Genomic DNA, 70,681 nt, shown 5'->3' on the forward strand with positions numbered 1-70,681 from the left:
CAGAATCGTCTCCTGGTCATGAGGCAAACCCACTACAGAGTCCTCTTCATTTGCTGTCTTCAGCTGAAACTCCAGTTCCATAGAGCTCAGTCTTTCATATGACACAGAAAGCCAAGAGCAGGAGCAAACTAGGCCCTCCTTCTTTCCTTTCGTTCTCTCATCCTTATTAATTCCATCCATTCATTTAATCATTCCTTCAGCAAAGATTTGTGTGGCTCTTCTCACTCCTCTTGAGGTAGAGCCGTGGTTCTCATAGTGTGGTGGGGTCTCTGCAAGGCCAACACTATTTCAGCAATAACCCGAAGACATGATTTGTCTTTTCCACTATGGTGACACGTGCACGGCTGGGGGGTGAAACTGCTGGCATGCTGACACGTTTGGAGGCAGTGGTACCCAGTGTGGTAGGTCATTGCATTCTTCATGGCCATGCACACTCACATTTAAAACAAAACAAAAATGAAACAAAACAAAATGAATTTCATTGAATCTTGATCCTTGAGTACACATCTCATTAGTATTCTCTGTGAGGAAATGGGGAGACACATACAGAAGTCAGGTTTCCTGGAGAACAAGCACTGGCATTATTAGTTGAATGGTGGGTGAACTAGCTGCTGCTTTCGTGGATTGCCATATTTACTTGAAAGAATGACTGACTATGGTTATTCAGACCTGCGTATGGCAGATCTTTTCTTGAATATGAACCAAACAAGCCTTTTCCTTAAGGGAAACCACTGACCGTGTTTGTTGTCCATGATAAAATGTGGGCTTCCAAGCAAAAATTAGAATTTTGGAAAGCTTGTATCTGCCACCATGAGCTTGACATCTTCATAATTAAAGACTCTTCAGATGAGATCTGCAATGGTACTAATGTGTTTTTTTGGTATCATATGACAAAATGTGTTAGCATTTGAAAGATCAGCGTAATTCGATGAACCACTGTTTTCGAAATGACCAGCACATGATGTATTAGTCCTAGAGCTGTCTTAGCAAAGCACCACAGTTTGTGCTCACATAACACACTTTGGCTCACTTTGGCTCACATAACACACTTTATTCTCTTACAGCTCTAGCGACTAGACAACCAAGATCAAGGTGTCAGCAGGATTGGTTCCTTCCAAGGGCTGTAAGGGAAAATCTGCTTCATGCCTCTCTCCTGACTTCTGGCAGTTTGCTGACAGTCTTTGGCATTCCTTGGCTTGTAGACACATCACTCAATCTCTGTCTTCATCTTTTATGGCAATCTGTCTGAATGCACGTAGGTCAAAACTTCCCCCTTTTTTTATGAGGTTGTCATTTTGGATTAGGGTCCATCCTACTCCAGTAGGACCTCATCTTACCTAATAACATCTACGAGGACCCTATTTCTAAATAAGGCCACATTCTGAAGTCTGGGGATTAAGACATGAATTCGGGGGTGGGGATATAATTCAGTCCACAACACATGATGTCATAAAATCATGCCTGGGTCAAAGATTCATTGAAAATTCAAAACAGACCAATGGATTTTTAAAATAACTGAATATAAAAAATTCATGAATGTGGTTTCAGACTCTTTAAGAAACTATCATTGTTGAGTTTTGGTGTAGTAACAAAGAATATGTATCATCATCTGAAAGGGCTTTGAAATCACTTGCCCACTTCCCAACTACATATTGCGTGAGGCTGGATTTTCTCCATGCACTTTAGCAAAAGCAGCATGCTGGAACAGATTGAGTGCAGAAACATATACGGAAATTCAGCTGTCTTCTATTAAGCCAGACAATAAAGAAATTTACAAAATAATGCAATGCATTCTTCACACTAATATTCTATTTGAAAAAATACACTTGTTTAAAAAATGTATTTATGGTAACATATGATGGATTTATTATTATTTTAAATGAATTAATAAATATTTAAGATTCTCTCAGTTTTATTTTCTAATATGGTTAAGATCTATGGCAAGATTTTTCAATCTTGGTACTATTGACATTTTAGGCTGAAAATTCTTCATCATGAGGGCTGACCTTGCACTGACCTTGTGCAGTGTGAGATTTTAGCAGCATCTCTGGCCTTTACCCACAGGATACCAATATCACTCCTGCTCCTTCCCACAAGCTGTGACAACCACAACTGTCTCCAGACATCGCCAAATGGTACTCCATGAAGAAACTCTGATCTATAGCTGTAACCGGGATCAACAAGAGATCTTTGGGGTCCTCAATAATTTTTAAGAGTAGAGGGGCCCTGAGGCTGAAAAGTTTGAGCACCGTTGACATAGAGGAGCAAATATTTGCCCTGGTGAGCAAATAATTTATGGCACCTGTCCTCATAGAACTTATAATCTAATGCAAGAGACAAAATGAGCTAAATAGCACTAAAATTGCAACGTTGGCAAGTATTTTGAAGGTTATGGATATGATGCCATGAGGCCTCCTCTTTCTCTCTACCCACCAGCGTATCCACTGTCCCCACACCTGGCTTCTGTATTTGGATTTGTCTGCTCAACCCTAAGACCTCCCTTGCCCTCTGTGGTGGCTGGTCTAGGTCAAAGTCACTTGGTGTATACTGGGCATGAATCACAGATCTGGAGAGGGAAGCTATCACCTTTTAAATTAATTCCCTTGCTTTACATGTGAGAAACCAAGGCACAGAGAAGGGGAGTGAGGCACAGAAAGTAGGGGTCACACAAACTTAACAAACACCACCCTTCTTGCGGATGTCCTAAAGTCTGGACTGCTACAGAGTTGGGGTGCAGGGAGCCTAGCCTTGAATTGAATGTTGACTTACTTGGGCTGGCTGCCCTTACATGTCAGTGCTATGATTTGAGGATATTCATTCTTCATTCATTTACTTAGTGAATGTTTATTTGAACATGTGCTATGTACCAGATGAATAATGGTGAACAAGAGGGACAAAGTCCCTGCTTACATGAGGTTCAGATTTGCGCATGCGTGTGTACACACATGCACGTGTTTTGAGGGGTGTAGATAATTGACAAAGAAATAATCAAGTTCATTCCGGGTAGGATACAGTGCTGTGAGGTGTGCAGACAGGGTATTAGGGTGTTGACAGAGAGGCTTGCGTGTCTGGAAGGCCCCTCTAAAGAGGCTGAATGAGGAGGATTAGGACTAGAAGGCTGAGGAGGCAGCCCACACGAAGCACCAAAAGCAGGCGTTCTCCAGGCAGAGAGAAAGGTACATGCCAAGGCTCTGGGGATGAAGTGCCCAAGGAACAGGAAAAAACACCAGTGGGCCTGGGGTGTAGTGGGGGCACCCAAAGTAGCATGCAATGAGGTCAGAGAGGCTGGTGACAGGGGATGACTTAGAAATGTGGGGTCCGAGTGTTTCTTTTCTTCTTTTTAAAAAAATTTATGAGAGAGAGAGAGACACACACACACACACAGAGGGAGAAGCATTCTCCATGCTGGGAGCCCAATGTGGGACTCAATCCCGGGACCCCAGGATCACACCCTGGGCCGAAGGCAGGCACTAAACCACTGAGCCACCCAGGGATCCCTGGTCTGAGTGTTTCTAACATGAAAAGCCATTTTCTAACGGAAAAGCATGGCTTGATTTATATTTTTAAAATGTATTTTTAAAAAATCTAACCTTCTGTCCACTGGGTGGAAATGGATTGTGTACAGGGTGAAGGGAGAGGGGAAACTGAGGCTGGCTGGGAAGAGGGTGCAGAGTCCAGGTGAGAGGATGTGGTGGGTGGGCCTAGAGCAGAGAGTATGGTGGGGTGGGGGAAGGAGGGGCAGAAAGACGTCACTTGCCTACTAGATGTCATGTCAAGAGATTTGTGGATGGATTGGGTGTGGAGGATGAGGGAAAGAAAAGAATTAAGTCTTGACTTGAGCCAGTGTGAGGTTGGAGTTGCTGTGGACTTTGATGGAGCAGTAAGGGGAGCAGATTTGGGTGGGAAAATAAAGAGTTCTTTGTTAAACATCTGAAGTTTGAGATGCCTGTAATATCCAGGTGGGGCTGACAAGACCACTGCACATGAGTCTGAAACTCATAAGCTCAAGATGGAGACAATGGGAGTTATTAGTACATAGGTGGCATTCGAGACTGCAGGTCTAGGGGAGACCAGCTAAGGTGAGAATGTCCTAGGGGAAGAGACCGTGAGCATGAGCGCTGGGTTGTTGGTTTCCTGGAGTTGCTGCAGCAAAGTGTCATGAGCTGGCTGGCTTAAACAAAAGAAATTTGTGTCTCACAATTCTGTAGGCTAGAAGTCCAAAATCAAGGTGTTTGCAGGTGAAAATTATAGGGATTTAGTGGTCTGGGGAATACTGGTTGATCTCCTCTAAAGTATAGGACAGATTGTTATACCTTATACATCTTACCACTAAGAAATAGACCTAATGCTTGGTGGATTCCTTTGCATTTTGGAGGCAGCATTCACCACACTTGCTAATACCGCTCTGATTCATTTATTAGATGACCCAGGAGGCTGCCAGCTTTGAGTGGATCCAAAGCAAAAGAGGGTTCTGCAGTGGGTCGAGATGAGGTGAGCGGGGCCAGCTTATCCATTAGGCACAGTGGCTATGGCCCATAATACTTGTAGGGATTCACAAAAATATTTTAATTTTACTGTATTTAAATGTCAAAAGAAAGAAATGAATATAATAATAATGAATCTTAGATTATATCCATTTCCTTACCAGTGGAGACATAAAACATAATTTCTAATTTTTTTAAATGAAAGAAAGGGCCCACAGAGCCCCAAATACTTAGGGCCTCTGTAAGCCATAATGAAGCTCTAGGAATCAGCTGCTTGGACCCTTATGCCATATGATTCGGCTGTTTTTTGATGGTGTTAGAAATACTTATAGTAGATCAGGGTTTGACAAAATATTTGGTCAGCCCCATTTGGAGAGTCAGAGTGCAGACCCTGGGGATTCTGTTTCCCTCTTTGGCAGACAGCTATTCTCCATTTGAAAAGTAGCTCCTGGGGGCTCTTGGGTAGCTCAGTCGGTTAAGTATCTGCCTTTGGCTCTAGTCATGAACCAGAGTCCCAGAATCGGGCTCCCTGCTCATTGGGGAGTCTGCTTCTCCCTTTGCCCCTTACCTTGCTCGTGCTCTCTCTCCCTCTCAAATAAATCAATAAAATCTTTAAAAAAGAAAAAGAAAAAGTAGCTCCTAGCATGATATTAAGCCCTAGTAGAGACCAAATGTTTGAACATGGGATGCAAGTAACTATATGGCTGATGCGGCCTGTCTATTGTGAGCTGTGTGTTGTCAGAGGTGCCAAGTCAAAGTGTTGGTAATAATGCTTCAAAGTTATTTGATGGAAATGGTTTCTTCAGGGCCAGGCCCATGCAAATAAATCATATGAACAGATAAGCACACAGAACCCCCTGTAATTAGCCTTTTTCAAATTGACACCTCTTTCTCAGCTCACACGTGTGGCCTCAGGTGGCATTATTTAGGATCAACTGAAGGAAGAACTTGGCTGGTCCACAGGTGAGCTGAGGCAATATACAGTCTGGCCAAACATGGACTGTCACCACCCCACCCAGAGGTGGCCCTGAAAGACAATGCTGGAGGGAAATCCTCCCCGATGGGTAGAGCTCCGAGGAATACACTGTGGCTCACGCTGCATAGAGAGAGCAAAGGGACTCGAGAGGGGAAAACCCGGCCTCCAGTTGCCAATGGCTTGGCTCTGCTTTCTGGGGAAACCAGAACGAAAACATAGGGCTTACTTTCTTCCAGGAGTGCACTGAATCCTTACACCAATCTTACTCGGTGGGCATTTTTGTTAACCCTCCCTTTTACAGATAAAGAAACTGAGGTACAGAGGAGTTTGGCAACTTGCTCAAGGTCTTACAGCTAATACCTGGCGTGGTGCTATTGAGACCAGGCGGTCCAACTTTAGACTGGTTTTCATGGAGTGGAATAAATAGTGCCACACTGGAAGTCAGGACACTGAATCCCAGCAGTGACTTGATAGCCTGTGGCCCTTTGGACATGTCTCATCTGTGTTCTAGGACTCTGTTTCCTCTTCTAAAATGTGTGCGGTGCTTGGGTTCTGTTCTTGATCACACCTCTTCCTGCTGTAAGTTACTTGATTTTTCTGCTAGGTGCAGGGGGATGCAAATATGAATAAGCCATAGTTCCCCAGGAATACCCTGGCCCCGTCTGTAAGCTCTATCCATAAAGACTGCATTCTTCACCTACCTGAGCAATTATGGGGTTGGAGGTTTTTAAATAATGATTTCAGCATGTGCTTTGTATAAACAAAGGTTGGGGCAGGGGAGATGAGGGGAATGTGGGCCTGGCTCGTTTGTGCAGCTAAAAATAGAAACGAGTGCGAGTCCTATAATGATGAAGCAGAAACTTAAAACAAATTTCTTGGAAAATTCTCTCCCCATGCCACACTGCCCAGGTATTGGCCCCCCTTTCTGCCTCGTGCAGATGGAGCAAAGGGAACTTGGGGTGAGGGGCGGGTATCACAACACACACTTCCTTCCTGGCACTGCGGAGGAGGGGCCGAGGAGACCAAACTGGGAACAAAACGTCTGTTCAGGGGCCTGATTCGGGCTGACACGGGCCTTTGAGCTCCCTGAGTGGCATTTATGGCCACAGATATGGAAAAGAAAATAAATCTCCCAGGCCCGGCATCTTGCTTTAATTAATAACATAATCAAGTTTCTGGCCTCGTGGAATGGAAGGATTTCAACACTCAAGGCCCCTCTGGCAGCAGGCAAGGAGTGGGCCTCCTGACCAGGGAGCCCCCAAAGCAAGCGCTGGCCAGGCAGGGCAGGGAGACTGGGGGTGCACTCAGGGCCCCTGGGCAGGACAGTGGGATGCTGGCTTCTAGGCGTGACGCAGGGGCTCAGCTGCCCAGCGCCAGGGAAGCAGAACCGCACTGATGGCCATTATCCTTGCTGTTGGTTGTGCACGTATTATGTCCTGGCCTTTTACCTTTATTTTCCCACTCAGTCCTGACAGAACCATCGGGCAGGCTGTACTCCCCGTTTTCCTGATCAGGGAGCTGAAACCCAGAGAAATTGGGTGATTCACTCAGAATCACAGCTGGAAGGTGGTGGGGCTGGGACCTGAATGATCCCTGAATGATCCAAATGCAGGGCTGTCCTGAGACGAGAAAGCCAGAGAAGAGGGCTGAAACTCACTGCGGGACCGAGGGACTGTGCCTCTCATTTCTCCCCAAGGCCTCAGGTGGGAGGTGGGGACAATGTCCCTTTTAAGCAGGACAGCCCACCCTGTCTGTTTGAGCCACTGTAGAGTCTAAGGGTGGAGATGGATATTGAGAAATAATGGCTAGATTTTAAAAGTGGTTGTAGAGGGAGAGAAGTAGAGGTGCTGAGAAAGGCAGGGGGTGAGGGTCAGCCATGCTGGGATCTGGATCGGACACCCAGTGTGCCCTCCACCCAGTGCACACTCTTCAAGGTTCCATGAGCCAGAAACAGCAAAGGAGAGAGGCCCGCCCCTAGCTAGGAATGCTCTGGTCCTCTGGGTGCTGAGCCAGGCTGGGGGCCAGGTCCTAATTCCTGCTGTTCCTCCCACCTCCTCCCCTGGGGGGCTGCTTTGGATGGCCTCTCTGAATGACCTTCTTGGCTCCATGGAGGCTCCAATGAGTAAATAAACACAGGAAATTATCAGATCATGATCCGGCCCTAATCTACTTTTGTCTCCTCTCCCACACTCCATGATCCAAGTCAGGCATCATGTTGGTTGCTGGGTGGCTTGGGTCTGCATAGGTGTTCCCACCACCTGCAGGGGCTACTCCCCCATCACTGATGCTGAAGTCCTCTCTAGTTCTCACTAGCTGACTCAAAAGCCACCTCCTCCAAGAAGCCTTCCCTGAGCATCTCATCCCAAAGTAATTCTCCCACCTTGGAGCACCCACGACCCTTTATCTCCCCTCTCTCATTACTGGGATACTTTTTATCTGGCAGCTGAGCCACTCATTCATTCAAAACACTATGGATACTTGCTTTACTTCTGGAATGTTATTCTGCCCTTGTGTTGTCTCTGCTCTAGGTTCCTCAAAGGCAGAAGCTGGTTGTAATTACAATAGTGATTCTAATAGTATCTTCCAGTTGCTGAATGCTTGCTCTGTGATGAGGCACAGATCGGTTTGTGAGTTGTTTCATTTAATCCTCACAAGACTCTTGTGAGGTTGGTGTTATTACCGTCCACATTTTATAGATGAAGGAACTGTTCTAATTCTTAGAACAGAGATTAAGCTAATTGCCTAAAGTCATCATCTAGTAAGTAGTAAAGCCAGAACTTGAATCCAAGCAGTTTAATAGCAGAGTCCAAGCTCATAACTACAAGTTTAAATAACATGTGTAGAAGTGCCTGGCACAGTGCCCAGCCCATAGCCACAGATTCCCAAATGTTGCTTGAATGTGAACACTCCACAGGGCCCAATACTGACTGACTTATTTCCAAAGTTTGCGTATTGAATCAATACAAGAATGGCTGGTGGAATGAGCTCATGGTAGATTTTGGGAGATTTTCCAGTTATCTACTACTGTATAACAAACCACCTTGAAACCTAGTGGCTTAAACTGTTTATTATCTCTCGTGGTTCTGTGGATTTGATGGGGCTCAGCCAAGAGGTTCTGGCTTGAGGTCTCTGCTGGGGTTACAGTTAGATGGCAGTGATGCTGGAGTTATCTGAAGGCTCACTTGGGCAACCAGGATGGCTTCTTCATTCATGAGGCTGGTGCCTCAGCTGGATGATTACAACAGTCAAGGCTGCTCAGGTATCTCTTGCCACATGGCATCTCCATGTCATTAGTCATTATAGCATGGTGGACTCAAGCTAGGAGGATTTCTTACATGGTGCCTGGCTTCATCCAGGGCAAGCATTCCAAAAGGCCCAGGCTGGAGCTTTGGAAATCACATGACACGGCCTTGGAAATTACATGCCATTATTTTGGTGCACTGAGTATTAGGAGGTATGGGCTCACTGGTTCAGGAAGAGGACATTAAAAAAAAAGATTTTCTTTATTCATGAGAGACACAGGCAGAGACATAGGTAGAGGGAGAAGCAGGCTTCCTGCGGAGAGCCCAATGTGGGACTCAATCCCCAGACTGGGATCTCACCCTGAGCCGAAGGCAGTCGCTCAACCACTGAGTCACCCAGGTGTCCCTGGAAAGAGGACATATTTAGAGACTAGTTACCACTGGAGCAGCACTGAATCATGAATGTCCCAAGGGCTTCAGTCATTCTGGCAGGATGTGAATCAAGATCTACTCAGGAGTCTAGAGTCAAGTGTTAATATGGAGGTAAACTTCTGAATGAAGGGAACTGACATTTCTTTGACCCATAATGCCTCAGGCTTCCTCAAACTCCTCCAAAGAACTGGAGTTTGTTTAAATTTGGGTCCTGGAAAATTTTGATTCCGGATTCTTCCAGAGCCAAATCCTCAACATTTGACTCAAGTCAAATGGACAGGTCTTCACTGAGTATCTACTATGTGCCCTGTCATGTGTAATAATGATCACTAATATTTCTGAGTGCTTGTTCCTGACATTCTTCTAAGTGCTTTCACATTATTGTTGGATATAATTCTTATAATGATCCTATGTGGTAGGCACTTCCATTATCCCTAGTTTTTACAAGTGAGAAAGATGAGTCACAGAGAGTTTAAGCAACTTGCATACATTCCTATAAAAATGAGGATCAGGATTTGAACTCAGGTCTTTCTCGAAGCCCATGCTCTTAAGTGCTATGGGCACTTAAGTGCTATGTATACATACATAGATGTATGCCCTGCCCTGTGAGAAAGACCTGAGCCACAGGACAGTGTTTCTACCTTCAAGGAAACTGAGCCCAAAGAGAAAAGAAGACTTGAAATACTTTGTACGATTTTGTTGAACCTTTGTTTAGGAAGCAATTCTGTTATATTTTGCCAGTTAGTGGAAAAGGATCTGCTTCTCTGTAATAATGGTAGTATATAAATTTCAGTCCACAAGAATTCCTCCTGAATTATCCATCTGAACCAGGAGTGATGTTTAAAGTGAGATGTCATCACTTGAAAAATCTTTATCTGATTGGACAAAAGTGGGTCACTAGTTGGTTCAGTCAGCATTTGCTGTGTGTTGCATAACAAGCCACACTAAAAGGTAGTGGCTTAAAACACATGTGTTTGCTCAGGAATCTATTGGTTTAGCAATTTGAACTGGGAATAGCTGGGCTGTTTTTCTGCTGGTCTCAGCTGAGCTCACTTACATGTTCATAGTCAGCTGATGGACAATAGTCTCACTCACTTGTCTGGTGTATGTGGTTTGGCTGTTGGCTGGGGTGACAGAGGTAAATGACTGTCTCATCATCCAGCAGGCTACATAGGGCTCATTAACATAGGTTTGGTCACGGGGATCCCAAGAGTAGCAAGAAAAGGCAATCTCTAATGCCTTTGCTTGCATCACATTTGCCGATGTCCCACTGACCAAAGAAAGTCACATGACCAAGCCCAAACTCAGAAAGGAGAGAAATGGACTCAACTTCTTGATGGAAGCAGTTGTAAAGTCATTTTGAGAAGGGGAGGGATATATAGAGTATATCTATCTATCATCTATCTATCTATGAGGGAAATCGGTGGCTACTTTTGTGTCTCTTATACTGGTTTTCCTGAAGTTAAAAGACACCTGCAGGTAAGCAGAATAACGGCCCCCCTCCAAAGATGTCCACATTGTATCCTGTAAGCTACGACTATGGTGTTATACTTTACATGGTAAAAGGGACTCTGCAGATTAATTAAGTCCCTAATTTAAGTAGCAAATAATTAACCATTCAATTATTGATTATTAAAATTATTTTACTAAAATGAATTATTTAAATTATTAATTTAAATATCTTTAGATGGAAAGATTATCCTGGATTACTAGGTGCACCTGATGTAACAACAAAGGCGTTCTAAGGGAAAGATGGGGACAGAGTCAGATTACAGAAGGAGATGGGAATCCAGAAGCAGATGTGACTGCTGACTTGAAAATGGAAAAGAGCCCCGAAGCAAGGGAGGTGGGCAGTTCTTAGAAGCCGGAGAAGGCAAAGAACAGGTTCTCTCCTAGAGCCTCCAGAAGGAACACAGCCCTGCCAACACCTTGATTTTTTTTAGTCCAGTGAGACTTCTGACCCTCAGAACTATAACATAATACATCTGTATTGTTTGTACACTACGTTCGCAGTAATTAGCCCCAGTCTCAACAGGAAACAGATACAACACCTCACAGCCATCTAATATTTATGGCAAGATCAATATCTGTTTTGTGATTAGTCCAAGGCAGGTAATCACATCCTTTTCATTAGGACAAAGACAGGTCTTTTTAAACACCCACTTCTTAAAGTCCTCAAATCCTAGAACAGAAACATACCCCGGGAATGCTTTCTTCTTAAAACCCATTCAAGGGGAAGCGTTTTGACAAATCTGCAGATAAAACCAGAGTTAGGATGAGTAGAGTGGAGTGTTTTGAGAAAGGTACCATATTATGTTTATGAGCTACTTTCCTTAAAGATCTTGATCTTTTAGGACGATTTTACTATTTATGTAATAATTTTAATAACAATTTTTTTTTCAAAGGAATAATGGAGTATAAAAGGCTTAGACCATTACCAAGTTTCCATGGCTCACCTGCTGGCTACACATCTTAATTGCTGGCAAAGTCCCTGAGAGGAAATAAGAAGCTTCTCTCTCAATAATGCTGAATCAATAGTGACAGCCATGTCACACACAATAAACAGAGAACAAAGTGAGATGGCCCATCATCCCGAATGAGAGTGCATGGAAGTATCCCTCTCACCAGTGGGAATGCACTGGTAATTCATCACAGGGAAAATCATGAATGAGATATGGAGTTGGCCTCTCCGGTGGGGATGAGTGGCAGGCTGTCCCCATCGGCGTGACTTCTTACTAATGCACCCCAATTTCTGCCTAAGACCTCAGCCAGCAGATCAGAAAGTGAAAGATGCTTTTGCTTCAGCGGTGAGACAACAGGGTAGCAGAAAGTTGTAGCCATATCAGGCTCTCTGAATGGAATTTCAGACCAACCCCTTATTTTCCGGTTGGGGAAACAAGCCCAGAGAGAAGTGACTTGTCCCAGATTAGCCAGCAAGTGGGAGCAGGACAGGAATTAGAACTCCTGTTTCTTGGGCCAGTCTCTGGACTACTCCTTAAAGAAAAAAAAAAGTACAGAAGGGGAGGGGGAAGAAAAAGGTGGACATGGGGGAGAAAGGAGGTGCTTAGGGAGAGAAAGGAAGAGGCAAGGGGAGAAATGCACCACGAAAGTCAAGGTAGCAAGAATTCTCTAGAGAAGTAGATCCCAGATGCCATCTGAAGACTAGCTACAACTGTGTCATCCCGTAAGATAAATGAAAATAAAGTATCTCCTAAAAAAGAATGTGAGGGAGAAAAAGGACGAGGTTGAAAATATACCTCATCAGAAGTTATATTATAATAAAATCAGATAAAATAATAAGTACCACTACCTATCCCGCATGTTCTTTTACACGGAAGGACTGAGTGAGCTTGAAGATGTAAATATGCCTGTGAGCTGTAAACCTTAGAAAAAATCCAAACCTCAGGCTGGTCACTTCTCCTCACTGGGCCTCTGTTTACACGATTGTAAAACGAGAAGGGCCAACTGAAGGGGTAGCAACACTCTCTGAGAGTAGCTGGTGTTGGCAGGAACTGTACTTGTTGGGAGAGAAAGCAAACATGGCGCTTCTGTTCAAACAATGTCCTCAGTCCATTTCCCACATTAAATTCATCTACTCAAGCGAACTGCGGCAGAAGATTGAGCCAGGACATGTGAGCAACAAACCACTTTTGTCCTAGTTGTCCAGATGCTCTCGAGTGGGAAGCAGCCGGGCACCCTCCACCTCTGCCCGAGTCGGCTGGGCCTCGTCGGCTGGGCCCTGCCTGCCACACCAGGCCAGAGGCCCCGGATCACAAGATGGCACCTCCTGCCCAGCAGCTCGGCAGCCGTGGGCCAGCAGGGCCAGGCTAGGCAGGCAAACTCCATTTCTGGCTCATCAGCGACTCATTTTCAGAAGTCATCCCTCGGGGAGCTTGTTAAAAGGCCGTTGGCATCCCCAGGAGTAGGGCTCAATTTGCCTTTATGAATGAACCGCTCCAGAAAAATCAATGAATATGTCATTCAGGTCAAGTAAACAAATGCGTTTTCTCCTTGGGGCCTGGTGCAGGGGCGGCTGAGTCTCCCCCAGGGCAAGGAGGTTCCGAGAAGCTGCTCTGTCTGGGCCGAACCGTGGCTTCAGGTCAGCACCCTGTGCAGGGCCTTGGCTCCCACTGAGCTCCTGTCCACCCTACCCACAGTTCCTTGTCCCCAAGCCACCTCGAGGGACCTGTGCCTAAGGATACAGGGGTAGAAGCAGCTTCTCAGTATTTTATGACTGGGAAAGATCCTACAGAAAAACCTTTCTCAATTTCTCCACCCTCATTTTTCCTCTTCTTCACTCATTGATTCAGGGGACATTTATTAAGCACCTACTATGTGTCAGTCACGTGTATGCTGGAGGCGGGGACTTGATGACACGTAAGATGCGGGCTGGGTCTTCAAAGGTCTGACACTCTGTGCAGCGGTTCCCTCTGCCACAGAATGACCAGACAAGCTTTCTAAACACACACATCCCCCTAACGATCTGTGAAGGAGGACATCTGCTCATGGCCGCCTAACTTCTATCTCACATTTCCCACCAGGTTGTGCTATTCTTTATTTATTTATTTATTTATTTATTATTTTTTTTAAGGTTGTGCTATTCTTATCAAATTTCTCTCTCTCTCTCTCTCTCTCTCTCTATATATATATATATATATATATATTTATTTATTTATTTTTTTTTTTTAAGTAGGCTTCATGCCCAGCGTGGAGCCCAACATGGGACTTGAACTCACAACCCTGAAACCAAGACCTGAGCTGAAATCATGAGTTGGATGCTTAACCAACTGAGCCACCCAGTCACCCCTCAGATTTCTATTTTTCAAAAACTGATCTTTTGCTTCTAAATATCTGAAAGGCAGACTTCATAAAAATTCCATGACCTTTACCTTTTTGCTGACATCACACTCAAAGTGTGCTTATAGATTCATGAAGTTCCCACACACTGAAAGTTCTTCCTGCGTTGGCGTCCGACAGAGGATTTAGAACAAAATATTGAGCTCCTTTTAAGAAAGTGAACCAGCAGTTTCTCCGTGGAGAGAAGGTTTCCATTTACCAGAAGATGACGTCCCCCCGAGGGAAGCGAGCCCTGCTGGTGTCTGAGGCGCTGTCTTTCTCACACAGACTTTGGTGAGGGAGCTCCTTCGGCCATGTTGTCATCAGAATAAGGTTTCTCACTTTAGGCCATAGGCAACGCACTCAGAGAGTCGTGAACATTCGAAAAAAGGAAAATATTTTTCCAGATCCTTGAGGCCTTCTGGGCACACATTTACAACTCCAGAGGTGAATTACTGACAACATGAATCAGTTATAAAACAAGGTCCTTCCGCAATATAAAGTTTTAAAGCTAAAGAAATGTATCTTTTTTTTTTCCTCAAGGCAAATCAAAATTAAATTAAAAAATAATCAATTCTGGACAACCAGACTTTTTGTGACAAACGCCCAAGGATTTATTACCTTAAAATGGTGAGACACAATAAGGGAGTCAGAGAAAAAAATCCTGACGGTTCCAACCGTTCTGAGAGCCGGTCATATTTCTGCTGAGTTTCACAAAACACCCATATATATTAATTGTAAAAACTGCCCTGTTTGGCCAAGCAAGTTGAAGTTGGATTCCCATGGCCACCTGCAACCAAAACAGCCCGGACTCACAGAGACCTGGAAGGATTCTGAAACATTCTCTCAGGATAAGTTGGGCTACTCTTGGCAGCGAGTGACTGAATGGAAACTTAATGAGGTTTCACGCTATGAGGACACTCCTTAGCTCACGTAACAGGAAGTCTGTTATGACTGTTGATGACATAAGGCAAAATGACATCCTCAAGGACCCGGTGCTTTCCATTTCCGCCCTGCCAACCTCAAGGGTGGCTTTCTGTCCCGAGGCGGGCTCTCCTGCACAAGATGGCCGCCACAGCCGCAGTCCTTACGCATTACGCTTCCACATCCGCCGGAGGCAGGAAGGAGGCTTTCTCCGCACCTGTCATTTTGCTTTCCCAGAAGTCACCTCGATCAATGTCCTCTCAGATCCCATTGGCTAGAATTGGGTCACATGACCATGTATAGCTGCAAGAGAGGAGAGAAAAGGGGCCAGAAGGCATTTTCAGCATCTGAGGGAGAAGCCGTCTGCTGGAGGTAAGGAAGGGGTGGCTGCAGGTAGACTAGCCTCTTTCCTCTTAACTACCCCTGCAAAGTAAGGTGAAGATATACAGTGGACAAGTAAGTCTTTGTGAGTAATACATTCATTCAAGGGAAATGTTCCACACAACATGGCTGCCTCAGCATGCCTGGTGGCTGTGTTTTTGGACCTACACAGGAGTTCCTCTGCTTGAGGTAGGATCCTGTTTTGAGCTGTTAACTGAGAGGTTTTGGTTTCTGGTGTTTCCTTCTACCCCTTGACCCTTCCCCGCAGTTGGCTGGACTTTTCTGCTCATTGCCTCAGGGAAGGGGTGACACAGCAGAAATGCAGAGAGAAAAAGGTTGGACTCTTGGCTTTGAATTTCAAAAACCTAGACTAGAAATGACTCCTGAGGCTGGGAAAAAAATTAGAGGTTGGTGGCGAGTGAGGCAAAGGGCAGGCCCGGGAGAGACCATGTGGGTGTGAGAGGATTGGGGTCCAGCCTCCACCCCAGAGGGAAGTGTCTGCTGCAGACCCCGCAGGGAGCGGAGTGGAGCCAGGCGGAGGGAAGCTCACACCTGCAGATGGCCCAGTGTCCATGAGCCCACTGTGGCTGGAGTGCTGTCCCATGAAGACAGCAGCAGGGTGTCCCTCTGTGCCCCTTTTGGACAGTTAAAACCCCAAACATGGGGCTTGGTGGGGACAAAGTGGGGTAAAAGGCAGGCCCCAGGCCCTGTCCTTGTCCCCAGACTGGGCTGGCTCTGTCAGAACCAGGATGTGATCAGCCCCCGAGCTGGGAATGCGGGTGCTCCTCCTGCTACGATGATGGAGAGGAGGGCGTGCTGGTGGCCATAGCAAGTAAGGCCCCCCCTAAGTGGTCACAGTGGGGTGGTTCAGCTTAGCTTCGACCCGGAGAAGGGTGAGTCTGCCCCCCACCCTTTCCAGTGTCCTCCCCTGTCCTGCCCTAGAGTGGGACCCTGTGACAGGATCCCTGGTGCTAGCTGTCAGCCCCTCTGGGAGCCCCCACATACCCCCGTTTGAAGAACACTGTTCTGATGGACTAAGCCTCACCTGTCTCTAGGCTTGGTTTTATTTTGAGGGGCTCAAGCTCTTCTTCCTCTCTTATAGTGCTGGAGCCCATTTAGGTTTGGTGATAGGGAAACTGAGGCCCACTGGGCCCACTAGCTGAGTTCTTGCGGTGTGTCAGCTCTGTGCTAACATCCTTTATGTATGTCGCTTGGACATACATGACTTTGCTGGACTCTTACAACACTCCTATGAGCCAGTGCTGTCCCAGTTCCATTTTATGGACGCGGGAGTGGAGCCTCAGGGACGTGCAGCAACCTTGCCCAGGCCACCAGGCTGCTGGCAGAGCTGGGATTTCTGGCCCAGGCCCTCCGACTCCTGGATAGTCTGCGGTCTCCGGGTAAAATGACTTGTCCAAGGCCACACTGTGACCCAGGAGTGGGAGGGGAGGGGAGGAGGAGCGGAGGCCGGGCTCCTCTCACTCTTGGTCTGTGCTCTGGAGCCGTCCTGTGGCTTCTGCTGTCACTTGCAAGGAGCCGGTGGGGACTGAGCAGGGAGCAGAGAGGAGGAAGCCTGGCTCCGGGGTGTGCAAAGCGCACTGGGGCCCTGGCCTGCGGACGCCAGTCTAGGTGGCAGGAGGCAGCACGCGCCCTCCCCGGCCGCCCTGCTCAGCTGACCCGGGGGAAGGGCTCCCACCGCAAACACCCCACTGTTTACTTGCCCCCGTGAGGGTGAGAGGCGTCGGGGGGCCTGGCGGGGGACACGGCCATACCAGCCCTCACCTGGAATACATTACAGCAGCTGTGACTAATTAAACTTTGATTTCCTCAAATTTCGATCTTCTTGGAAATTCCTTCAGAGCCCGATGGTATTCAAGGCTGTGGCAGAAAGTAAATACCAGCAGAGCCACAGGGGCCTCCGGGCAGCCCGTTCTCCATGTCTCCCTCCCTCTCACTGTCTCTGGCTCTGTCTCTGTCTCTCTGCATTTCTGCGTTTCTTCCCGAGGCCTCACAGGAGAACCCCCCTAGATGGTCTCCAGACCACAGTCCCGGAAGCTGAACTGGGGTTTCCACCGAGGTGAAAAAAAATGTTCCTTCTGTTCTTCTGAGGGGTGGCAAGGATGGGGTGGTGGGGGCGTCGCACTCTCCATCCCACCGGGGGGCCTGCAGGCATCAGAACGGCCTTCTGGGTGGCCTGCGTCCTTGGGTTTCCACCTGTGGCTTGTCCTGAGGTCATCTGAGTTGGCTCAGTGTCCTCGGGGGCCAGCTAGGCAGGGACACCCAGAGAAGGGTGCAGCCAGGGCCAGCAGGGGGCACGTAGCTCCCAAGAGGTGCAGCTGAGCGACTGGATGTGGCTGCTTCTGGGTGTGGGCGCTTGGGCTTCGTGGGGTGTCCGTGCTGCCCGCCGTCTGTCCACGAGAGTCGGGCTCTATTCACTGAGCATCTATTATGTGCCAGGCCCTGTGCTGAGTCACTCATGTCCTTTCTCCCCAGTCTTCACAGCGGTCCTGTGAAGAGTGTAAGGTGGTGTAAGTGCCCTGTTTCACAAGGAGGGCAGAGGTCAGGAGGCCACCTGGGGTCAAAGAGGTTAAGAGACTGGCTTGAAGCCACACGATAAGAGCAGAGATTCCGACCCTGGCCTGTCTGAGGCCAGCACCCACATTTTCACGGGCCTGTCACGAGGCCTTTCCATCTTGAAAATGCTTTGTGTCTTCTTCCAACATACAGCTTGGGGTGGAATGGAAGGGAATGGCATACTGTTTCTTTGGACATCTTGATTTTAGTCTATTCTTCTTTCTTTTTTAAAAGATTAAAGAGATTTTAAGGTTTTCTTTCTTAATTTAACGGCATCAACAAATACTTGTTTCGTATAGAAAAATTGGAACATACGAGTAAGTGAAAGATGAAAATAAACATCCATAATCCCACCAACCAGAAACCACATGTGCTCTCATCCTGGCGTGTGCTCTTTCGGGTCTTGTGCATGTGTGTGTGTCTTTCTGTTCATTTGAAAACTATTCACAGAGCGTGTGCAGTGGACGTGCCAATGCTGTGAAAGAGGCAGTCGATGCGCGGTGCCACCCGTCACCCTGGGACGACACTGCCCCGGTTGGTCCCCAGCCCTCCCACTTACTACCTGTGACCTTGGCAAGTTGCTTAACCTCGCGTGCCTTAGTTTGTTCATCTGCAAAATGGATGTACCAGAGGTATCTGCCTCATACAGTTGTCGAGAGGATTCAGTGGGATAATGTGCAGAAAACACTTAGCACCATGTCTGGAATGTCGTAAGCACTCAGCACATGTCAGCTGTTACCCTGGGTGCCAGGCTTGGGCACAAAAATAGATCTCTGACTGCATGAACCCCTGGTCTAGCAGGGGGTGAGAACACGTTCATCGGATGATCACACCAGCAAATGTGAAGTTGCTACAGTGGTGAGAGGGACCCAAGGCTACCAGAGCCTGCATCCAGAAGACTGATCTAGGCAGGGCAATCCTGAAGGCCGCATGCAGAGGTGACACTTGGTCCGAGATCTGTAGGATGTGGAGGATTGGGTTAGGCCTGGTCGGCAGGGCAGAGCATTGCCCGCGGAGGGAAGAGCCAAGGCCCGTGGATGGAGCAACATGGCCAGCGCGGGTCTGGAGGAAGGCCAGCACGTCTGGGGTGGAGCATGAGGTGAGCATCCTAAGAAGCCAGAGTGGAGAGGTTGGCAGGGCCTGGACCCTGAGGCCTCAGAGACTGGCACTTGAGGAGTTTCGCATTTATTCTGAGAGCAGTGGGGAGCCATTGAGAGATTTAAAGCGGGGGGGGGGGGGGGGGGGGGGGGGGGGGGGGGGGGGGGCCTGTAACAAGATCCCATTGATTTTTAAAAGATCCCTTTGGCTGCCTGATGGAGAAGAGATTGGCAGGAAAGATCAGAGGAGAGGCCGGCCCAGGATCATCCTTGGTTGCCTGAGCTCCGCACTTGCCCTCCTTGGTCTGTGCCTCTCTGGATGGGGTAAGAGTCTGTGTGTAGCCCAAGGGCACTTGTCTCCCAGGGCCTCTCCCCCAGTTCTCCCTACCAAGAGCCTGATCCCAAGGCCATGGGGGCCTCTTCCTCAGGCCGGTCTCCTTAACGGAAGACCCCACTGCTTGTATATGCACCTCCGGGCCTTAGGTTGGCTGCAGCATCTGCACCCTGCCCTTACAGTGGGATGTAGCCGGGCTGCACCAGGAAGAGGAGGACAGGGACCCATGGCTTCCATTTGTATTCTTGGCAGGGCCAGGCCTGTATGGGCAACCCACCATGACCACCATTCAGGAGAGGAGTGGATGGACTCAGGAGGTGTTCAGGACATGAAAGGTCTGGGGGTTGGTGCCAGACAGGGAGATGGGGCCGAGGGGTGGGCTTTTGCCTGCACACCTAGGGTCACTGAGGGACCTCGTGGAGAGGACCTGACTTGGGTGGAGGGGAGATTCTGAGTTGGATTCGCACATGTTGAGGTGAGGATCTCTTGGGACATTTAAAAGATGTCAGATAGGCAGTTCTGTCTCTCTCCACACACACATGAAACTAAAATTCATTCCACTTAGGACTGGTTTTCTTAGAATAATGTGTTGGAAAGCTCTAAACCCAAGTTGCTTTGTCTCCATCTGAAGCCTTGTGTTGTTATTCTACCCTTAGTCATTGATACCTTAGTATGAATCAGGGGCTCAGTGCCCTTCCCATTTGATTCCTGTCTGGGGTAATTTAGGAACTTGGTGCCCTGCATGCCCTGTGTCACTGGGGAGGCTGTCATGAGTGGCCGAGGACCAGCCTGGTTCATCTTGCCATCCCCTCCTCCATGGGCAGAAAGCCTGGCTGTGGCTCTGGCTCCCAGGCCTGATGGTCAAACCCCACCTAAGCTCCCTAGATCCCTTCCAGGCCTCTGGCCCTCGGCCCCATTCCAGCTTCTCAGCCGAAGGGTGCATGGGCTCCACATCTATCAGCGGCTCACAACTAGCTCATTCGGTTGACCAGAAAGTACCTTTCCCCAAACTGTTCTGGCTGTGAAGGGATCTGCCTACCATAGCCAAAGCCACATGTAGCTCTGAGCTGCAGCTGTGACTTCTTTCGCTACCCCCAGGCTAGGAGGAAGACAGCAGCACCCTGACACTTCACTGTGCCTGGCCCGACTCCTATATCTGGGCCCTCAAATGAGGCCATCAGGCAGGGCTGGCCCCAGCTGGCACCATGGCCCAGTGGTTGAGCTGCCAGCTTCCTCTCCCCACTCCCTGATCAAACAACCACATGTGGGCAACGGCTGAGCTTCTCCAGCTTTCCAGGGGCAGGGAGCTGGTGGGGGAGAGGCAACCCAGCTGGCCACAATTATTCTGGATGCTGAGTGTGGCCTGCTGTCCTTTGGGAGTGGGGCTGCTGGCTCACCTTGGCTTCACCCCTCTCCTCTCAGAGGAGCTTGGGCCTGAACTAGTGGAGAGAGCCAGAGGGAAGGGAGGAAGGAGGGGCCCACCTTTCCCTCCTCACTAACTCCAAGGGACAGAAGCTGCATCCTGGATGGGCCCTGAGGTCTTACTGGTCAGAGGACCTTGGACTTTTCAGGCAGGGAGGGATCTCCCAGAATCAGGAAACACTAGGTCCAGAGGAGTTGTGACTGGCCCAAGGTCACCCAGCAGCTGAGATGGTCTCAAGCTCAGATCATCTAAACCCTGATTCCCCATCCAGGACTCTCCCTATCTCATTTTAAAGTCCCTAATATTTGTCAACAGGTATATACTGCATGCCCCCGGGTGCTCATTCTACCACTGGGTGCTATTCCTCGGAGAAGGCCCTTGTTCCCAAGGGGTATACAACTGGGGAGACAGACAACAAACAATGAACAGGGACCCTGGGATCCCGACCCGAGCCAAAGTCAGATGCTCAACCACTGAGCCACCCAGGTGCCCCTGGTAGGTGATTTGATTTTGAGGGTGGAACCGTCATGAGTGGGACAAGTGGCATTAAAAAAGGGACCCCAGAGAGCTCTCTCGCCCCTCCTGCCATGTGAGGACACAGTGAGGAGCGGGTGGTCTGCAACCTGGAAGAGGCCCTTCGCCAAGAACCTGACCACGCTGGCACCGTGATCTCAAACGTCCAGCCTCCAGAGCTGTGAGAAATAGATCTTTGTTGTTTATAAGCCACTTAGTCTATGGCAACTTGTTACAGCAGCCCAGACTCATGCAGATGACTACATTCAGGTGGTAGAGGAAGTATTCTTAGCAGAAGTGACATTTGAGAACAATAGGATGGAATCAGTCATGGGAAAATTTGGGGCCAAAGGGTTCCACAAACGGTCACAGCTGGTGCCAAGACCCTGAGGTTGGGATGAAGTCACTGTGGCTGGAGCAGAGTGAATGGGAGGCAGGGGTGGGGATGAGTTCAGAGAGATAGATGGAGGCCAGACCAGGTGCGTTTTGGTAAGGAGGTGGCAGGATGATCTCACTAGGCCTCCCCAGCTTCTCGGGTCCACACCACCCCGCAAATGGATAAGGCTTTTGGAGGGACTCCATACTTCTACAGCCCAAGGCAGCTTCTTTCCTGTCTTGTTCTTTGGAGGAGAGGAAGGCAGCCTGGGTCTGTGAGCGTGGGGATTGGAGTTGTGGTCTGGCTGGTTACGTGACATTGAGGCAGTCCCCCCTCCTCTCTTGCCCTCAGTCTTATCAGAAGTGAGAGAATTGGGCTCTCGTGTTGGGAGGTGCCACATAGAGGAGAAGGGGGAGGAGGGACGGAGACCAAACAAAGCTCAAAGTGATTAAACAGTGATTAAACAGGGGCTGGGCTTGCCTCAGTTGCATCCAAAACTGTGCAGGAAATTTTTGTGTTGGGAAAGTTTGGGCCTGTTTGTGATAGCACCGTTGTCCTCAGTGTCCACAGTTCTTAGGGCTGGGCATGGAAGGCCTTGCAGTACAGGCTGGCAGACAGCAGAGGGCACCAACTGAATGGCCAGGGATCCTGGGAAGGGGGAAGTAGTTGGTCTGGGGTTGGTACATAATGGTTGGTGGCTACCAAAGATGTCACTTTCACAATCATCAGTGACGGCTGGTAGGTATCCACGTGGATTCATTTCACAAAGACCCACCATATGCCGCTCTATGCTGAGCACTGTTCTAGGTTTCAGGGAAATAGAGTATGATGTAGTCAGGAACAGGAATTGGCTTTGATCTTCAACTTTACTTTGATGGGAGTGTGACAGCTGGCACATAGCGTTAAGAAAAATTCTGGGGCTATATCTTGATTATGGGGTATAGAATGCTGTGATTGATTAGCAATGTCTGTAAAAGTGAGGTTAGAGAGGGGGCAGGATGAGGGTCAGGTATGTGCTCTCTTCTCTAGTGCAACCTCATTATTGGATGATTGAGTAAATCAAGACTCAGAGAGGCCAGGTTAGTTTGTACGAGGTCGTGCAGCTGAATGTCCGTTGTGTAATTGGGTAGCCATGTTTCTGCGTCTGAAGAAATTGCATTGCCAGGCCGGCAGGGATGCTCTGGACATTGGTGCCACCACCAGGGATCATTGTGGTAACCAGAATGCTCGATGGTGGGGAAGGACACCTGATGTATTGCCCGCTGGTAGTTCTGATATTGGCTGCTTAGAGGGCCAATCTGATGGCTGGTAGGGCAGGATGGGCCATCCCAGAACCCACAATAGGGACCAAGAAGCAGCCAAGCAGAGCTCAGGCGTGACCCAGGCCACTGGACTGGGACCCCACATTCATCCAATAGCACCCTGTGCCTCCTGAGTTTCCATTGACTTCAGATGGGTGAAGGGCCCTGTGCTGGGCCCTGAATGGGGGGGTATGGAGGTACCTGAGTCAGAATTTTTGTGTATTGGTGGGAACACAAACACAAGGTAGAAGGACTGAGGGCTAAGCAGAGGCACCAGTAGCAGTGAGACCTGGGAGAGGCAGTCTGTTCTCATCAGGGGAGGCCTCGGTGGGGGGCGGCTCATGAAGGAGGCGCTTATATGTTAAATGTTAAAGTAAGTTATATTTTTTAAGAAGCCATGTTTATTGCAGACACTTTGAAAGATAAAATATGCAAAATAAAATTACAAGAAGCCTGTAGGCAACCTCATTATACAAAAATAATTACTGTCAACACTTTAACTGCATATTTACACATGGAGTATATATGTTCAAATTTTCTTTATCACCAGCAGTGGTTCTCCAAGCGTGATCCTTGACTGGCAGCATCATTTGGGAACTTGTTAGAAATGCAGATTCCTGCCCCCTCATCAGAGTCTCTGGTGAGGCCATTTGAATAGGCCTTCCAGGTGATGTTGACTCAAGTCTGAGAACCACTGACTTCGTGGATTATGTATGACGTTCCATTGTCAAATATTCTTTCACAATTTGTTGTTTAATGCTGGAGTGCTCCCTTTGTATTGACTTGATTAATTCTCTAAAGCCATGCCGTGGTGACATCCTGTGTGTGCCTGTGGCCATGTGCACACCAGGGCTGGTGGAGGTGGTGCCCTTTGAGTTGGGCAGTGACCGGAGGGGGTCCATGCTGGCAAGACTGGGTGCTGTCTCTGGTCTGCGACAGTGCACAGCCGGGAGCGGCTTGGGCTCTCCCTCCCCCGTCACACCCTCCGTGGAGTGGCCATGGCAAGGCAGGAAGCAAAGTGGTGAACCTGTCAACATCAATTGGATGAGACTTTGGCAAAAGGAGTCCAGATTTCCTGGGGCCAGTGGTCTGTGCCACAGAACAGAAAGAAGCCACACTGTCAGGCGCAGCCCAAGGAGAAAGAAGTAGCTAATAAAACAGTTTTGGTGCACAATCCTGCCGGCCTCAGCATTGGTTTGCTTTTGTTTTTTTGTCTTTGTTTTCCCTCTGCGTGTGGAGAAAAGTTGGAGCTCCTGTCTGTCTTAGAACGTCCAACTTTGCATGCTCGAACAGCCACTGTTAACCCGGCCTCTGTCCTCTTTCCTGGGTCTCCGTAGGTCCTCCCTGGACCCCCACCTTTAACAGCTTTCCCCCAGAATGCCCCGGCCCCAGCTTCTCAAGGCTTCACCATCCACTTTTTCTCTTTGGCTCAGCTCTTGGGTTAGGCAGATACAGATAGAAGAGGCTGGAAATGAAGGGGCGGCTCCCACCAACCCAGCTGAATCGAGATGATGAGTGAATGGACGAGGAGTGATCTGGGAGCTGATGCCAACACCACAATGCCCAACAAGCTAGCAGTGGATGAGGGGGTTGCCCATGACCCTGACAGCCAGGGGGAAGCTAGTCTCACCTTGAGCCCCAGAAATCCGCAGGGGGGCCGGGCTTTGGGTGGGAGCTGCTGAGAAGATCAAGGCTGAGACAGCCCCTGCCTGTGATTGAGAAGCATTGGCTGAGCCCCTGATCCTGCCATTCTACTGCTTGGTAAATTTGCTGTGGCTCCCTAGCGAATGCAAGTCCCAAAGTCCTAGCCTGGGGTCAGGGACCCCCATTCCTGTGGCCCAAGATCTCTCTAGCTGTATCCTCCTAGGATAGTGCCCAATAAATATTGGAAGAACAAATGAGCAAATGAATGAATGAATGAATGATGAATACTCACGCTCTAGCCAGGCAGCTCACTCCTTACACTGTACGTGAAATGCACAGTATGTTTTTCTGTCCTCTTCCTCTCCGCTTACCCAAACTCTGCCAATGCCTCAGTGCCTGGTCTACATGGATGCTCCATAAAGGCTTGACCAGGAAAGTGTGAATGTGGGATGAATAAAAAGACAGAATTATGTTCAGATGCCTCATGGAGTCATCTCCACCTGCTTGTGGTCTGCGCATGTGACTGCCTCTCGGGGCCCGTGCGGCCTCATTTCCACCTGTATCTGAAGCTCTGTGTGGGTGCTGTGGGGTGGGGCGGTTTCTTTGTATCCCCAGCAGAGCAGGGCCATGCCTGGCTCAGACCAGAGTCAGGCAGGGAGCAGGGGGGTGACCCGCAGCTGCAGCCCACCCCTGACGGGCCAACTTGGTCCATAAGTGACGGGGCCCTCCCCATGTAAACTGGGGAAAGAATGAATGTGTTTTTTTGGGTTGTGATTATTTATCACCGAATTTTACTCACTCTCATTCCAGATAGGATGATCAGAAAAGACACAAAAACACTAGAAGCATTAATTCAAGGCCAAAAGAACGGAGGCAATGAATGGAACTGAGGAAATGATTGTACCAGAAAAGCTGGCTGATACAGCCAAGTTTGCCCTGAGCTTCTGGGCCATCTCACTGAGACCCAGAGAGAGAGAGGAAGGGACTTGCCCCAAGTCACAATGACAAATGCCATGTGCCATGCACCAACTCATTGGATCCTGATGAGAGCCCTGCCCCACAACTGCCACCATGTGTCCACGCCACAGATGGGAAGAAGAGGGGAAGTAATTTTCTAAGGCCACACACCTCTGTTTCAAAGCTGGGTTCTTAACCACCACCCTATCCTGCAGTTCTCTAAATGAGAAGGAAGAAAGAAAGGGGAAATGCTAAGGACCCATCCATCTCCGGGTATTTCTGGAGTCTCTAATGGATCCAGCACACTAGCAGGGATGGTGACAGGCTCTCTCCTGTCTCCAGGTGTGGCTCCCTAACAGTGGCTCAGAATGTCTCTTCTCCAAGTAACTTCCATGTAGCAACCTTAACTCAAAAGGGTGGCGATGGTGGCATTTCAGGTGGTAAGTCCAGCTGCCCTATGGAGGAGGTTTCCTCCTCAGCTGAGGCTGAAGCCAGCTCCTCCTGCCTCTGGGGGCTGTGGGCTTCCTGGCAGAGGCTGCCGAGTCCCAGCCTCAGAAGAGGGTTGGTGTTCAGAGAACTCTGTCCAGGAAAAAGCAAACCCTTTTCTTGAAGGGCTGCAGCAATAAGGAGCCCTTCTATCTGTCAAGAAGATAGAAGAAACCGCTTTGAGACAGAAGAACATTCTTAGGAAGCTCTGATGTCTGATCTTAGTGGATCCTTTAGCCTCTTGTGAAAGAAGGCAGTGGTGGCCTCTGCTCCTGGCCTGGCCATACCACCTTAGTGGCTTCCCTGGTGGCAGCCACTGATTGTCACCCCCTAGGTTGATCTGACCAGTCTCCTGGTCCACCAAGAGGCTCATAGGATCATTGAATTTGGGGCTTGGATGGGACCTTGGCTGTCCCCTGTGGGGCATGTACCAGGGGATACAGGTTACCCTTTGGGGCAGGAGACCCGGATTCTAACCCCAGCTCCTCTCTCTGTGGAACCCTGGATATGTATCTTCAAACTTGGGGAAATCTCAGTCATTGTATCTTAACATTTATTTTCCGCCCCGCAGTCACCAATTTTTCCTCCTTGGACTTCAATTACACATACCTTAGACAATCTTATGTCGTCTCAAAGGTCCTTGGGGCTCCGTTCACTTTTCTCCAATCTTTTTTCAGTTTCCCTGTTCTTCATATTGAGTAATTTCTACTGTTCTGACTTTGAGGTCAGATCCTTTCTTCCTCCATTCCAATCTGCTTGTGAGCCCATCTAGTGAATTTTTCATTTCAGTTATTGCACTTTTCGGTTCTAGAACTTCTGTTCAGTCTTTTAAAAATGAGTTTTACTCTCTCTGCTGAGTTTGGGTTACGTTTTCCTGTTTCTTTGCTCATCTGATAATTTTTGACTGCATACTATGGATGATTCTTTGTAGAGACTCCATGTTCTTCTAACTTCCTGTGAACGTTGTTGGTTTGTGTTTGATTAGGTGGTTCAGCAACTGGCCTATCACCTTGGACTTGTGTGGACTAGGTTTCATACTTGGTTACAGTGGACCTGGGGAAGCCAAAGGGTTTTTCCAAATCTCTCTAATGTGCCGGGACTCAACCTCCAGAGTCTTTCTTCCCTGTGGCTCTTCTCTAGGCTTCTTTTAAGTTTTGACAGAGAGGGTCTAGAGAGGCATCACTCAAGGGCAGGGTTTCTAATCCTTGGCATTATTGACATATTGGGCTAGCAATTCTCTGTTTTGGGGGCCATCCTGTGCATTGTAGGGGATGCTTAGCAGCATCTCTGGTCTCTACCCACTAGATGCCAGTAGCAACCCCATAGTCATGACCATCAAAAATGCCTCTATGGGCGCCTGGGTGGCTCAGCTGGTTAAGCATCTGACTCTTGATTTCAGCTCAGGTCACGATCTCATTGTTGTGAGACTGAGCCCCATGTTGGGTTTTGGACTGGGCGTGGAGCCGCTTAAGATGCTCTGTCTCTTCCTCTCCCTCTGCCCCTCCCACCCTTAAAAAAAAAATATGTCTCCAGATGTTGCCAAATGTCTCCAGGGCTGAGGGTCAGGGAGCAAAATCACTCCTGGTTAAGAACCATTGCCCTAGTGTATAGTCTTACTTTAAGATATTTAGAAAGAACCTCCTTTTAACAAAGTGCCTCAAATACATTTTGACATTCTTCTCAAATGAGGGTACACACCCATCACACAGGGCCCTTGACTGGGCTGAGAGAAGAGCGTGTCCCACTTGTGCACCTCATTGCTGAACTATGCTACAAATTCTGACCCATTAAAATAAATCTGGGAACAATCTTGGGAATATCGCAAATTACAGTACAATTCTTATGGTGTTAAATTTGCTATATGTAAATATTTTAAATAGACCTCCATATTTGCAACTTTGTGTTGGCATTTTTCTCTGCTTTTAAATATGATTAGCCTCCCGAGATGGTAATGACTGGGCGTCTCTTGTCTGCGAGGGTCAGTGTATATTCTCTCCCTGGTCTCCTTGGTCTGTGTTCCAGCATGTGCTGCTGATGGTTTTTTGGTGTCTTTCCAAGGAGCTGTCTCTATTTCTCCCTTTCCCCTTTCTATTTCTCTCCCTTTGCCACAGGAAGAGCCTAGGGCCCAGTGTTGGGCGAGGGTGCTCGTGAGAGTGTGTGTGGGGGGCTGGTGCGGTGAGAGGGCTGCAGAGAAAACTTTCTTCAGGTCTGCTCTGGGCTGAGATGTCGGCAAGAAATTTGGAGGAAGAAGGAAGTAGTTTGGCTGCTGTCTATACCTGGCCAGGGCTTAACTCAAACCACACTGGTTTTCTCTACACGGCTTCTTGGCAACTTAGAGACCAAATATGGTTAAAAAGAAATAGCAGCCCCAGGACAATACTAGGTGCATTACATGAATCCATCCACACAAGAACCTCAAGTGACCCCTCAACAGCCATTGTCACCTCCTGAGGAATGATAAACAGGGAGGCATTAGAAAGCTGGCAGGGGTGTGTGTGGGCGGGGAACTAGAGGCCTTTGTATCATTTTCAAAAAAGGGGAATAGATGGATTTTGGGAAATCACTGACTAACCATGAGGCCTGCCTGGTGCTGCTGTAATGTTCTAGAACAGACCACGGAAGAGCAGCTAAAAGTGATGGCTGCTGGGAACAAAGCCTTGCCAAACTAACATGACTTTCCTTTTGTTCTGATGAGCAGAAGAGGTGTTGGCATGGGCAGGTGGAGCCTGATTGAACAGCCTCCCCAAAGGTTATGCCCAGTGGGGACGCCTTACTGGGAGCCCTTTCTTCCTGGGTCCCAAAGCTCTCCCTGTACCCCAGTTTGTGTCCCTTCTTCCAGCCTTCACTTTCTTATGATCCTCTCTCCCTGTCCCTTCTGGTGACTCCGGGCCTTCATCCTGTTGTTCCTGGCACCTGGCGTACTGGTACCCCCAAGTGTTTCCTAGCCGACTCGTCCCCCTTCCTCCGGACTTGGTTCAAATATTACTCCTCCAGGGAGGCCTCGGCTCCGTCGGCCCAGAGGCCTGTGTGTTACTATTCAGCAGCCCGGGGAGGGTTGGTTCCGTGTCCACCCCACATGTAAGCCCAAGTGTCTGTTTCGTGTGTGGCTGCGTGTGGAGGGCACAGAGCAGAAACATGACAAATCTGTGTAGGAGTAAAACGAAGTCTTTAAAGCTTAGCTTGGCCAGTGTCCTAAGATGTATTTGAAAGACCCAGGGATAGTTTACCTGGAAAAGAGAAGGTTCAGAGGAAGGTTGTCCTTTGGAAGATGGGCCTTAGAGTTACAGACATTGTTAAAAAGAGCAGAACCAGGACCTGCGGGTAGAAGTCAGAGTGAAGCAGGTTTCTGCCCTAAGTGGAACCCGTTTGTGCCAGAGACTGCTGGCTGCCTTTCCTTCTTCTGTAACAGAACCCCAGTCTTGCTTAGGGTATCCCCGTGTCTTCGAAAGGTCACATTTTCCACTCTATCTTGTAGCTAGGTGTGACCTAAGTCTTCCGGCCAGTGGAAGTTGTTGGGTGGGACTGTGGGGAAGGCTCTTAAAGAGGGTTCAGACAGTAGGCCCGTGCCATTTTTACCCTTCCCTTCCTTCCTTCTTTGCATCTAGAGCTGTAGACCTGATGGCTGGAGCACCAGCAGCTACTTTGGAACAGGAAGAAACCACGAGAATGGAAGCCATGTGCCAAGGGTAGTGGAGGGGAAAGAAGGATCTGGAGGTATTAAGGACATCGCAGAACTACCACACCCACTCCGCCTTTAGTTAAGGCATTATCACTGGGTTTTTCAATGTGCAGTCAAATCCAGTCTTAATCGATACACCGGATGTTCCCCTCCACCCCCTAGGAGGGTCTCCATCTTTTGGTACATGAAGGAAAGGCCATTTGGTTTCACCCATCCTGCATCTTTCTGTTCCGTGACCTTAGACATCCCTGCTGCTACCTGCTTGTGACCCTGTCTGTCCCACACTGGACACCACTCTTCTGCCTTCATCCTCATGAAGCTGCTCCGGCACAAGGTTGCTGTGTACAGCAGGCATTTCCCAAAGGTCGGGGGGCAGCAGGGGGTAATTGCAGCACAGAGCAGGGACCAGTTTCAAAATCAATGCCAGATATCACGTTTCTAGAAATGTCTTGGCCACACCCTCCCCCAGCCGAGGTTTCTTGCTTGCATATTCTTCCTTTGATTCCCAAAGAAGCTGTGTTTCTCCTGCTTCTCTCTCCCCACCTCCAGCTGCTAGCCAGTGGTCCCCAAATTCAGTTCCCCTCCCATGCAGAGCAGGTTGGGCCTGGGCCTCCTCTGTACAGAGCCACTGGCTCCTGGTCTTCATCCACATGTGGTATTACATGAAATTATACCTTTTCTTTAATCTTGGATCAAATTTTTAGATAAGGCCCATTCCCTCTGATCAAAGCAAACCCTGAGGCTGGCAAGTTGGGGCTGTTTCTTTGTAGATGTGCAGAATCAGCACGTCCCACGTGGGGTCCAGGAATCCTTAATTTTTTAAAAAAGACTTTACTTATTTATTTGATGTATATATATAGAGAAAGCACAAGCAGGGGGAGCAGCAGGGAGAGGGAGAGGGAGAAGCAGGCTCTCCACCAAGCAGGGAGCTGGATGCAGGGCTCTATCCCAGGACTCTGGGATCATGACCTGAGCTAAAGACAGACGTTTAACCAACTGAGCCACACGGGCGCCCCTAGGAATCCCTATTTTTAATAAGTTCCCTGGGCAGGGTGGGTAGAGAGTGCAGGTAACTGAGGCCCAGAGAGGAGAAATAAGTAACTGAAGGTCGCACAGCTGGTGACCAGCTAAACCTGAAGTAGATCTCAGATCTGCTGGAGCCTCTTCCAGGACTCTTAAACTACCCTGGGCTGCAGCTTGGACTCTGGGTTTCAAGTCATCCTGTGGGATCCCAGCAGATCCACATCTGCTTCCTCAGCCTGCTGGCTGACTCCACAGCAGGCCTACAGCTCTTCGGAGTTTAGCCTAAGAGCATCAGAAAGAAACTCAGGAGCTCATCTGGATCCCCTGAGGGCATGGAAGCCACCAGCCCCATGGTGATGGAGGGCACATGGAGGTTACCTTGGCCCAGAGGGGACACTGAGGCACAAAGAAAGAGACCAGCTTTGATCATCATTTGCAATGTGCTTCATTTTGAAAGGTCAGTGGTGCAAGGCCAAGAAGTGACACAGGACAGAGGATGTGTTCTGTTACAGTCTCTGTTCACAGGAAGGAACAAAACCTAAAGGAGATTTGAAGCCTACTGTACAGAAAAATAATAGAAGGGTATTTCCATGTGTTACAGCTTCTCTCTGACAGTGGAGTTGTAGTGGGTTTTGTTTTCCTCTATTTTCCAAGCTCATTTCATTGTGCTGGATTTTTTGTGCTTGCAGATTCTGTGTTTTTTTATTTTATTTATTTTATTTTTTATTTTTACAAACTGAAGATTTGTGGTGACCCTGCATGGAGCAAGGTTACCGGCACCATTTTTTCCAAAAGCATTTGCTCATGCCTCTGGGTCACATTTTGTTAATTCTTGCAATATTTCTAACTTTTTCATTATTATTTCATTTGTTATGATGATCAGTGGTCGGTGGTTTCTTGAGATGGAATCTACTCCTGGTGAAGAAGCTGTGAAGATTGTTGAAGTGACAACAAAGGATTTTGAATAGCACAGAAAGGGGCAGGTTTGAGAGGATTGGCTCCAGTCTTGAAAGAAGTTCTGTTGGGGGTAGCATGCTGTCAAACAGTATTGCATGTTCCAGAGAAATCGTTCAGGACAGAAGAGCCAGTTTGCCATCAATGTGGCAAATTTGATTTCTGTCTTATTTTAAGAAATTGCCCCAGAGGTGCTCGGGTGGCTCGGCCTGTTAAGCATGTGCCTTTAGCTCAGGTGATGATCCCAGGGTCCTGGAATCGAGCCCCACGTTGAGCGCCCTGCTTAGTGGGGAGTCTGCTTCTCCTTCTGCCAACCCCTCCCTTGCTTGTGCTCTCTCTCTCTCTCTCTCAAATAAATAAATAAAATCTTTAAAAAAAAAAAAAAGAAATTGCCTCAGCCACCCCAACCTGCAGCACCCACCACCCCGATCAGTCAGCAGCCATCAACATCGAGGCAAGACGTTCCACCAGCAAAAAGGTTACAACTTGCCAAAAGCTCAGATGATGGTTTGCGTTTTTTAGCAAAAAAGTATTTTTAATTAAGGTATGTACATCTTTAAAGACATATTGCCATTGCACACTCAGTAGACTGCAGCACAGTGTAAACATAACTTTTGTATGCACTGGGAGTCCAAAAAATTCATTTGACTCGCTTTATTGTGATATTTATTTGATTGCTGTGGTCTGGAACCGAACCTGCACCATCTCCGAGGTGTGCCTATGTTACTAACAACAAATGATATTTGTATTTAGGGTTAAGGGGAGAGGATCATTTCCAGGACCAACAGCAACACTGGGGGAGTCTTGCCTCAGACATTTCGTGTCCCATATCCTGCTTTGTGGCCGCATTGGTGGCCATCCTTCTGGGCAGGTGGGCCAGTCAGGTCCCTGCCTGTCTCCTGGAATACCAACGGGGCCCTGCTCCCTGGGGACACCAGTGCTTCCTGGCGCCTCTGTGCTGACACTCGAGATTGGAGTTGCAAGGGTTTCGTTTATTGGATTTGGGCACAGACCATCTGGCCTTTTGAATCTGAGCATGCCAGCGGTGAGGGACACATTTCTGATTACGGGCAGATACACGGGGGAGCTGGATGTAGCTCGGGAAACACCTGCAAGCAGTGGGCCGCCTCTGGCTGGAGCAGATGAGGGCTCTACCTACCGCCCAGGTGTGTTTGGCCTTATGGTCATTCATGCTTAAAGACTTGAGGCTAATTCTCCCCATCCCACCCCACAGTCAGAGTCAAGCTAAGGGGTTGGGAGGTTGTGGTTCTGTTGGTGTCTGTGCAGTGCTGGGCCCGTCACTTAACCTCTCTGGGCCTCAGTCTCCTCACCATCAAAGTCTGATTGCTGAGTCGCTTGCATGGCTGACATTCTAGATTCTGTTTGGTCTCTGGCGGGCAGTGCTAATAGCTGGAGCCCCAGGGAAATGTGGGAGTGTTCCTGAACAGAATTACATCTATCCCGATGGACAGACCCTGATGGGAGATGGGGGAGGGACAGCAGGACCCCAGCTGTGCCGACAGTCAAACCTTTTAATCATGGCTCTTTGGGGTGGTGTAGGGCGGGGATGGGGCAGGGCTCTGTGATGAACTCAGGCAGTTGTGATCCTCGGAACGTTGGTTCTCTGATTTTAAAGAATCTGAATTTCAGAGCTCAAGTTTGGACAGCACTGAATGGTACTCACAAGGAGTGGCCGTGCGACCATGAGCAGGGTACCTTCACTCCCTGGGCCTTGCCCCTCATCTGTTCAGAGAAGGGCTGGACTTCTAAGGTCTTCTCCTGAGGCCCCCCCAGGCTCTGCTGCCCACGGGCCTTACACCTGACACTGATCCAGCCACCGCAGTAGCCTTCGAGGCTGCCGTCTTCCAAGAAGAGGCGATGTAGCAGGCATCCTGCACCTGCCTGGCCTCAAGGCCCAGTAGCCAGAGACAGAGACTGAGGCTCAGAGGAGCGAAGTCACCCGCTAAGGTTGCACCGCTAGTTGGAGGCAGGCCTGGGGCTCGAACCCTGGCTTCCTGTCCCCGGAGCCTGCACTCTTCCCTGCTTTGCTGTCCCGTGTCCCGTGCTGTCCCAACACCCTCCCCGATGTGGGCGCCCATTCGCTCCCCCCTCATCCCCTTCACCGCCTCCAGCCTGCCTTGGTCTTCCCCTCCAGGGCAGCCCCATTCTCCGGGCCCAGCCCTGCCAGCGTCTCCAGTGTCCACTTAGCTGGGAGGATGCTCTGTCCCACAGTGCTCACTCCGCCTGCCCAGCGGCCGCCCTGCTGCCCGCGGGGCCTTTCTGGCTTGCAACCAGTTGCTACAGAGAAACCCTGAGCTCGATTTTTCTGACCACCCGATGGCCACCGTTACCTCCACTTAATAAATTGCACGGCAGCAATGGGTGGTCGACGGCAGAGGCCTGCACGGGCCGAGTTCGAAATTAAAAGCAGTGGCCAAGAGTGGGTTTGAATGCAGCAACAGGAACCATGAATATTTTACAAGAAACCGGAATTATTAATGTTTCAATAAAAAACAAAACCCCAGTGTCCATGTGAAGATTACATGTGACTTGAAGCCTTCAGAAAACCACTGTGGTCCTCCTCCGCGCTCTCTTAAACCACTCAGCAGAGCTTCGCTTAAACCATCCCCATCTCGCCAACCCTCAACCCACCAGCTCTAAATGGTGGCGGGGAGGGCTGCATCCGCCCGGCCGCCCTGCTAATTAGCACGGCCCCCACCTTCCTTCGGAGCTACGGGCGACCAGAGAAATATTTCTGGAAGACTATTTACGAACTTCCCCATAATCATCAATCATACGGTTAAGGAGGAATGGAGCAAGATTTCTTACCTCAAGGAGCCTCTAATGCAAAAAAGCTATTTACTGGGCACGGACGGGGGCTGAGATTCTGATGCCATTACTATAGAATACATAATAGCATCAATAATTAAGTATAAATTGGATTTAATATTTTATGCTGGCGACATGTAATTTACACTCTCCCCGAGAAATCAAAGGTCACGTCTGAAATAAATGAGCGTGGGGTCGAGCCTCCAGTGGAATTAGCGCTTTTCCCCTCCTGGTATCTGGAGCCGATGACAAAGAGCAGGAGAGGCGCGCTGGGCCGCGGGGAGTGTGGGAGGAGTCGGGGTCTGGGAGGCTTAGGAGCCGCTGGCCTCCCCGGGGTGGTGGATGCTTCTGGGGGCCCCGGGAGGGGGCACCGGAGCTGGTGGTGGAGAGGTCCGATGCGGAGGCAGGTCCGCCCCTGCGACAGAGGGGCAAGGAAGGTGGTAGCACCGAAGAGCTGGCGGGGTCCTGGGGGAAACTGAGGCCCGGAGAGGCGAAAGGGTTTCCCCAGAGCCACGCGATGACGCGGTGGCTGGGCCGCTACAGGACCCTGGGCGCCCGACTCCCAGCGTTGGTGGGAACTGCTCTGACTGTGGGACCCCCGGCCTCGGACCCGCGGGGCCGTGTCTGCTTCTCTGCCGGAGACACTGACCCTGGCCCGGGTGGTCCTCAGAGCTGCTTGGCCTTGGCCAGGGGGCGAGGCGGGGAGGCCTGGTCTCCGAGGTAGAGGCTGGGGCCCAGGCAGGAATCGTGGTGAAGGCTTGGGGGGTGGACAGGCAAGGGTGCCCCCCACCGCGAGGCGGGCTGAAGATCGGGGTCACTGGCATTAGCAGGCCAAGCATGGGTGCTCCGTCAGCCCCCCTCAGCGCTTCCCGCTGCCCAGGGTGCTCTTCGTGCCGCACAAAGCCCTTGGCCATCTTCCCCTGCCTCCCGCCTCACTCCCTCCAGCCCTTCCCCAGGCCCTTCCCTCTCCCTTGCCGGGGTGCACTCCATGGCTCCCCGTCCCTGCTCTCCGCCCAAGTCTCTTCCCGAGGCAGCCCCTGCCCGTCCTCGCCCTGCTTCACCTTCCTCCCTTCTGCCCATCAGCTCTGCGCTTTACCTACTCCCCGCGTTAGTGTCAGCCCGGGGTCCCCCTCGGTCTGCTCACTGCGGTTCCACAAGGCCTAGAGCGGCGCTTGGCTCATAGTGTGTACTCAGTTAGTGTCGGTTGCTGGAAAGAATAAGACCCGGGTTCATGCCAAGTCATGGTTTTTAATTTTTATTTTTTTAAAGATTTTATTCATTTGAGAGAGAGAGAAAGAGCATGAGTGGGGGGAGAGGCAGGGGGAGCAGCAGACTCCCTGCTGAGCAGGAAGCGTGATGTGGGACTCGATCCCAGGACCCCGGGATCCTGACCTGAGCCAAAGGCAGACGCTCAACCGACTGAGCCCCCCAGGCACCCCTCCAAGTCATCTTTTCTGTCTGCACACCCGTCACCTCTACCTCTGCTAGGGAAGTCTGACTCGCCCTCCCGATTGTCCCCTAGTCCCTACCTCTCTGCAGTGAGTCCGGTGCTTCCTCAGCACCCCACAGGGCCACATTCTAGCGCTGCTCTGGGGGTTACATCTGATTGCTTTCTGGTCTGTCCCCCTCCCCATGCTGGTCTCTGAGGCCCCCTCAGGCCCGCATGCCACAGGAGCTCACAAAGTGAGTGCTGGGCAGATACATGGGTGTGCAGGGCCCCAGACATGTGGCGCAGTGGTGGGCCTCTTGGCATGGGAAGCAGATGGAAGTGAGGAGGGATCCGGCTCAAACCCTGAACTCGAGGCTCTGGAGGTTTCTAGAAGCTGCTGAGGCTGGCTCAGGAGGTGGCTCCAGCCAAGAGGCGGGAGTGGGGACCAGGAAGCAGATCCCTCCCTCCTGTACCACCCCCCACCCCAGTACCTCAAGTGCACAGGTTGGGCTGGGAGCCATGAGGGGCCCAGGAGAGGGGCTGTTTCCTCGACTGTGTTCTGGAAGATTGGTCTGGATGGGCCGTGCTGGGGACTGAATGTTTGTTACCCCCAGATTCATGTGTTGAAACCGTTTCCCCAAAGATGATAGTATCAGTAAGGGAGTCTTTGGGAGGTACTCAAGTGTGAGGGGGGAGCTCTCACGAATGGGATTAGTGCCCTTATAGAAGAGGCTCCAGAGAACCCGAGACCCTGCCACCGTGTGAGCACAGAGCGGGAAGGCGCCAGCCGTGAACCAGGAAGAGGGCCCTCTCCAGAAGGCAAGCACTCGGGGCCCTTGGTCTTGGATTTCCGGCCTCCAGAACTGTGGGAAATACATTTCTGTTGTTAGCCACCCAGTCTGTGGTGTTTTGTCAGAGCAGCTGAGCCGACCGAGACCAACACCAAAGCCTTCCCACTTTGGAAATGCCCTCTTGGCTGTGACCCAGTGGTCGGGGCGGGTCATCTGGGGTGGCAATGACTGATGTCAGTTGAGGGCCAGATGCTACTTCAGACTTTTTCAAGTATCCTCTCATTTAATCTCCACACAACCCCATAAGGCAGACACTGTTATTCTCCCTATTTTACAGATGAGGAAACGGAGGCCCGGGGGGACTAGTGGCTTTGCCCCAGCCTCACACACAGCTAGCCTGTGGTAGAGTCAGGAATGGGACTAAGTTGACTGACTCTGGAGTCTAGAATCCAAACACTCTTGCCCTACCTGATGGCTGAGGTTTGTCCCTGAATGTCACCTGGGGTAGGGAAGGGGTGGGGGAGTTGGGGGTTGGTCTGTGTCATTGTTAAGGAGTATCTCAAATGGAGGGGCCGGGGAGGGGCCCTTTAAATGCTGAGGGAGCCTGGAATAAGGGGAGCAAATGCCAGGGGGGCATCTTTCTTGCCACCTGCCACCCTAGTCTACAAACATAGACCAGGCTGAGAATTAGCCACCTACCCCCTGTGCGGGCTTGGCCCGGGGCGGGCCATGCCCTCTCTGGGCCCCAGAGGCCTCGTCTGAGGTGGTGGATATAAGCTCCAAGCACCCTTCCAGTTTCATCCGCCTGTGATGCTGCGATCCTCCTTCCCTCCCTCTGGCTCCTGCAGGCGCTCCTGCTGGTGGGACCCAGTGACAAGCTCAGGGATGTGTCGATGTCGCCCAAGCTGGTCAGCCTTGTGGACCCAGAACAGGGTGGACAGGAACTGAACTTGTAAGGGCAGCTTGAAGAGCACAGCTTGGTGGTAAATGTTTGTTGAAGCGAATCAATCAGGAGATGGGGAGGGGAGTTTCTGCCTCGGGATCCTTCAACAGGTGCCTTCAGCGGAGGCTGCTCAGCCTGGCCGCGCACTTCTGTCTGGTGGAGGTTTGTGTGCCTGGGGAGAGGGCTCAGTCCTGAGAGGGTGGGGACAGTCTGGCCAGGGGACACAGAGGCTGAGTTCACCACCCCGAGGTCCCTGATCTTGTCTGAAGCCCAAACCACTGGCCAGGCCGTGAACAAGCCGTCAGGCTGGCATTGGTCACTGGGCTTCCTCCTTTAAAGCAGACACCATCAGATCCTCTGTGCTGTGCATGCCTGCATGCCCTCCTCGCCTCATATCAGTCCGCATCCGCATCCCATTCCACACGTGAGGAATCTGTGACTCAGAGAGGGAAAGAAAGCTGCCCCAAGAAGCACAGCTGATGAGAGGCAGAGTCAGCATGGGACCTACACCTGCGTGCTCTCCATGGGCCACTCTGCTCCCTTCCTCAGCCCACCCCAAGAGAGAGAGAAAGAGAGAGACAGGAGGCAGCCTAAGAAGGGGATGCCACTCAGATCTGCCCCAAATCTGGTCCTCCCCACACTGGCTCCGGAGCCTCGGACAAGTCACTCAACCTCTCCGAACTCCTGTTTCCTCATCTGTCAAATAAGGCTCAAGATCTCTAACAGGCAGGAAGGAATGTTCTGAGATCACGGGAGTGCAATCAAACGGCATGTGGTAGATGCTCTAGGGCGTGGGCTTTATGATGTCTGAGCTGGTTAGTGTGCATCGCCATCATGTGACAGAGGCCTTGTTCGGCAGAGGACAGAAGAGAGACGGGGACACCTGAAGCAGGCCCTCCTCACCTCTGCAAGGATGGTCGGAAGGAAGCTCCTTGCCACACGTTCTGGTTGTCCATTTCTGCATAAAATAGCATCCCAAACTCAGTGACTTAAGACAATGACATTTAAAATGATGTCTCTGTTCTGAGCGTTAACTGGGCTCAGCTAGGTGGTTCTTGCTCAGCTTTCACAAGCGGTTGTGGTCAGAGTGTGGCTGGGACAGAAGTCAGCTGAAAGCTTCCTCAGTGTCAGGCCTGATAGCTGAGGCTGTGGGTCCTCTGGGTTCTCCGCCGGTGGGCCTGGTGGCTGGACGAGCTCCATGTGCTCTGTCGATGTGGCCTGGGCTTCTTCAGAGTGTGGTGCCTGGGATCCAAGAGGGAGCATCTCAAGGGGCCCGGGGACAGCTGTGTTATCCTTCATGACCTAGCCTCCAAAGTCACATAGTGTTACTTCCACTGTCACCTCAGGCCCAGCCTGATCCAGGGAGGGAACGTACAGGGTTGTTGTCACCGTGTTGGAAGAACATGTGGGGTGAAAATTGTCCTGGTGGCCACGTTTGGAAAATTCAGTCTGTCACACTGCATGAGTTCTGTGGCCCTGGAAAGTTCACATAAAAGGAGCTTTGATGTTCCGTTTGCTTTTTCTCTCACATCTGGGACATCCGTGTTTACCAAATTGCTTTTCTCCGTTAATTAACGACGTTAGCGACTGGTGGTCCAGACCCGCCTGCGGTAAGAGAATCATGGCTTTGAGGAATAGGGGTAAACTGAGGCTCCAGGGCCTTGCACAGGATTGGCCCAGATAAGATGTTTGATAAGCTTTGGCTGATGGGATCTCGGAGCATCTTATACAAATAGCCCAGCACTCCTGGGAGTGTGGGAGAAGGTGTGTCCATGCAGAGGGGTCCCAGACCTGCAGCCACCAGCCTGGAGAGGTCAGAGGCCTTCCCTGGGCCCCACAGCATGCCATCTGGAGAAGCAGGAGTAGAATCCAGGTCTCCTGTTATCTGGCTCGGGGCTTCTGCTAGGAAGCCGGGTGGTCCATGAATCCGCAGAGGCTGTTTCCAGGGAGCTCAGGTCTAAGAGGCTAAGCATCTGAGAAGTAGCTCTTGTTCCATGGCTAAATCCCTGCTCCACCAGAGTAGGGGTAGGGTGGGGAGGGAGGGCACTCCACACGTTCTTCTTACATGTGACGATGGCCCTCCTCCCACTAAGAGGCACCTGTGTTCCCTCCCTTGATTCTGGCTGGGCCTGTGACTCGGGCCCTTAGATTCACCTGTAATTGAAGGCCAGAGTGCCCCTTAATCCCTTCGTAGGCTTTGACCAACCGCATAATTGGAGCCTGTGACCACAGTCGGGGCTTAGGAAGGAGAGGGACCCACGCTCCTAAAGTGTCGTTTCCCAAAGAGCGTTCCCTGGAAGACGAGACTCTCAGGATGCTGATGTTCTGTTGAGGTAAAGGAAGGGTTCTGTGATCAAATAAGTCTGGGAAATGAATTAAATAAAATCAAACTCTATTACAGGACTTCTCAGAGCATTTACTAAGCCTTGTAAGTGTCACTTTTGTTTCCTATGAAGGATCTTGAGAGACTGATAGTTCCTGGAACACATTTTGGGAAGCCGTGTTCTAGAGCGACTTGGATGTTAATGAGGATAATGTTTTTAAAGATTTTATTTATTTGAGAGAGAGAGAGAGCACAAGTTGGGGGGAGGAGGGGCAGAGGCGGAGGGAGAAGCCTACTCCCTGCTGAGGAGGGAGCCCAATGTGGGGCTCCATCCCAGGACCCCGGGATCAGGGCCTGAGCCGAAGGCAGACGCTTAACCGACTGAGCCACCCAGGCCCCCTGAGGGTAATTTTTAAATAGCAAAAGGAAAGCAGCGAAAACTGTGGTAGGGCAGACATTATCCAGGACACGTTGGGGGAGCCGGGGTCCCCAGGGGTGTCTCACTGATGCTCGCTGCCCCTGCGGTAGAGCTCAGGCGGTCCTTCTGCTGCGTCGGGCCTCAGAGAGACCTCCCGGGGCTTGTTCAGGAGCAGGGCCGGGAGCAGGAGGGGCAGGTTTACGCAGTAAGGCCTCCTCCCTGCTTCCTGTTGAGGGGTCCCTGGGGCCCCTGGGGCCCTGCGCCTTGGGGAGCAGGGGAGGCAGGCCCCGGGCCTGGGCTCTGGTGGCTCTTCCCCCAGCCTGGCCTGCGGGCCAGCGTCGCCTTAATGCTGTGGTCAGGCGGCCACGTGGCTGGGCTCCCTGGGCGGGCAGGGCCGCGTAATGGACGGCCCAGACCCGCCCGCTGACGGCTCCATTAAATGTGGTCGATTTTTTTTTTTTTTCTGGTTCCCGGTGTTTTAAGCTGAGTGTCTCTGGGCAGGCATTCAAAGCCCAGTTCCAGAGCTAATCTCAGAGGCAGGGATGGAGCAGGCCCGGCTGCATTAAATGGCTAAATCTGGCACAGGGTGGGCGGAGCTCACTGGAGGAAAGAATAGCATCGCTGTGGTCTTGGACATCGGTCATCGCGCTGGCTGCTCGCCCTGTCCTTCAGGCTGTCAGAGGGAGTCGCTGGGCAGGGTTAGGACGCTGGGGAGTGGTCCCAGGTGAAGACACTGAATGTGGGGGCTCCGTGCCCTTGCTGTGTGTCTTCTGGGCAATTGCTGACCCTCTCTGTGCATTGGTTCTCATCCGCGGACTCCTTCCTTTGTAGCTTTCCTATGGGATGGGAGTCGGGAGGTTTGGGAGCTGCATAGTCTCTGTAGTTGAAAGCTACCAGGATGCTGGGGGAGGGGTGGGGAAGCTTCTAGGCTCCTGAGATGTGAGGAAAATGTCCAGGCCAGCCTGCAGGGCACAGGAACCAAAGGCTGGGAGTCAGGGCAGGCAGGGGTCATAGTATGTCAAAGAGGAGGGTCAGAGTGGCTGTGATGGGGAGTTGGGGGCAGGAGAGACCCCGGCATTGGGGCCAGATGCTTATCACATTATCTGAGCTCCCCTCTTTCTGGGGTTAGGACCCCAGGGTAGGGTAGGCTAGAAGCTCCACTGTGGGGCAGGTGAAGGAGAGGGCAGGGCAAAGGTCAGGACAGGGTGGGAAACACCTGTTGCTGAGTCTGGGTGGGGGACCAGGCCGTGGCCATCCCCTGGCCCCAGGCCAGCGTGTGAGAAGTCAATGAGCTCGCTGAGAAGCCAGGGGACCCCAGCTGAGTGGGGGGCATGGGGCTGAGAGCGAGGCAGGCTGGATGGCAGACCCCACCACACAAGGGCCAGGAAAGCCTTTAGAAGTAAAATCCAATTCCCCAATGGGGAAACTGAGTCTCAGGGAAGAAGAGGAACTTGCCAAAGATGACCTGGTAGCAGAGCTGGGACTAGAAGCCTGGTCTCTAGTCCCTGAGATGCCCTGTCACATCCGTTCTCTGCTGGACGTGGAGCTCTTGGGTAGGCGCATGCCTTGCTCACCTCCATGCCCCTTCCTAACGTGCCTGCACTTGGCCCCCAGCCTCCAGCCTCTCAGGGGATCTTTCATTCCAGGTCCCCGGATGAGCGACATCTTGGTCACCCAAGATGGGGCAGCGCTGGCCAGGGGTTGGGAACAAGATTGACAGCGATCAGGCGATCGAATTTCTAATCCCATCTTGGCCACCAGCCTGCCTAGTGGCCTCGGTCCTCTCTCTGAGTCTTGGTGTTTGCATGTGTAAAGTGAGAGTGATTGACCTGACTCCGTGGATCCTTCCAGGAGGGATTTGTGTTCTCTGCACCACCTCAGGGGCCGATGTCCTATCTGTTCCCCATACCGGACTGGTGTCACCCCATGTCCTCTCCAGTCCCCTCCTCTTGGATTCACCGTGGATCTTTCTTACTCCCGCGAGTGCCAACCCTGAACTACACCCTCTGAGTCATTATTGAGTGCCTACTATATGTCCCACTGCCACTTGCTGGGCTCTTGCCATCAGAGGACCAACAGTTCAGGTGGACACATGCCCAATAGTGAGGGATTGTGAAACCTTCCTACTGCTGTGACAATTACCACTCTTACTGGCTTTATACAACCAAAGTCTATTATCTTACAGTTCCATAGGTCAGAGGTTTCATGGGATAAGATCAAGGTGTAGGCCTGGCTGTATTCCTTCTAGAAACTGTAAGGGAGAATTATTTTATTATTTTATTTTATTAATTTATTTTTTCATGAGAGACACACAGAGAGAAGCAGAGACATAGGCAGAGGGAGAAGCAGGCTCTTCACAGGCACCCCAAAGCGGGACTTGATCCCAGACCCTGAGATCACACCCTAAGCCAAAGGCATATGCTCAACTGCTGAACCACCCAGGCGTTGTAGGGAGAATCTTTTTCCTTGTTTTTTTTTTTTTTCCCCCAGCTTCTGGAGGCCACTCGTATTCCTTGGCTCGTGGCCTCCTTCCTCCACATATAAAGCTATCAGGCTAGCATCTTCTCATCTCTGTCTCTGGCTTGGCACTAACGCTGCTGCCTCTCTCATCCAGGTGGCCCCAAAGTGATCACAAGGGATAATCCAGCACACTCTTGCATGTCACATCCTTAATCTAAATATCCCTGCAAAGTCCCTTTCCACATCAAAGATTTGGACATGGCATCTTTGGGGGCCATTATCCTGCCAACTACAGGCCCTGCTTGTATAACTATCAAATAGCACAGAAGTCCTGCTCAGGCTTTTCTTGGAGCCAGTCTTGGGTTCAAATCCCAGTTCTTCCATCTGTGAGCTGCACAGTCATAGTAGGCAAACCTGCCAACCGCCAGGAGCCTCAGTTTCCTCATCTGTAAATCAAGGATCATCATACCTACCTCTCAGCGATCAAGACACAGTGGGTGGGATGCAGACCCCAGCACCCAGCCCAGAGTAGCTACTCAATAAATGATCACATCTGGCTTAATTTTGAGATGATACATAACACACGTTCTGGTTCTGAGTGGACTGCAGTGGATAGACAAGGACAAGGAGCAGATGAGGCTTGCGGCACCATCCTGGGGAGCATGGGCAGGGAGAGTTCATGATGCTTCTTTGCACTGAGCTGTCAGGCCAGGCCTGCCCCTCTGGTCCCCATCTGGTCCTTTCATTCATGCTGCTATTATTGGCTGAATTCCTACTGATATAGAGGCACTGTGGGGAGCAGGACAGACACGTGCACTCCCAGAGAGCTTATGTTCCAGTTATAAAATTATTATACAGAATAATTCCAGCTTGCTAAAAATGTTAGGAAGGACATAAATGGGGCAATGTGGAAGAGAATAATGGGGAGGTCAGGGAGGTTTCTCTGCTGTGATAGTTAAGCTGAGCTCTATTTATGGGAAAAGCCAGGCCTGGGAAGAGCTGGGTTAAAGCATTGACCTGACCTAGGGAAGCATGTGCAAAGGCCCTGTGGTGAGAAAGAGCTTGCAAATTCAGAAGCCAGCGTGAATGGAGCCAGAATGAAAGCAGAAAAGGAATTGAAGAGAAGGTAGGAGGGAGGCTGGGTCAGATCTGGCAGGAATTTGGATTTTATTCTAAGAATGAGGGTAGAGGGTTTAAAACAGGAGAATAGGATGATTTACTTCTGTTTTTATATTTCAGTCTATCTGCTTAACTGAAGATAGATTGGTGCAAGATGGGGGTTGGGGGTACATTGTATTATTGTTCTCAATTATTCACTTGTTTCTGTGGGAGGGTCATACGGTTCCTACCTCATTGACATCAGGTTTGATCATATGACTTGCTTTGGCCAATGAAATGTGAGTAGAAGTGCCACCTGCCACTTTTGGGCAGAAGCTTTAAGGCATTGTGTAACGTGCAATGTTTCATTCCCTTTCTCCAAAACAACTTTGTAATATTCCAGAAAGAAGCTGCTTCATCTGCCCAGGTTACAGAGAATATGACATGGATCAGAGCTTATCTGAGCAGCAGTGAACTTGTAGTGTGGCCGAAAAATAAACCTCTGTTCCTGCAAGCCACTGAGATTATATGTGATATAATAAATAAATAAAATCTTTTTAAAGAGACACAGGCATCTCTCTTTGACATTAGGCATGGCTTGCGTGTGGCATTAGGACCAAAGCTATTTCCTTGGGGTTGATGGCCAGGAACCTGGATGGAACAACCAAATTCTGGCCGTCTCTTTTATTCTGGTAGAAGGTATGCTGAAGACGGGAGGGAATAAAATGCTCCACAGGAAAAATCAGAGGAGGAGGTGGCATAGGCCACAGTGGGAGAAGGGTCGCCTGTGCTTTCTTGATCAGCCAGGGAACCCCTGAATGTCTCCAAAGTCAACTGCTGGAGGGATAGGGCAGGACTTAGCATGCTGAGAAGGCAAATTCTAGGACGAAGGATTCTGCTTGTGATTGGTAATAACCAAATCCACCATTTATTGAATCATCATCATAAACCAGATACTATGCTAGGTGCTTTACTTATTTATTTATTTTTAAAGATTTTATTTATTTATTTGACAGAGAGAGAGTGCAAGAGAGCGAGAGGAAATGTAAGCAGGGGGAGCAGCAGAGAGAGAGAGGGAGAAGCAGGCTCCTCACCAAGCAGGGAGCCCAATGTGGGACTCAATCCTAGGATCTTGGGATCGTGAGCTGAGCCAAAGGCAGATGCTTAACCAACTGAGCCATCCAGGTGCCCTGTTAGGTGCTTTAAATACACTGTCTTGTTAACCTTTATGACAACCCAGAAGGTAAAAATTACACCTATTAAAAATGACAAAAGCAATATATGCCTGATGGACAATTTAACCATTATCAAAATATGCAAGGTAGATTGCTAATGTCTCCACTGATATCACTCCCAGATATGTTCATTTAGCCAATTGATAGATGAAAAAATGCAGACTCAGAGAATAATGACAATCATAGCAGCTAGCATTCCTTGAGCATTGAGGGTGTGTCAGATTCTGTTAGGTATTTTTCACACATTATCACATATAATCCTCACAAGAATTCTTGGAGGAAAGTAGCTATTATCACCTCCATTTTACAGATGAACACCTGAGCCTCAGAGACCCAATTAAATGCCCTGAAGTCACAAAGAAGGTCAGAGGTGGGGCTGGGGTTTGAGCACAGGTCTGTCAGAGAACATTTCATCAAAGATCTGCTGATTATTGCCTAGGTCCTAGGGTACAGGCACACCAGATGCTGACTCTGGTCTCTGGCAGCCACTATCTTGAGGAGAACAAGAGGACCGTGTTATATTGATAAGGTCTTGTGTGTAATACAAAGAGTTTTTCTGTGTTTGTATTAAGGGGCGATGCAGGGAGGGGACTTGAGTAAAGTGTTGGAAGCCTAGAGGTACCAAGGTGAACAGAAGAACCCTGGACAAGGAGTCACTGGCTCTGGCTCTTATCCCAGCCCTGCTCTCATGTGTATTCATCAAGCACCTCTGAGCACCTTCTACTACCACCAAGACACAGAGAAATGTCCATTCTTGTAGGGCTCACAGTCTTATGGCAAGCAAGTCCCTTAACAGGTGTGAAGAAACTTATGAAAGTAGAGATGTGGTCATAGTCCTTACTGCGGCCCTGGAAGCCATGCAGACCTTTGACTTCTCTAGCTGCAGCTCCAATCTTCACCCCTCCTCTCTCTCAACCCCAGCTTCATGAGCCTTCTCTCAACTTTCTTAATAGGCCAGGTTTCCTACACCAACAGGGCCTTTGCACATGCTCTCTCTGTTTTTAATTCAGATTTTATGTCTATCATTATTTCATTAAGGAAGAGTTCCTGACTCTCAAGGCCCATCTATTAGATGCCCATATGGTACTTATGGTTGTGCAGTGACTATAAACCTTATTCTATAAATTGAATTGTGCAAGAAATAGAATCTTCTTTATTTTTATGTTCTAGGATGTATTTGTCTTTCCTTGCATTAATACCACACTATCTTAATAACTTTAACTTCATAATAAGTTTTGATATCCATTGGTTTAAGTTAAGTTTGCTCTTCTTCAAAATTATCCTGGGTATTTTTAACCTTTGCATTTTCATTTAAAAAAATTTATAATTAGTTTGGTAGTTTCCACCAAAAAAATCCTGCTGGGGATTTCAATTTGGACTTGGATTGCATTGAATCTACTGATCAATTTATAGAGAAGAGATAGTTTTATAATATAGAATCTTCTAAACCATGAACATGGTATATTCATCCATTGATTTTCAGATATTTAATTTTTTGGATAATGTTTTATAGTTTTGTGTGTAGAGATCTTATACATCTCATTTTATTTTTTAAAAAGATTTTGTTTTATTTATTTATTTGAGAGAGAGAGGGAGGGAAGGAGGGAGGGAGGGAGGCAGTGTGTGTGAGCAAGGGGAGGGACAGAGGGAGAGGGAGAGAAAGAATCTCAAGCAGATTCAGCACCGAGCATGGAACCCGATGTGGGGTTCCATCCCATGACCTTGAGATCCTGACCTGAGCTGAAATAAGAGCTGAAATCATACCTAATCGACAGAGCCACCCAAGCACCCCTTTGTACATCTCATTTTAGATTTATAATTAATTGTGATTTTTTTACTGTATTACAAATTATATATTTTTAAATTTCATTTTTAACTATTATTATGGGTATATAGAAATATAACTGCTAAATTTGCTGAATATTTCAATTGTTTGTAAATTAATTTAAATTTCTATGGACACAACCATGTTATCTCCTGCTTTTTTCTTTATAATCTTTATGCCTTTTATTTATTTTTCTTACCTTGTTGCTCTGGCTAGCATTTCCAGTACAATGTTGAATAGAAATGGCAATAGCAGGGGCACTTTGGTAGCTCAATTTGTTGGGTGTCCAATTCTTGATTTTGGCTCATGTCATGATCTTTGGGTTGTGGGATTGAGCCCCACATCAGTCTCCACTAGGCGTTGAGCCTGCTTGGCATTCTCTCTTGCCCTTTCTTTCTGCCCCCCCCTTAAAAAAATAAATGGCAATAGTAGACACAATTGCCCCATTAACAATCTCTGAGGAAGGTTCTCAATATTTTGCCATTAGGTATTGTTTGCTGTGCTCTTATGTGAATTCCTTTTATCAGGTTAAGAAAAATTTTAAATATATTTTTGCGGGCAGCCCTGGTGGTGCAGCGGTTTAGTGCCGCCTGCAGCCCAGGGTGTGATCCTGGAGACCCAGGATCGAATCCCACTTCGGGCTTTCTGCATGGATCCTACTTCTCCCTCTGCCTGTATCTCTGCCTCTCTCTCTCTCTCTCTCTCTCTCTCTCTCTCTCTGTGTCTCTATGAATAAATTAAAAATAAATAAATATATTTTTGCTAAGAGTTTTAAAAATCATGAATATGTTTGAATTCTATCAAATGATTATTTTTACATCGATTGAGATGATTGTATGATTTTTATCCTCTGTTTCTTTTTTGTATTAATATGGTCAACTATAATAATTGATTTTTAAAAAAATTTATTAAGCTTTTCATTTTAATTCTGGTATAGGTAACACACAGCGTTATATTAGTTTCATATGTATAATATAGAAATTCAGCAATCCTCTACATTACTTAGTGCTCATCATGATAAATGTACTCTTTAATCCCCAAAACCCGTTTCACTCATCTGTCTATCCACCTCCCTTCTGTTAACTATTGGTTTGTTCCCTGTAGTTAAGAATCTGTTTCTTGGTTTGTCTCTCTTTTCTTCCACCTTTATTCATTTGTTTTGTTTCTTAAATTCCACAAATGAGTGAAATCGTATGCCATTTGTCTTTCTTTGGCTTATTTTGCTTAGCACTATACTCTCTAACTCTATCGATATTCTTGCAAATGACAGTATTTCATTTATTCTTATAATTGAATAATATTCCATTATACACACACATATCACATTTTCTTTATCCATTCATTTATTGATGGACACTTGGGCTGCTTCCATAATTTGGCTATTGTAAATAATGCTGCACCTTGAGCTCACTGCAGTGAGCATAGGGGTGCATATATCCTTTCAAACAGGATATTTTTGTATTCTTTGGATAAATACCCAGGAGTGCAATTGCTGAATTGTAATTTTTCACTTTTTGAGTAACCTCTATACTGTTTTCCACAATGACTGCACCAACAGTGCATGAGGGTTCCTTTTTCTCCGCATCCTTGCTAACACTTATTTCTTATGTGTGATAATGGATTTTTTTTGATAATGGATTTTTTTAAAAACTTTATTTTTTTAAGTAATCTCTACACCCAGTGTGGGCCTTGAACCTACAACCTGAGACTGAGAGTTCTATGCGCTACCAAATGAGCCAGCTAGATGCCCCTAATAATGGATTTTTAAATGATAAAAAAAAACTACTCATTCTTGGAAAGAAAAATCCTAACTGAGTTATGACTATAAAAACCTCCATACAGGGGCATGTGGGTGGCTGAGTTGGTTGGGCATCTGGCTTTTGGTTTTGGCTCAGGTCAAAATCTCAGGGTCCTGGGATTGAGCCCCATGTCAGGCTCCCTGCTGAGCCGAAAGTCTGCTTGAGGATTCTCTCCTTCTGTACCTCTCCCCATGCTCTCGCTCTTACACACACTAAGATAAATAAATCTTAAAAAAAAAAAAAGTCCATACATATGGATTTGGTCTCCCTGTATTTTGGTAAGGATTTTTACATCTATCTCATTTAATCCTTACAAGAACTCTCCAAGGAAGGTACTATTGTGATCTTTACTTTACAAATGAACAACTGAATCTTAGAGGGATTAATTAATCATGAGAAAGATTGGCCTATAATTTTCATTTTCTGCAATTTTTGTTATCAGGATTATGCTGGCCTCAAAAGTGTGATAGAAAATGTTATTTAACAATACATTCTTTGGAACATTTTGTGTGAAATTGGTATCACTTCTTCCTTATGTGCCTGGAAAAATTCATCAGTGAAACCATCTGTGCTTAACATTTTCTTTGTGATTTTTTTTAATGGATATATGTTCTTTAAAATACATAGGATTACGTAAATTTTCTACTTGTTCTTCTATCAGTTTATGTTAGTTGTTTGAGGAATTTGTTCAGTTCAACTGAATTATCAAATTTATCCTTATAAAACTACACAATATCTCCTCATTCATTTTTAAAATCTGTAAGTTCTATAGTGTTGTCTTCTTTTTTTTAGATCTTGGATTGATTGATTGAATATTTTGGTTATTTATGCCTTCTCCTACACAAAACCAGCTTCAGAAAGCTTGAGGAGATATCCTTCCAGCCTGTACACCACCCAGACAGTCTTACTGTTTTGCTGCCTCCATGGATTCTCCTTGGAAGTGAGATTTATAGATTTTTTTTCAGAACCTATGAAGCTCGCTGGTGTACTGTTGCCCTCTGGCAATACTTGGTCCAGAGGAAATATAGCATAAGGTCCACCTTTCTCAGGGATCCATCATCTCTATAGCACTGTTCACTACTTCTGACCCAGAAATCCTATACGCCGCTATGCACATCTACATGGTTATACCTACACCTACAATCTTTATATAATCTGAGGAATGGGGGAGCTTGCTTACATAATCTCCAAAATTATTCCTGTGACCTGAGATTTGAATCCCTTTTTGAAAATCAAAAGTGAGGAAGAGACTCATGTTTTCTTTTCCTGCTGTCTCATTGCTTTCTTGAACTCAGGCCAGAGTACGGGAGATGGGGTGAATGGATAGAGGGGAAGCTTGGGAAGTAGACAAGTGAACTTGAGTAAATCACTTAATCCCTCAGAGCCTCAATTTCTCCACTTGTAGAGTAAAGGTAATGACCCCTCTCCTGCCTTGCTCATAGTGTAGTGACAATGGATCAAATGAATGCTCAAGAGCAAGGGCTTAAAGAATATTTATTTATTATGAACTCTACCATCTACTCAAAAGGGCATATAAATATGTACATACAATTTAAGTAATTATAATGTATAATATAACAGATGCCTGTGTCCATACCACCCAGTTCAAGAAATTGCTGTATGTTTGAGACTCCTTGCAAGTCTCAGCCCCTTCTTATCTTTCTCCCAAGAGGCGATTAACATACTAATTTTTGTATTGATCATTCTTGCTTCTCCTTGTATTTTGACTTTTTAAACAGATAGCCCTTAGAGAACAAACTGGTGGTTAGCACAGAGGAGGTGAATGGGGGGATGGGTGATGGAAGTGATGGGGATTAAGGAGTGCCCTTGTTGTGATGAGCACCAGGAGTATACGGAATAGTAGGATCACTATATTGTACACCTGAAACTAATATAACACTGCATGTTAGCTATACTGGAATTAAAATTTTTAAAAGACACCCCTTAGCTATATATTATTTTACCTTTGTCTAGTTTTGAGTTTTAGATATATGAATGCTACTGTCTGTCTCTCTCTGTGACTTACTTCTTTCATTTGTCATCATCTTGTGGAGTCCATCCTTGCGTTTGTGTGCAACTATAATTCATTCATTTTCACTGTTGTATGATATTCCATTGGGGGAATATACCACACTGGATCTATCCATTTCCTATTGATGGATATTTGGATCATTTCTAGTCAGGTGACTTTGAATAATGCTACTATGAACATTCTTGTAGATGACTCCACACCACATCTACAACCTAATACAGACCAAGGATTTTCTTTAGGAGTAAAATTGCTGAATCTTAGGGTGTGTGCACATTGAATTAAAAAATGTTATCTCCTAGATGTATTAGTTTCCTCTTGCTGTTATCATGAATTACCACAAACTTAGTAGCTGAAGCATATTTATTTTATAGTTCTGAAGATGAGCTAACATCAAGGTGTTGCCAAGGCTGAGTTCTTTTTGGAGGCTTTAGGAAAGATTCTATTTCTTCACCTTTTCAAATTTCTGGAGGCTGCCCCCATTCATTAGCTCATGACTGCTGCTTCCACCTTCAAAGCCAGCAGTAGCATCTTCAAATCTCTCTCTGACTCTGAGGCCTGCCTCTCTCACTTAAAAGGATCTTGTGAGTATATTGGACCCTGGGATAATCCAGGCTACTCTCCCCAACTTGGGGTCAGCTGACTAGCAACTTCAATCCATCTATAACCTTTAATTTCCCACGCCATGTAACCTAACTTCTTCACAGGTTCTGGGCATTAGGAGGCAGACGTCTTTGAGGGGGATGCGTTTTTGAGGAGGTCACTTAGACCTCAGATAATGCCACATTGTTGCCTTGCCTTTTTATACTTCCACCAATGGAGGTCCATTTCCTTTATTCCTGCAAGAACCACCTTTTATATTAACTTCTTTTTTTATGTTTTGATTATAATGTCTTATTTTGAAATAGTTTAAAAGTCATAGAAAGTTATAGAAATAGAACAAAATTGTACTCTTCACCCAGCTTCTACGTGCACTTTATGTTTGTGTGTGTATGCGTGTGCGTATAGTGCTATGAAATTCTATCACATGTGTAGGTTTGAGTAGCCATCACCATAATCAGGATAAGGACCCCTTTTAAGCCCTCAGCATGGTACGAAGCTTAGAGATCATTATGAGAAGGCCAGCCCTGGAGGCCTCACATGGGTAAGAAGAATGGCTCAGGGCCAGGGAGTGCTCCGGGGCCAGGGCATGAGGGAGAGAAGGGGAAGGCATGGCACTTGAGGTGCTGATCCCCTGGGAGCCGGCCCTGCCCTGGGGGTCCTGGCGAGGATCACCTTGGCCAAGTCGGGCTCAGTGCACCTGAGCGCACAGGCAGCAGGGAGAAGCAACGACTTTAACTCTCCCAGATTAATCCTGCTAAGTTGCAACAATATTGATATGCTATTATTTTCCACCTTTATTCATCCCCCGGCGAAGAAAGAACGACTCCCCCCAGGCCATTCATAATTGAAAAATGCTTTTAAGGCCTTTACGAGTTGAATACTAAATTTCGTGAGGTGCCTGCTTTATTGGGCCTCCAGTCACCAATGATACATTTGCTCCCTAATGTTCTTTAAGGAAAGGAGCTCCAGAGGCATGATGGATGGGACCGATCAGAATCAATGCTCATTAGTGACTCCAGCGGCCAGGTGGGCCTGGGCTGCTCACTCAGGTTGGGGACTGGCTCTCGGCAAAAGACAGGGGCAAGGCCTGTTGGCTGCCATTTGCCTTAGACTGGGACTTTTCTTCATTCATTCATTCAATAGATTCTTACTCTGCACACTGTGCACCAGGGCTGGTACTGGACACAGAAATAGATCAGAGCCAGCCCTGCCCTCAAGGAGCTCCTCAGACACACACATAAATCAGGGCAATAGAGTGGTTATGTGTCTAATGTTGGGAGTGTGCTCGGGGCCTGGGAAGCATGACGAGAACATGGGAAGCATGATGAGAAGATCAGTATTACATGAGGAACTGGCAGGCAAGGAAAGCTTCATATCAGAGGTGACATTTTACAGTGTGAGTAGGAATGTGCCCGAGTGGGAAGGGTGTTCCTAGCAGAGAGAGGCAACATAGGTGAGGGCATGGAGATGTGACCCAGCCTGGAGTGAGGAGATTGAGCCATTGACTTCTTAGATGAGTCACCCTGGTGGCTCAGAGGTGGCCAACACTGCAATCTTACTGACTCATGGAATCCCAGAACTGGCAAAAACAGAATAAGAAGGATCCTCAGAAAGCATGTAGTCTGACCCCTCATGATGCTGATGGGCAGCTGAGGCCCAGAGAGGGAAGGGACTTGTGCCAAGTCTCACAGCCAGGTAATGGGAAGGGCCAGTGCCAAGGGATGAGCCCCTGGCTGGGATTCTGACTATGCAGCTGTGGCCTCTTGGAGACCACAATTCAGCTTGGCATTGACCTTGGGCCTTAGTTTATCATTACATGAAAACATGTGCTTGTTATACAAAACTTGAAGTCCCTTCAGCTCCCAAACTCTATGAAGCCCCGAGGGAGGAACAAGTCTTCTGTTGGGTAACACACAGCTGGCCAGTGACATGAGTGGGGGAAGCTAATGTCTGGATGGGCACCAGGGCAATGGGCTCTTCCTCAGCCTCTTCTCCTTTCATCACTAACGAGCCTTGGTGGCACGCAGTGTGCCTGCATTTTGCAGATGAGGAAACTGAGGACTTAGAGTTCAGGTGACTTGCCCAAGGTCACACAAAAGGCACCCAGAATTTGAAAAAAATTTTTAAAAAAATTTAAAACCAGATTTTTAAAAAACTTCAAAGCTCATGTGCTTCCCATTGTGCTGCGCTGTCCCCTCAGGGCCTCAGAGGAAATCAAACAGACATGAGACAACTGCCCTGTCTATGGTCTCTGTGAGGGCCTCGGGCTGGCTCAGCCCAAGAAATCTGACCACCACCACAAGTGGTAAAGCCTGTGTCAAGTCATAAAGTGATAGATTGGCCCCATCCTTTGTTCTTTCCTGAGAACATTGCTCATGAACATGCTCTGTCCAAGGATCTAGGGGTGGTAAGGGTGTGGCCAGGGAGGGACAGCCAAGATGAGCAGAAGGAGAGGGCCAGGGCCTAGTTATGGATCTCTGCTTCTTCCCTGGGCAGGCCTCTTTCCCAGATCCTACTGAGGACCCAAGAAGCCTTGGTTTGGCTCAGGCCTGACATGGGAAGAGGGGACAGTCAGGCCTCAGATCCCTGCAGCTGGTCCCAGGCCTAAAACCTGAGCTGTGGTGTTGGGAACAAGTCCCTTCTCCCTGAATGACACTGCCCAAGTGGCTCACGCAGGCCCTAGGGGCAGCAGAGCTATATGCCTGCCAGATAGAGAGTCAGCCAGAAGCGGCCCAGGTGCCTGGCACAGTAGAAAGGTCTGGTTCCATCTTGCTGACAGGCTGCCTTTACTCTTGATTTTAGCTCAGGTCATGATCTCAGGGCCTTGAGATGGAGCCCCAGATGGCAGTGTGCTCAGCATGGAGTCCGCTTGAAATTCTCTCTCCCTCTCCTTCTGCCCCTCCCCCTGCTTGTGTGCTCTCACTCTCTCAAATAAATAAATACACCTTTTTATATTTTTTATTTTTATTTTATTTATTTTTTAATAAATCTTAGAGAGAGAGAAAAGGATGTCAGGTGATATGGAGGAAACAAAGGCAGAGTAGGAACAAGACAGTGATGAGAGGCGGGGGCTCTTCCAGACAGATGTGTCAGGGGGAGCATCTCTGATAGGCAACATTCCAGTGAGACATGAAGGAAGATATGGGGTCTTAAAATATGTCCACAACTTCTTTGATATTCTTCCTTTCAAGAGATGGAGCTTAATTTCCTCCCTTTGAGTGTGAACCAGACTTGGAGACTTACTTCCAGCAAGTAGAATGTGCCAGAAATGATGGCATATGACTCCTGGTAAGGTATAAATACTTGCTCGTTCTCAGATCACCTGTTGCCATGTCATGAGGATGCTCAAGCAGCTGTGTGGAGAGGCCCATCTAGTGAGGAACCCACCCCTTCTGCCAACGGCCAGCGAGGAACTGATGCCTCCTGCCAATGGCCGTTTGAGTGCGCCATCTGGGAAGTGGACCCAGTTAAGCCTTCAGATGACTCTGCACCTGCTGTCATTCTGATTTCAGCCTTCTCAGAGAGCCTGAGCAGGAAGCAATGACTCTTGGATTCTTGACCCATAAAACTGCATAATGATAAATGTTGGTTGTTCTAAGTCACTAAATTTGGAGATAATTTGTTATACAGCAGTAGATAACAAGTACAGAAGGGGAGGAGCAAACATGGATATGTGGAGGGGAGAGTGACCCAAACTGAGGGGACAGCAGGTACAAAGGTCCTGTGGCTCCATGCAGGGAAGACAGAGATTGTACCTGTGGCTCAGCCCTTGTCTGTCTGGTCCTCAATTTTTTCATTTGTCAAAGTAAACAGACATTGTCAGATGAGAAATTTGATTATAGACCTCAAAAGGCTCTGAGAGAGCAGGGAGTGGCTGAACCACACAGCCGGCTCTGGCCAGCCTGAGATGCAGGCTTTCTCCACTAAGCAGGCACCTTTTGTGCTGTAGCCACTGACCCTGATTCCTGCCTCCCTACCAGACCCCCTGGGTCAGACTCCCCAGAGGAGGATCCTGGGAAATCATATTTTTATTTGCTTCCTGAGGATCCATACACACAATTGAGAGACCCTTCCTGGCAGTCCTCAGTTTCCTTGGGCTCTCTGTAGTCCCTAATCTCTCTCAGACCACCTGGCCAAAACTTTCTTATGTTTCACAACCTATCCCAGACTACACCCCCTCTGGGGAGCCTTCCCTCACCTTTCCCCAATCCCTAGAGTCAGACCTTCCTGCCACTGGCTCATTTCTGAGTCCTGTTCTGGTTTCTCTGGCAGAAGTGTTATTGATTGCTCATGCTGTGGCTCTTGAACAATGTGTTATAATTATTTGTTTAGATGTCTGGATCTCTGAGACAGACATACACTTATATGAGCTCAGAAGTCAGTCTAGGGCCTAATGCTTAGTAGGCCCCTCCGCAAATTGTTCTGGATGGATAGAAGATGAAAGGATGGAAAGAAAATAGGAAGGAGGAGAAAGGATAGAAGGAAGGATGGGAAGCAGATGGGGGAGGGATGGGAGGAGGGATGAGAGGACTTGGAGGAGAAAGGATAGAAGGAAGGACAGGAAGAAGATGGAGAGAGGGATGAGAATAGGGGTGGGAGGAAGGATGAGAAGGAGAAGGAGAGAGGGCTGGGAGGAGGGGTGGGGAGCAGATGGGGGGATGGGAAGAAGGGTAGGAGGAGGGATGGAAAGAAGATGGGGATGGGAGGAGGCGTGGAGGGAGGTGGAGAGAAGATGGGGGATGGGAGGAGGGGTGGGAAAGAGGGATGGGAAGGATGGGAGAATGATTTGGAGAGAGGATGAGAGGAAGGATGGGAGAAGGAATAGGAGGAGAGATAAAAGGGACGAGAGGGAGCAGGAGGGACAGGAGAAAGAACAGGAGGAAGAAGAGAGAAAGGCTTGGAGGAGGGATGAGGAGGAATTGGAGAAGAGTGAGGGAACAGTGGGAGGAGGGATGAAGGATGAATGAATAGATGGGTACATGGGTGGGTGAACACAATCCCTTCAACCACTGTGGCTCTGCCCACCCACACCCGAGCTGCAACTCGCCTGAACTCCGCGAGCTCGCTCAGTTAACCAGGCCTCTGTTTTACTAACGCCCTCTTCTGCAGCAGAGGCAATTAGAGCAAACGGCTGGAAGCTTCTCCCCAGGCAGCCCCACCTGCCCTGTCCTGTCCCATTAACTTCCAATTCAACAGCCATCCCCGACCTGCAATGTATAATGAAAGACATTCAAAATATATCCAAATGGCATGAGTATTGATTTATTAATGCTGGGGAATGTTGCTCTAATTGAATTGAGATCCAGGAAGTAAGTTAATGTAGCTGACGGTGCTACAGGAATTGAATTACCCCAGGGCCCAGAATTATTACCTTTTCACTCTCTTTGTTGTCAGTGGGATAAATAACAAATCAATTGACGATTCACCCTGGTGGCAAAAAAAAAAAAAAAAAAAAAAAACCCAAACCAAAAAAACAAAAAAAAACCAAACCAAACCCAACAACAACAACAACAACAACAACAACAAAAGTCCACAGAGTCTTAGATGCAGAGCCAGAGTATGGGCATGGGTGAGGGGTGGGGAGCTTCCTGGAGGAGGTGGGATGGGAAGGGGAGAAGAAAGGAGGCTCAGCGTGCAAGCCCGGAGCCCTCCCTTGGCTCGTTGGGCAGCCAGGGTTCCCCGGAACACCAGCTGCACACGCTGGAAAGGCCGCCATGGCTCCCGGCGCATCCGCGAATGCGCTGTGAGGGCCCAAGCTGGGGAGGGACCCGGCCCGAGTCGCCGAGTCGCCGGGTGGTCCCCGTGAGTCTCGCCACCTCCCCGGCCCGGCCGCCTGCACGTTCCCAGGTCACAGGGCCTCTTGCTGAAGCCTCCTCCGATGTCTGCGCTGGTCCCGGCTCCCTCAGCCTCAGGCTCCTCCAGGCCCCAGGGCCCGAGGAGGCCGCGGTGCCCAGTGCGGCGAGTCTCTGAGGGCCGGGCGTCGAGGCCTGCGTGTCCGCTTGGCCACTGAGGGATTTGTGCTGGGATTCTGGACCCTTCTAGGAGGGGGAGAGACTCTGGCGTGTTCCATCATAAAGGAGAATCCGGGGCGTGAGGCAGGAGCCGGCGCTCCCACAGTCCCCCCCTCCCTCGCGCTGTCTCCTCCGGCGCCCCGTGGGTCGTCGGGCCTCTCCCCGCTTCTCCTTCAGGGGGACCCCTTGGGGGGGGTAAGCGGTCTCTCCAGAATAGGGGGTTGTGGGCGGAGACCTGGCTGGCTTGCAAGCCGGCTCCGGGGGCCCCGGTGGGTAACTGGGCCCTCGTCCCTCCTGGGCCGGGCGGGAGCAGCAGGCTCTGGAGCGGCCCGGGGGCGGCTCCGCAGAGGCCCAGGAAGCTCGGCGGCTGCGAGGGGCCCCGGCGTCTGCCAGGGACCACGCGCTTCTCCCGCCAGACGCCTCCGGCCCTGGGCTGTCCAAGTGGGTGTCTGCGAAGCAGCCCGGCTGGCCGTGCTCTGGTCAAGGGAGAGAAAGGCTGAGTTAATTAAATCAACAGCTAACAGTGCAGGTTACCCACAAAAGTGAACTTTAGTGCCCCTAAAACCACTGACCAAAGGAGGGCTGGGAAAAAAATGAAACCACAGTTGGAGTAAAATGGAAAAAGAAATCGTCAGCTCTACATCACTCCCGCCGGCCACAGGTATCAGAATATTAATTGGTCTTTGACTCGATTTGGCTGTGGGAGTCAGGGCAGGCTGTGGCTTCGGGCAGCCCGAGCCAGAGCCATGGGCGCCGCGGGGCATGCTGGGAGCGTGGGGGGAGGGGGAGGGAGGAGGAGGGGAGAGGGGGAGGGGAGGAAGGAGGGAAGAGGGGAGGGGGAGAGGGAGGGAGGAGGGGGAGGACGGAGGGGAGGCCCGGCCGAGCTCCTGCAGGGTGACAGGGTGACGAGGAGGGCGGCGCGAGCGCGTGGGTGCCCCTGTGGGTGTGAGGGCTGTGCTGAGCGAGCCCGTCACGCGCGGTGCCGCACGAGGAGGGAGCCCACGCCGGGCTCGGCACATCCAAAGCTCGCCGTGTGGCCCCGTTACCCTGCGAGGGACAGCGCCAGCAGGGAGGTGATTCCACGAAGGTGGTGGCCGAGGCTCGGAGGCAGGCTCTTCCCGGGCCACTCGGTCAGCCGCAGTGGCAGTGACAACCGCAGAGATAATGACAAAGGTCGCTCACGGCCGGGAAGGGACCGGCTGGAGCCAGAGCGCAGTGCCGGGCACAGGGGGGGCTCCCGGAAGAGTCTGCCCTCCCTGCTGGTGGCCTCGGGTGGGGGTGGGGTGGTGGCCGCTGACCTGCAGGGACCCACCCTTCCAGAAGTTCCTGTGTGTCCAGGCCAACTGTGGGCATCAGAGTTTTTCTGCGGCAGGTGGCTGGTTTCCTGTTGCAGCTGTTGCTCTGACACTGGTGACCCGTGGAAGCAGAGACGGTGTCCACCTGCCAGACACGCTCGTGGAACCCGGGAACAGTGAGCCGTCCGTCCGAGGGGGGCATCCCCACTGCTGGGAAATGTTCGGTGGGGCCCGCGTGTCCCCGGCGCCTGCACGCCCCTCTGGAGTGTCCAGGGCATGTAATCTCTGCCGCACCCGCTCAGCTCCGTGGGCCCCTTCATCGATCCTAGAACGTCGTGGGCCCCTCCGTTCACAAAGTAACTGAGGCACAGGGAAGATGGGGGGTCCTCGCTTGAGGTCACCCAGCAAGTCAAAACCCAAGGCCAGTTTCCAACCCAGGTCTCCGGCTCCAGCACTCTCCTCTCACACTCCCGTGCTTCCAGGGGCCACGGGCGGCATTAAAACCACAGCTCAAGCTGCGAAGTGGCACCCGAGGCTGCAGCGCGAGGGTGTGACAAGCTGGAGGGCCCAGGCCTGATCCCGCGGGGCAGCCCCCCGTCAGCCGGCACCGGGCGGGCACGCGGGCCCATGTTGCCAGGGCTTCTGCTTTCGCGAGCAAAGCTGAGAACGTGGGCTCTGGCGGGATGTTTTACAGTCCTTAAGGCAACTGGACACATTGGCCACATGTGGGGTACAGGTGGTGACTCTAGGGCCCGCTGGCTTTCTCTGGGGCTTGGTGGACAGAACTGTGGGAGAAGCAGCAAGGCCGGGAGGTTTGAGACCGCGTTGGCCTACTGCCTTCATGGGTTCTCTCCCCTCTTCACCCTTCCGTCGGGGCCTTGCTGTCTGTCTGCTTTGGCCCCCGGGGGGCTCCGGCTTCCCTGTGGCAGCTGAAGCTCTCTGAGCCTCCCAACACCCCAGCAGCCAGGCTGGGGGCACGGAAGAACTTCAGAGATCAGAGGGGCCTGCTGGTGCCTCCCTGGGAGTCTTCCCCGACGAGGAGCCGGGCTCCCTTGGCGTGGCGGAGAGTGGCGCTGAGCTGCAGAGCCAGCAGCAGACGGACCCGATCCCCCGTCCGTTCCCTCCCTTGGGACTAAAATTTGGGATCAGACAGGCCTAGGCTTGAATCCTGACTCTGCCATCACAAGCTGTGTGACCTTGAGCAAGTGGCCATCCCTCTCTGAGCCTTGGTAAAGAAGTCCCTGTGGATACCTGGTCGTGTCCCCGTGACACTCGCTCCTTCACACTCAGGGGTGCTTACTGAAACCCTGCCTCTGCCTGAGGACGTGTCCCAGCTGTGTGAGACGGACAGGTGCTCGTGGGCCGGGTGGCCAGCGCTGAGCACGGATGCCCCAAGCAGCCACCCTGACAGTGGCGCATAGGGCGTTGACACATCCTGCATCCTCTGGTTGGGATAATTCTCTTTTTTCTTTTAAAGGATTTATTTATTTATTTGGGGTAGGAGCAGAATCTCAAGCAGACTCCCTGCTGAGCGGGGAGCCCAAGGCGGGGCTCAACCTCATGACCCTGAGATCATGACCTGAGACTAAAAACCAAGAGCTTGAGGCTCAGGGATCCCTAAATGGATCCCTAAGTGGCTTGGCGATTTGGCACCTGCCTTCAGCCCAGGGAGTGATCCTGGGGTCCTGGGATCGAGTCCTGTGTCGGGCTCCCTGCATGGAGCCTGCTTCTCTGCCTGTGTCTCTGCCTCTCTCTCTCTCTCTATCTCTGTCTCTCATGAATAAATAAATAAAATCTTAAAAAAAAAAAAAAAGAGCTTGACGCTCAGCCGACTGAGCCACCTCTGGATTGCCCCTCTGGTTGGGGTGATTCTGAGGCACAGACTATCCTGTCTCCCAAATTCCCCAAGGGGATCAAGCTCCAGTTGCCCAGGGATAATTTGCTTGGTGACTAAAGCTTTCATGTCTCTCTTCCCTCCTCATCTAGTTTCCCCTCTTCCTCACCAATGTTTCCTGGTCTCTTCTGAGTAAACTACCCACACTAACCCTGCATCTCAAGGCCTGCTTCTGGGGGAACCCAACCTAGGAACCTCAGTTTATTCAGCTGTCAAATGGGTACAGTTAATATCTCCTCAGAAACGCTGTGAGGTTAAAGAAGTTCCTGCGTACGTAATGCCCAGGAGCTGCCAAGCTGCAGGGTGCGCTGAAAACTTTCCCTCATTAGGTAACTTTTATTATTTCTGATACTGTTGTGATATTGGAGTTGACCCCCAGGAATCCCAAGGCCAGGCCCATTAGGGCAGCTTTGAGGTGGGAGCCTGGCTACCCCAGGGGGGCCTTGGGGGCTGACTGAGGGCTCGGGGTGGAAGAGCAGGGAAGACTGTGGCCTCTGTGGTGAGGATGGTGGAGTCTGTGTAGCAAAGAGGTTTGGGCCCCAGGGGAGCCCATAGGCACCACCCCCGCCTCCAGAGCTCAGAGCTGTTAGTGAAAATGGTGCTAATGGGGCTGGGCCCAGCTGTTACCGCGGAGGGGGAAGAGGCCTGACGGAGAGGCAGGTGCAGGGTGGGTGAAGAGGGCCCTGCAGCCTGGCCCGCCCAGGGTTGCCTGGGACCCCAGAGGCAGGCTCTGCTTAACTCAGCCCACGAGGCTTCTGGTCGGGGTAGGGGGGAGGCTGGGGTGCCCCAAGCTGTCTCCCCAGAAGATCAGATGCAAATCTTCCGCCTGCCCAGATTCTGGTGGGTTCTTGAGCCAGGACCTTGGGCAAGATGCTTCTCTACTCTGCACCTGTTTCCTCATCTCTAAAATGGAACTAGTGATAATACTGACTTTCCTGGAATTTTTTGAAGAGTCAGTAAAATAAAATTGAGCCGGAGAAGGGTGAGCAAGTTCCCCTCCCCGGGGAAGAGCATGGCCTCTTCTGCTCGGCTCTGTGTCTCTGGCCCTGCCATAGTCTGGAGGTTGGAGGTGGAGACCAACATCTCTGACTTCTCTGCCTTTTGTCTCAAACCTCATGGAAGTCCCAGGGGCTGTGGCTGCTGTGAAGTCTCTGTGTCCAGAGGGCTGCTGCTCCCCCAGGGATAAAAGGTGGAGGGGACCCTCCTCCCCAAATAGGATGGAGTGAGGTTCTAAGGGAGTCCTTTGCCCTCAGTCACTGTAGAAACCTGTCGCACACCTTCCTCCTGGGATGGCTGCCCTGGATTTAGGTCTCCAGGTTCCCACAGCCAGAATCACCTCTCCTGCTTCATACCCATCCTTGCATGAGGATCCTGCATCTAGCACTCGGAGAGTCTGCGAAGCTTCCTCACTGGCTTCTCGGAGTCAGCTCCCGGGGTTCTAGGCTGCCATTAGGATTCCCATTCTGAAGCTAAGAAAACAGAGCCGGGCCAGGACCCGGGTGGGGCAGGCAAGGTGCCCAGAGCTAACCTGGTGCTTGTGGGAGCCTGAGGGTGAGTGTCCCTGGCTTAGCCCACCCTGGTCCTGGCCCTGAAACTGAGGCTGGAGGGACAGACCTGGCCACTGAGGCGGGTCCCCCCCGCCGACCCTGTGCTGTGACTTTCCCCCTCCTCCGCAGCAAGGACGGGGGGCTTATTCATGAACAAAATGACCCTGGAAGAAGGAAGGTGGGATCTGTGGGTCTGCGTGGGGCTGGGGTCTGCTTAGATGTGAGGCCCTGAAGCATAGGAGTCTGCAGCTCTGCCCAGGGAACAGTGGGGTAAGCCTGTTATCTCAACTGCAGCCTGAGGCCCACTGTGGGGGGTAGAGGGGTGGAGGTGGGGGGCGGGGTAGAGGGGTTGCCATTCTAGTGGCTAACTTTCTGGAAGGAGGGGACTGCCCTGCATGGGAAGGTACCGGTGTCCTTGGAGACAGAGAGCCTCCAAGGGGCAGGCCTCTTTGGCTGAATCTGGTGAAACCAAAAAAGACCACAAACCCCAAGACCTGGCCATCCTACTTCTAGAAATATCTGCTGGCACTTCCTACCTGCCAGGCAGCTTTAAGTGCTTAATATATATTAACTCACTGAACGATAGGAACCCCCGTAGGTAAGTGCACTGTTATTATCCCCATTTTCCAGATGAGGAAACTGAGTCCCCAGAGAGACTGACCTGTCCAAGGTCATTCAGCAGCCAAGTGGCTGAGCCGGCTCCTGCAGCAGTGCTCTTGGTGGCCTCCACCTTCAGAAATATTAGCCTGGGGGTGATGAGACACATCGGAGAGTTCATGGAAGCTTTGCTTGTAAGAGCAACCCAACCAAGAGGGAGCCGTGTTGTTGCCCACGGACAAGAGCCACGCACGCTCCTGAACCATCCAGCAATCTCTCCGACGCTTACACAGAATGAGGCCAAACCGTGTGCTGTTCCTGTGGGCTTTATATTGAGACTAGCTACTGACGGAGGAAAGTAATTCGCCACCGTGGGCCTGAGCCCACATTTAGAAGAGAAACAACAGAACTGCACAAGGCTCACTAAGTCTTGGAAGACCTAGAAGGGTCCAGACCAAGCCACTGCCTGCGACTAGGCTGTGTCTCAGAGGAAGGGTGGGGGCGGGGTAGAGAACCAGCTCAGGCCAGAGTAGGAAACTGTTACAACGAGCCTATGTTATTTTTGTAATTACACAGGAAACATGTCTTTTGACAGAAAAGATAGGAAAGAGCCTTCGAAAGGTGTTCTGAGGGCCTCTCCCCAAAGTCTGGCTCCCAGGCCCTTGTGGGGAGGCCTCCACCTGGACGGACTGGCCGACTCAGGTCCGTCCCTAGCCAGAGAGAGAGGTGAAGGTGTCCCAAGGAGAGCTCCCTGATTTCTGTCTTGCTCTGTGTCCCCTCCAGGCCACGACAGGTGAGAGGTTGGGGTGGCGGGGCCCCCTCTTCGGCTGCTGGCCTCTCGGGGTCAGGGGCAGTGGGCCAGGAGCCAGGCTCTACCTGGGAGGCCTCCCCGCCCTCCCAGGCCCTCTCCTCTTCAACTCTGGCCACTTGTGCGAGTCTCAGTCCTGTTGCTTTTGTTGCTTTTCTATAGTCTCAGTTATCTCACCTCCAAAATGGGAATAATGTCCTGCCCAAGCTTGGTCTGAGGAGGAAATGAAATGTACTTGGGAACTGTCAAGAAAGGCAAGATTTGAGGGACAATTATCGTTTTTCACTAGTGACCTTTTGGATCTAAGGGATCTGGACTGGAATTCTAGTTCCACCACTGACCAGCTATGGACAAGGGGGTGAACCCCTGACCTCTGTTTCTTCACCTGCAAAATGGAAATAAAACCATTCCGTTCACAGGGTTGCCACAGAAACTCAGCTTGGGGATCTAGGAAAGCGTTGAACGTGGCTCCTGGCACATGGCAAGGGCTCCCTAAATGGTGGTCGTGATGAGGAAGAAGGTGCCAGGGGCTGCCCAGGGGTGCTGGGGCTCGGTGAGGCCTGAGCAAGGGTTACAGGGTATGCCAGCGAGCGAAGGCCCAGAAGGGCGACCACTCAGGAAACTGGGCCTTCTTTCTGCCGTGACTTCAAGAAGGGGAACCGGGGCTGGGGTTTGGCAGGGGGAGTGTGGCCACTATGGTGAGTCCCACAGCCCAGCCTGGGGGCTGCTCTCCCGCCACATGCTGGCCACCCGCCGGGGAATGGAGAAGTAAGAGCCGACTCCAGGGGAGGGCCAGACAGGCCCAACCGAGGGTGGAAAAACCCTCTGGTCAGAGCGGCCTGGAGGATGGGAAGCGCCCGCCCCAGGCCTGGCCACCTGCTCTCTAGAGCCCCAGGTCCCAGGCTTTCCCAGCTCCGATCCACCGGGTCAACCGACGCCAGTCTGCTGGTCTGGCCTTGCCATGGCTCCCGCATGCCCCGGAGTAAAGCCTCATCCAGCTCCCTACCCTGACCTTCTAAGCCTGTGTCGTTCTGACTTTCGCTGGCCTCAGCCTTCATGGTGTGGCCTGGGGGGCCCTGAGGTCTCAGCCTGGGCCTGGAGTTCTCCCCGGCTGCCCAGGGGGCTGCCCTAGCTTCTCCAGCCTTGTCCCGAATCCTCCCCGGAGGACTCTCCCCCGGGCTGGGTCTGAGCTGGCTCCTGTGACATGATGGGCACACGGCCTCCGGGGACATAGCACTTCTCAGCTTACAGAGAAGCTCAGCCCCAGTCCCAGGTGCTGCCCGGGGGGACTGCGACCCCATGTGACCGCAGAGATGTGCTGTTCAGCTGGCCCTCGGGAGATCCTGCTGTGGGGGCACAGGGGCTGAGTGCCACCTCTCTGAACCCACCACTACCCAGGTCGCATCCTCCAGGCCCCTTCTACCTGGTGGAGGTGTCGACCTGCTTCTGGCCTGGGGCCCCTTCCTGCCCTGTTGTCCTTCCAGGCATCTCCCCCAGTAAATCTCTTGTGTGTCCAATCCCGCCCTGACGTCTTCTTATCAGAGGGCCAGATAACACACTCATTTTACAGATGGGAAAACTGAGGCTTAGTTAGGAATGGGACGTGACCTACCCAAAGTCACACTGCGGATTGTTGGCCAGAGCCAGTCCCAGACTCCTTCTTCCATCACTTCCTCCCCTGCTTCACCCCCTGGATCCAATATTGGAGTGAAGCCAGGCCAGCCTCTCTTTCAAGGAAGGCAAGGCTGACTCTGGAGGTATCTGACCAGGAGAGGTATGGCCTGGGGCTGGTGGGGGGCCCAGGCCCTGCTGCCCGTCGGCGGTCCTGCTGGGATCTGCACGGGGTTCTCTCCAGGGAGCACGAGAGCGGGCCTGCAGCCTGGCTTTTAAGGCAACACAACATCATTAAGTCTGTGACAGAGCCCAGGCCCTAATGGCTTCTCCACGACTCCCTGTCGCCATTCCCCACTTCCGGGGAGGGCGGGTCAGGGGCTGGGGGATGACTGCGGCTGGAGACACTCTGGGGACCCTGATCTTGGACTTGGCCGCTCTCTGTGAAGAGGCTCCGTCTGACCAGCTCCACCTTTCACTGTCGAGGCATAAAGGTTGGACTAGGCAGGCCCTTGTAGAGCCTGTGTGTCACCTAGAGAGGGAAACCAAGGCCCAGGGGTGGGTGGGGGTCACAGGACTTACGTCCACAGCTGAACCAGCACAGGATCTTCCTGCCTGCCCTTCCCCTTCTAGTGCTGCCTCCTCCAGGCCCACCTCCATCCGTCACAGCATCTGGTTTTCTCCTACGCCCCTGTCACACCCAGACACACCATCCTCATTGTCCCCTGAAGGAGGCAAGGTTGCTGCCTCTCTCAGAAAGAGGAAAATCCAGGGGACTCAAAACCCAGGTTTTGCCTGTCTAGCTTCCTCATTTCAATAGGGGGTTTGTATTTATCACAAAAACCATATTATACATCATATATCATTTTAGCCTCCATGCTCCAGATAAACCAGAAGCCCGTCAGGGTGGCCTGTGAGGCCCTGTGAGGCTGGCCCGGCCCACTTCTGTGACCTCCCTCCGTGCAGCCACTCTGACCCGGAATCTGTGCTCAGGGCCTCCAGAGCCACCTTCCCACTGCAGGGCATTAGCTGGTCCCTCAGCTGCCACCCCCTGTTCCTCATGCCTTACCTTTCCGCTCACTCCTCAGGCCTCAGCTCCAGGGCCATGACCTTGGGAAAGCCTTCCCCAAACCTGATGGGGTGAAACCCCTGCCATATGTGCTTCTGTTTACCCTCTTATAATGATGTAAATATATTTGGGATTCTTTGTTTCATGTGCCTGTTTTCCCTGCTCTAGAGCGGGCTCCTAGGGCAGGGATGTAGCACATGATGAGGAAGGAAAGAAGGAAGGAAGTTGGGAAGGAAGGAAGGAAGGAAGGAAGGAAGGAAGGAAGGAAGGAAGGAAGAAGGAAGGAGGAAGGAAGGAAGGAAGGAAGGAAGGAAGGAAGGAAGGAAGGAAGAAGGAAGGAAGGAAGAAGGAAGGAAGGAAGGAAGGAGGAAGGAAGGAAGAAGGAAGGAAGGAAGGAAGGAAGGAGGAAGGAAGGAAGGAAGGAGGAAGGAAGGAAGGAAGGACGGAAGGAAGTTTGAGCTCCAAAGTTGACTTTGAGCTTCCCAGCAGCCAAGGCGAGAAGGAAGATATGGTCAGCTACATCAGTGCTGGTGTGAGAAAGGAGGAAGCCCACCAGTTCCGCAGGGGAAATCCAGCTCTCTGGAGGGGTGCTGACTGATGTGGCGGCTGGTGTCCTCAGCGTCCTTCCGTGGATGCCCTAACAGATTTCCCAAGGCTGCCTCTCATGCCAGTTGTGGATGAACGCAGAGAAGGAGACACCGCAAAGCAGGTGGGGGTGGTGTTTCTGCAGAGAGCTATGCAACCGGCCAAGACCCGCCCAGAGGAGCAGGTGGCAGGGCGTCCCCACCCTCGTGCACGGACACTGCACAGTGTTTACTCCGTGGCATCCGTGTTGTCATCCCAACCCCGGGACTGTTTCCTGGCCTGGCTCTTGGTGAAGCTTGGCTCTCAGAAGAGTCTAGGCTGTGCTCGAAGCAGACACCTTGCCAGTGCTCTGGCCTGGGAGAGAGGGGGTAGAGGGGGTGGTGGAGGGTGGGCCTATGTTTCTTCTTTTGTAAAATAGGGATTGTCTTAGCGCCTCCTTCAGAAGGATGCTGGTAGGATTAAAAAGGCAGTGTCCAGTAGCCGTCAGCACTTGTTAGTGTCATGTTTAGAGGTGCCTAGAGCCAAAGCCAGAAGGTTCTCACCAAAGAGTCAGAGACTTAGGGAAAGGCGTATTTGCCTGGGGAATGAGAGGCTGGGCCTACATCTCTCTTGGTGGAATCTGAGGCATCCTTGCTCCTCAGCACCCCTGTAGAGCACACCATGTGCTCTGCACTTGGTGTCCTGGGAAGGGAGTAAACTGAGGCACAGAAGCACAGCCCAACCCTACCTCCCAAGAATGTCTATGCTAGGGGGTCCAGGCAGGGGGAGATGGGACACACCCATCTAGGAAGAGAAAAATCCTAGGTCCTTCAGGCCAAATGTCCAGGCTCTGATACACATGGAGGGGCTCAAGTTGTTCTGGGGGGTGAAGGACAGAGAGGGAGGCCAGGAGAGGGGCTCCAGCCATGGAATGGTCAGAAGGGAAGAATTTGGATCCCAGATGGAGGGGAAGAAGGCATTCCGGGTATGGGATGGCATGGGAACAATCACTGCTGGCAAGGGGCCCCGTCTGGGCAGAGCACTGTCACGCACCCCTGCACCCCTGTAGTCTCAACCTGTTGAGTCCCCACAGCAGCCCTACTACTCGGCGTTCTAGTGTCCACTTCACATAGAGGAAACTGAGGCACAAGGACGCTAAGGAACTTGCCCACTAGCACAAAGCTAGTGCCTTAGTCCACTTGGGCTGCTCTAACAAAATACCACATGCTGGGTGGCCGAAGCAATAGGAATGTATTTCTCACAGTTCTGGAGGCTGGAAGTCCGAGATCAAGGCGGTGGCAAGGTGAGTCTGTTCTGAGGCCTCTTCTCGTGGCTTGCAGGCAGTCTCCAGCTCACGTGTGCTCACATGACCTCTTCTGTGTGCGTGCATGGAGAGAGCATGAGCTTTCTGGTGTCGCCTCTCATAAGGGCACTAATCCTACTGGATTCGGGCCCAATCTTATGGCCTCATTTAGCCTGAATTACCTTCCTTAGAGACCCACTCTCTAAATACAACCACACTGAAGATTAGGGCTTTAACAAATGAACTCAAAGGCAGAAGGTAGGGGGGCAGGGGGTGGGGGAGGGAGTGCACAAATACTCAGTCCAAACAGCTAGGAAGGAACCAAGTTGAGATCTGAACCCAGGTCATGTGTCCAGTCGGCAGCCCGGGCCCCGAAACACATATGTCAAAGGGGGAGCAGCTGTGGGGCTCGGGGATTGCAGATGCAGCCCAGCCAGAGCCGGGGAGGGCCCAGAGCAGGCGGCAGCAGCTACGGAGAGGCCGCAGGGGGAGAAGGAGCTTCCCTGGGAAGGTCAGGGACTGATGGAGACGGGGGACGTTGATCCGGCCGGGGCGAGAGGCTCATTAGCAGGAGACCCATCTGGCCGGCTGCTCCAGACCGTGAACTTGGCAAAGGGCAGCCACCCAGGGGGCAGAGGGTGGCTTGTCCGTGCGGAAGGGGCTCCCAGGGGGGCCCTGGTCAGATCAATGGGGGCAGCCAGGCCGATGAGAGCTCAGCAGGCCCTAGGGACAAGACCTTGGCCACGGGCGTGCTGCAGTGAGGGGCCATGTGCTAAGCGCTTCCCTGCGCCGTGCTTCCTGAGGCACCATCAAGCCTGCTGCCCTATGTGTTCCTCAATCCCCCGCTGCCTCTGAAGCTACTTTTATTGTTCCCATTTTACAGATGAAGAAACTGAGGCGCAGAGAAATTGAGCTTGCCTGTGTGGGGCAATGATTCAAGCTCCGAAGCCTGATTCCCAGATTCTGGATAATGCTTTTTTTCTAGAACTCTCTCCTTGGTCCGGTTCTCAGTGCCTCCTTGCCCTGCTAGCTTGCTGGAACACACTTGGCAGGTGGTCTTTGCCCCTCTTCACTGTCTGTCTCTGGCTTGGTTTCCTGAGTGAATGGCAGGTGGAGGTGGGAACAGGGGAACAGGAAAGCAGAACGGAGCTCCACGGGGTAGCTGAGCAAAGAGGCTGGACGAGTGTAGAAGCCAGGGTGGAGGAGATGGGGTAACCATCGCATGTGGTCATCTCTATCAGCTGCCATCTCTGCGTCCCCGTGACCAAGCCAATGAGGCCGGCATGGGACAGTGTGGCCCCTCTCAAAGCACTAAAACCTGGAGCTCCATATTGGAGGGGACAGGCACCTGCATGTGTAGATCGCAGTGCACCTGCTATGTGCCAGGCACAGTGTTAGGTGCAAAGGATTCAATAGCGAGTCAAAACAGGGCAGTCCCTACTTCCATGGGGTTTACAGTCAGTCAGGGAAGTCCTACATTCATCACCTAATGACACACAACAAGGTGAGATTGCAGCTGACACCAGCATCATGAACGTGACACCAGACAGCATAGAATGGTGGTGGCCGGGGGTGGGGGTGTCTGTGACCTGGGAAAGTTGGTCAGGAAAGGCCTTCGTGAGGAAGTGGCAAATGAGTTGTGTTCTTCAGCATGAATATGTTAAGAAGGAAAGGGAAGCAGGCACAGCCTGTGCAAGGGCCCTGTGGTGGGAAGGGACAAGAAGGATACAAGTGCCTGAAGACAGAAAGCCAAAGAGCAGGAGCACAGAGAAGAGGTTAGTGGTTTGGGGAGGTGGCTGGAGATCTAGGGTCAGAGGACCTGGGGCCTTGGGGTCCTGTGGAAGAGGTAAAAAGACATCCCTAAGAGTTGTAGGATGTCAGGGAAGACGTGAGTGCAACACAACTATTCTGTGGCTTCTGGAATGCACGTTTCACCTTTAACATCTCTGAAGTTGAGATGAACTTTGTCATCTAGAGTTTGTCTTAGTTTAGCTGGTGATACTTTTCTCCGTGGTGCATAAAACCATGGTGTGTCTTAAAATCAATTGAAGACGTCTTCCACCAGGGGAAATACAGTATATAGAATAGACCAGAATGGCAGCAGCCCAGCTGAAGAGGGGAGGGGCCTGGGATCCCACACGCTTAGCCCCCTCACCCCCGCAGGAGTCTCTGCAATTCCCAAGACTCCAGAGAACACAGCTGGGTTAGAAATTAAGGGTCTTGAGCATGGAAATGTGTTCCCAATCCACGTGCTCAGGCCCTACCCCAGGCTGGCCCAGTCGGACTCCCTGGGGTGACTCAGGAGTCCACTTCTCAGAGCCAGCGTGGGTGTCGTTGGTCTGTTTACTCTCCGAGGCCCCGGCCTTGACTGTCCAGGATTCTGTTTCTAGAATGTGAGCTTTAACGTGGTTAGGATACCAGGTACTTTAAAGAGCACCCTGGCCGCACATAGTAGGCCGGTTGCCAGGACGGCAGACTCAGCACAAAAAGGGCCTGAGGCTGTTTCCCCACCTCCCGGGGGAACGGAGGTCCTCGGGGTTCCCAGAGCTGCCTTTCTCTGACCA

At 50.4% G+C, this 70,681-nt stretch overlaps 1 long non-coding RNA gene across 1 annotated transcript; it reads left to right on the forward strand.

Moving 5' to 3' along the window:
• Positions 1–13,879: 13,879 nt before the first annotated feature.
• LOC144314671 (uncharacterized) lies at positions 13,880–55,016 on the forward strand. Its single transcript, XR_013380515.1, has 2 exons — positions 13,880–15,266; positions 54,736–55,016. It is a non-coding gene; the product is annotated as an uncharacterized LOC144314671 (long non-coding RNA).
• Positions 55,017–70,681: the final 15,665 nt, after the last annotated feature.

The sequence above is a fragment of the Canis aureus genome, chromosome 5 (genome assembly GCF_053574225.1).
Source record: "Canis aureus isolate CA01 chromosome 5, VMU_Caureus_v.1.0, whole genome shotgun sequence".
NCBI classification, from domain to species: Eukaryota; Metazoa; Chordata; class Mammalia; order Carnivora; family Canidae; genus Canis; species Canis aureus.